Raw genomic sequence first — 72,089 nt, 5'->3', positions numbered from 1 at the left:
GTCTGACTCCCCACACCAGGGCATAACAGGAAGGGAGCTCCAAAGAGCAGCAAGGGAAGCAAAGTGACAAAGTCCCAGAGGAATTCTGAAGACAGACTTTGGACTAGGGTCAGGGCTTGGCACTGCATCGGACCCGACAGGAAAACATTCATAAGGGTCAGCAGACAGACCTGGAACTATTCATAGCCTAATTTTCTTTTTTTTCAAGTCTATTTATAAACAGCCACACAGTATATAAGCAAATAAATAAATACAATAATAAATTCTGATAACAAAGAAAAAGAAATATATGAAAGAATTTTGAAAAATTGGGGATTTATTTGTGGAAAACATTATTTTCAACAACATAAATGATGATTATGCACCTAGATTTTCACAATTGCGATACACAATAATCAAATAAATTACCTAATTAGACAAAGACAAAGAAACCTAATATGAGTCTGAAAAGGGCCAGAGGTTGACTGGGGGACAGATAATCACTTGTACCTTTGTGAAGTCAAGTTTTAGAATATAACACAGGTTCAAGGATGTCATGTACTACTTTGAGTACATTCCACTTGAATGTAGAGATCATCTCAAGAACGTAGTGAGCACGTTTAACACTAATAACCAAAGTTCAAAACAGTTGTGGGATGACATCAAGGACAGCACAACATACATGACGAAAACTAAGAGGTTATTTTACAAAAGAAGAAGACGAAAAAAAAAGACCAAAGTGGATGTTAGAAGAGCCAGAAATACTCAGGAAAAGATGGATCAGCCCATTTGTTAGAACTATTTCTCTTGCCTGCTAAAGAGACTGAGGTGAAAAATATCCCATACCTTAAATACTTCCCACTTCAATAAAAATGGTGAACCCAATTGAAATACAAATTAACTAAATAAGTAAGTGGAAATGTGCTTGACACAATGGATGGATTTATGGACTGTGATAAGAGCTGCATGAGCTCCCAATAAAATGATTTGAAAAGGAAGAAAGAAAATTATCCTGGCAAATGCTCTCAGAAGAAACACTTGCCATAATACTAATAGTAAATGAAATAATATTCAAAGCATATATTTTATCCATAAGTTTTGATAAAATGTACCATCTGATAAGAAAGTATAACAGCCATGAAGATCTACATTTCTAAAAATAAAGCTTTAAAGCATATAAAAACACTCAAATAACAGGAGAAAAAAATAACTCCAGGTATCAGAAACAATCAAATCAGGTAAACCAAAGTTTATGTTATATTAAATATTTATCTAATGCCTGTATGTCCATTTGAAATTTGAAATAGCAGTTATTATATGACTCAATATGGGAAGTTGGGGGTTAAGAGAACACAGAATTTGAATAGCATGGTAAATCAATATGAATTAATAAGTATATAAAACAATAATTTCAAAGCATTTGCAAATAGAAAGAAGTAAATTTATGAATTAAAAATTCAACAAAAGCTACTCTCAGAAAGGAAAAACATTAGAGAACTGAAACTGGAATTGTTCTTCTCCCCTGCCCTCATCCCAAAGAACACTAGGGAAATAATAGCACTAAATCTGGCTTTATGAAACAATGGCCTATGAAAAATATATGGAAAGTTTAAACAAAACAAACAAGAAAACTTGTACACATACATGATAGTAAGAGCTACCAAAAGAGCAAACAATACAAATAAACAATCTAAAGAAAGTGGTGACAGAGTTTCACCAAAAATATAAATTTGTGAAATAAATAATATTCAAGGAAGACATAAGTACTTGCAAACATATAGCATATTTAATTTCTAATTAAATGCTAAAAACATGACTTTGACAATAATTAAAGACATTTCAAAGTCAATAAATAACCCATTCCTTCAAAAGCACCAGTTGCAAAATGTTTTATGGGAAAGAGCTATCAAACCTCAAGAGGCAGATTATTTCTATATTTCTGTATCACCAGAATCTAAAACAATTTCTAGCCAAAGTAGGTAAGCAATTCTATTGAGAAAACTATAAGCATATTGCAAATTCAAAACAGATGTAAAATTTCTAATAAAATACTAGAAAATCTCATTTATCAGAGTATTAAATGCATGTAAACACACTTTAAAACCTGATGGGAAAATAGAATTTTGGAAGATCATGGCATTCTGGAGCCCTTGTGACATAGTGGGTTATGCTTTGGACTACTGACCACAAAGCCAGTCGTTCAAAACCATGAGCTACTTTGCACAAGAAATGTAATGCTTTCTGCTTCTGTAAAAGATAATAGAATTCTTTCAACAAGTATTTTGTAGCCCATCATATAGATCAAATAACTTTTTAATGGTATCAAATACTATCACAATATGCTGGAATAAATCTTACAAAAGGTAGCTAAGACTTGGATGAAAACTAACAGTTGTTCTTTTTAAAAATACATTTATTGGGGGCTCATACAACTCTTATCACAATACATCCACCCATCATGTTCAAGCCCATTTGTACATTTGTTGCCATCATGATTCTCAAAATATTTGCTTTCTACTTGAGCCCTTGGTCTCAGCTCCTCATTCCCCCCCCTCCCTGCTTCCCCCTCCCTCATGAACCTGTAATAATTTATAAATTATTATTATTTTGTCATGTCTTACACTGTCCGACGTCTCTATTCATGCACTTTTCTGTTGTCCGTCCCACAGGGAGGGGGTTATATGTATATTCTTGAGATCTGTTCCCCCTTTCCACTCCAATATTCCTTCCACCCTCCCGGTATCTCCACAATCACCACTGGTCCTGAAGGGATCATCTGTCCTGGACTCCCTGTGTTTCCAATTCCTATCTGTACCAGTGTACAAAAGGAATAGAATTTTACTAATTTATTTATTTACATGCTTTAAATGAATGTGATGTTAAATGATAGGAAACCTCAGTAAGTAAATAAATTTCAATTGTCCGCAATAAATGTATATATACTTCAAAGTAATGTTAGACAAAATACCAATAGTAATTGCTAAGAAATCTGACATATTTATAAGTTCATGTAAAAAAGGGAAAAAGCCAAAATTCAAGAATATATTTTAATTTATGAAAGATAAGGTATTATCAGATATAAAAGTATATCTGGAGCAATTAATTCGATGCAATGTTACTACAGAATAGAACTAAGGTAAGTGTTGCAGAGCGGGGTTCAGGAACACATACACGTACGAGTACACTGAGTGTAGTAGTTCAACATATGGTAAAGAAAGGGCATCTTTCTTGATAATAACTAGCATAATCTACAGGGCAAAGTGTAGGCTACACATTAAGTGTCTCTTGCTAAATCTAAGGAGTTAGGAATAAAATAATGTTTGATTTATACCCAATGTACAAATAAATTACACATTTAAATTGAAATTTTATAGAAGACATGAATATACTGGAAGAAAATGTTGATTTTAAAATATAACCTTGACCTGAAAATGTTTTTCTAAGCAAGACACACAAGGCAGAAGTCATAAAGAAAATATTAACAGATAAAACATGGTACTTTCAAACCTCAGGCATGTAAAATACACTGGCTGGACCAAATACAAGTGCAAGCTATAAAATTAGGAGAAAATATAGCATTAAGGTATATGAAAAACACAGAATGATTTTAATAGACCATAAAGGCTACCTATAATTTAATAAAGGCAGAAAAACCAGGAGAAATACGCAAAATGTACATGCAAAGACAATTCACAGAAGAACAAATTAGTACAAATAATCAATAAACATATGAAAAGATGTTCAACTGCAAGACTAATCTAGACTACATAGCTTAACTTAAAAACACACCCCTTACTCATCAAGCACTGATATTTGTATGCAGACTTAAAGACTCATTTAAAGAGAATCAGCTCAGAATAAATTGTGGAGGCTTGGCAGTATAGTTTACAATTCCCATTTCTACCCCCCAATTTCCCATACAACATTAAGTCTAATAATAACTACTATCAAATGGATATAAAAGCAATAGATGGAAGTTTAATATAAAATATGTAATTTTAGTCTTCAAATCATTAAACATTTCCCTTTTCCACTAGCCAGTAAAAATCTAAAGAACAGAAATTGTGCCTTTTTCATGTTTCTAACTCAGAATAATAAAGATGCTTGATACACAATAGAAAATCTATAAATATTTGTTGAATGAATGATAGACTTTCTGCTTCTGGTGCTGGGCGACAAGGATAGTCTCTAAGGCAAACTCCCTTCCTGAAACACTTCACATCACACTACATATTTAGATACTGGGTCTTGCCTTTCCATATGTGGACTGAATGATACAAATTAATTCATGTACTATTAAATCACTCACATCCATTCATTTAGTCAAAGTAACCAATTGTGTCCCCAACGTTTGTCCTTGGCAAAATACAAAGAGAGGCAACTTACATGTCTAGATCCTTAAAGTTATATCTCAAACTAACAAATTATCTAACTATATTCTTGTGAACTTGATTAATATACATTCATAATGGGCTGGGAGGCCAAGTGAATTTTGGAATTCTTAGGATCTTAGTTCTGCTTGAGAATGTAACAGTGGGAAGGGGTCATGCCATCCTACATCCTTCACTTCACCTCTGGACCGATGCTACACACAAGGGGCTCCAATATATCTACATCTGAAACCCAGCAAGTGTGTTCAAGTTCTGTCCCTTGGCTTAGCTCACAGTAACAGTTGTCACCACTTGCTATCGCTTAGGAGTACCGACAAGTATGTAAGTCGTAATCCACTCCCACGAATCTAGAGCACGAATCTAGAATGGGATCAGGAGTATTTGGGCAGGGAATCATGGGGTCTTGAGTACCCGAGGCATGGTTTAGAAGGGAAGGGAGAACGCAGCTGCAGTGAACATGTTCTCTCAGCACCTCTGATGCCGCGCCACATGGTGAAGGGATGCGGGCAAAAGAGGATCCTGAGCAAGGGTCTTCCTAGGCTGGTTCTGAAGACAACACTCTATCTAACGAACTGAATGACTATTTTATACACAACTGTGCTCTGTATTTCACTTTTTGTTAGCAAAAACATAATAATGACACCTGAAAAAATATGTAAAAGAAATACAAAAAAAGATACAGAAAATAGGGGAAAAGGGAGGAAATATGACCTAGGAAGCCTTCGTGTGTGTTTAACTTTCTATCTCACTGAAACACTCCATGGAATGTTCCAAATCTGTGCTGTACAAAATGATAGTCACAAAATACATGTAGCCATTTAAAATCGAATTAGTTAAAACTAAATTAAATTTAAGATTAGCTTATATTTGTACTAGCTAGATTGCAAGGGCTCTCAATGGCCAGGTGCAGCCGGTGGCCTCTGTATTCTACATTGCAGTAAAGGAAGTTCTTCCAACATAGAAAGTTCTATTGAACGGCTCAAAAACAAATCAAGTGTCGTGGCAATGATTAGGTTGGCTGTGATCCAATAATGTGGTACCAATTTTGTGTTCATTATCTATGTCTGTCTTAGACCAAACAATTGGGTTTTAAAATCACAGAATAGCTAATCACTTCAAAGAGCATGCATCTGCTGTGGAACCTTTGATAAGATCAGTCACAGCATGCTACAGGGCCAGCTGTCCTACACAGGCCAGCAGAGAAGATACTAGTCTTAGATTCGACGTCTGTAAACAACTAGGCAGAAATCTACTTCCTCAGAAATTACACCAGAGTAGGCTAGCTTTGCTTTACCACTAATGTATAGCATGCACGTGTGCCTTACAGACCGTAACTTAACCGCTCTCGGCTGCAGTCTCTTTGTCTTTGAAAAGAAACCAACAGTATGCCCAATGTGCCTCACCTAGACACTTAACTCTCTTCCCCACGTGTGGCTGATTTCAAGTAGATTGGTTGCGGCTGTGAAGTGAGGTTTCCTCTTGCCGGAAACCTTTCCTTGGATTCCTCAGGGCTTTGACAAGAACATGTAAGTGTAGACTTGAGATCTAACCGGTAGTCTGTATTTTTGCTCAACCTTCATGTTAAGCTAGCATCCCGTACAAACATTTATGTGTGAATTTTCTTTTCAGTCCAATTCAGGGATCCTTTGATTATTATAGAGTACATTGTGTGAAGCAAAGAATATTATCACCTATAAGAAAAATGGGTAAGTTACTAACATCTGAACCTTCCTGACACTTCTTTTAGATGAAATATTAATATCAAACCAATAACTGCCACTGAGTCAATTTCAACTCATATCAATTTTGTCCAATGGAGAATTGTCCCATAGAAATTCCAGGGCTGTCTTTACAGAAGCGATAGCATTCTGTTGCAGAGTAGATTTAAATTGCAGACTTTGGACTACGAGTGGGCTTGTAAGCATTGTGCAACCAGGGAAAGATAAGAAGATAACAGAGTCTGCTTACAATTTCTAAATCTAGTGCTACTGGAAGGGATCAATATCTTCTGCCTAGAGAACTGAGGAATGATAAGGCATCAGGGAAGAAGAATGTTTTATTGAGTCACGCATCTCTACTGCCAGGTACCTTTGAGTCGGTCAATAAATGGGATGTGTGCTAACATCTGGAAGCACGCTCGGCTAGGGAGGCTAGTGTGTTTTGGAGCCTCCAAATCTCAGCCTTTGGAAGCCATTAGCTGTGAGAACTTCCTCTCTTGTACTTTGGACATGTTGACTGTTAGAGACCAGTTCCTAGGGAAGGACATCTTGCTTGGTAAAGCAGAGAAGCAGTGAAAAAAAGGAGGATTCTAACAAGATGAATTGAAAATAGTGGCTGCAACCATTGGTTCAAACACAAGGACCCTTGTTAGGAAGACACAGGACCAGGCAGTGAACATAGTGTCACTATGAGCTGGAACCAGCTGGGTGGCACTTAACCAGAACAATATGCATTGTCTGATAGTATATAATGAGAACAACAACAATTTATACAAGTAAACACAAACCCACTGCCATTGAGTCAGAGCTGACTCAGAGTGACCCCCTGTGGGTTTGCAAGTCTATTATGGGAGTAGAAAGCCCAGTGTTCCTCTGCTGGCGCTGTCGTGGTTTTGAACTGCAGACCATGCGGATTGCAGCCCAATGTGTAACCACTGCCTCACTAGGACTTCTGACTCCTAATGTATAGGGATATTTGAAACATAAATTAGAGAGTGTGTCAAAAGCATTTAGTCTAGTGCCTGGAAAGAGTATTAGCAATATTTTTCATAGAAGTAGTAGCTTTTAATAGAAATTGATAAGACTTTTAACTTAAAAAATAGGGTGGGATGGACAATGAATTTCAGAGGGAAGAGAAAGTTTACGAAAATCTGTGGTTATGTAACAGTGGAGAGTATGTCTGTGTAAAGTCAATTTGTTCAGTTTGAAATAAAGTGGTGAGAGATAATATTGGGAAAGTAAGAGAGGGTAGGTTGTGGGCTCACCTTTAAATGTCAGGTTCAGGGGTTCATATTTTCAGTGGGTTGTTCAATGCTTGTCTGCTAACAGAGATTTCTGGTTTGAATCCTGTCATCTACTCAGGGGTGAAAGATGTGGCAATCTGCCGGATTACAGAATCAGACCACATAGAACAGCGCTACTCTGACATACCCTCAGCCACCAATGGTCCCTGTGAGTCAGAATTGATATCCGAGCAGTGGGTGTCTTTTTGGTTGTTCAGTTTTATATACAAAGTTTATCAGCGAAGGGATGACAGAATCAAACTTTGCTTTCATACTACTTCATTGTGACATCTGTACATCCAGCTTAAGTAATACTGTCACGTCTCTCCTCCTTGACCACCAGAATTTCCTGAGGATTTTCACATGACTTCATGATTTGGGAAAAGGTTCACAGAGCATATAGCTCTCATTCAGCAACCCGTACATATTTTGTATCATCCACTAACTGCAATACCCACAATGGAACATCACTTGTCCCCTTTCTCCTGGTGTTTCTTGCTGCCGTGCGTCCGTCTTGCTTCACCCTTCGGAGCTTTGGCCTTGTGTGCACATTGCCCTTTCTCTCTCAGATTGCTGAGTATTCAAAGATGTGCCACCTCACTCATATTATTGTTCCCCTTGTAGTCTAGTTAGCTGAAATTGAACTTACCAATGCCTTTTGTGTAAGTACTGTGCTTAATTCAGTTTAACATTTATTTCTATTTAAATAGAAATCTAATTTTAGATCATAAAGTGGAGTGGCAATAGTAGGAAAAATAGCTTTCAGTTTTAATATGCTGCTTGAATATAAAGTTACTCAGAGTTGAGGCTGACAGAATTGAAATTATATGCTAAATATTCAAAATTAGTAGCACAGACAGGACTAAATTCCATACCATGTTTTTCCCATAGATAATTCCAAACTTTAGCAGTCCAAATTAATGAGAAGTCATAGACTACTGGTTATTAACTTACCTGGAACTCCTCATTCAGAATATTCTGTAGCAATCTTAGATTTATAAACTCAGGCCAAAATAGTCATGACTGTGAAGATTACACAAAACCCTGAGAGGACTTAGGGGAATTGAGGTTGGTGAGTTCCAGTGCAGAGGGAATATTGACAGAGCAGGAGGTAAGTGCCAGGCAGAGGGAAAGAGGGACGCAAGACCAAGTGTCATTGGGGACAATACTTAGGAAATGAAATTTTCTCCTACTAACTTGGATATTTTTTGTATCACTTCTTGGCAGCTCTAAAATCCAAACATTGTATTTTCTAAATACCAGTATTTCTAAGTATCACTCTTCAACGTTGCTCATCCATCTGATTTTCTAAGCATAAGAAATAGTGATTAAAGGCTTAAATGTAAAAAATAAATTTAAAAAATAATTTGCTAAAAAAGGAAATTAGTGCAGACAACCACTTCAAGCCTGCGTTGCAAGCTGATTGTATTGATCTCTATGAATTTGTTGCTGTATAAAACATTTTTCCCTCGAAATTGCTCATGTTTCATGAACTTAAAAAAAAACATTTTATTGGGGGCTCTGACTTACTGCTCTTATCATAATCCATCCCTTGTGTCATGCACATTTGTACATATGTTGCCATCATCATCATTTTCAAAACATTTTCTTTCTACTTGAGCCTTTGCTATCAGCTCAGTTACCCCCTCCCCCACCTTGCCACCCTCATGAACCTTTGATAATTTATATATTTTTTCATATCTTACACTGACCATTTTTCTGTTGTCTGTTCCCCTGGGAGGGATAATTGTGATCGGTTCTCCCCTTCTCTCCCCCCATTTCCCCTTACTCTCCTGGTATCACCACTCTCATTATTTATCCTGAGGGGTTTATCTGTCCTGGATTCCTTGTGTTTCCAGCTCTTTTCTGTTCCAGTGTACATGCTCTGGTCTCACCAGAGTGGAAGGTAGAATTGCAGTCATGATGTGGGTGTGGGGGACATTAAAGAACTAGAGGAAAGTTTGATATTTCATTGGAACTATACTGCACCTTGACTGGCTTGTCTCTTCTTTGTGATCTTTCTGTAAGGGGATGTTTAATTGTCTGCAAATGGGCTTTTTCTGCTTCACCCTAAACTATCCCTTTAAGTCTTCCTAGGGCCTCCCTGCTTAAGCATTATACTATTTTTGTGCTTGTCTATATGGGATCAAATTTACAATACATATTTGAAAGATTAGATAGAGACCTTATGGGGCAATCAGTTGGTTAATGAGAAAAGGCGCAAATAGTTGTACAGAACAAAGAATGTAATCAGTAACACTAAAGTTTATATGGAGAAACTCTGTTTTACTATACATGCTCTCAACAAAATAAGATTAGAAAAATCTAAAAATAGTCTTCATGTTTTAGGGTACCCATTTCTCTGAAATATATAAGTTCTAAAGAATACTTAAAATTCCTTTTCAGGAAATGTACAACCAATTTACACCCAAAACAGAGGTATGAGAAATAGCTAGTTTCACAGCCTTTTGCTACTTACTGAAAAATATTACCAATTTTTACATAATTCTCAGTTGAATGTTGTTGTTTTTCAATGCTTCTTTTTAGGGCTCTTACATATCTTATGATAATCCATACATGCCACCATCATCATTTTCAAAGCTTTGTCTTCCCACTGTAGCCCCTGATATCAGCTCCCCACTTCTTCCCCTTCCCTCCCCTGCCCTCCCTCCTTCATGAAACCTTGATAAGTTATAGATTATTATTTCCATATCTTACATCATCATCTGTCTTCCCTCACGCACTTTTCTGTTATTCATCCCCCTGGGAAGGGGTTCTAGATTGACCCTTGTGATCAATTCTCTCTTTCTCCCCTCACCCTCCCCTAACCCTCCTGGTATCTCTACTCTCACTGTTGACCCCAAGGGGGTTATCCATCCTGGATTCCCTTTGTTGTGGGCTCTTATCTGTAGCTGTGTGCATGTTCTGGTCTAATCTGATTTGTAAGGTAGAACCGAGGTCATGATAGTGGGGGTGAAGGAAGCACCAAAGAATTAAAGGAAAGTTGTGTGTTTCATTGGTGCTAGACTGCACCCTGAGTGACTCATCTCTTCCCTGTGACTCCTCTGTGAAGGAATGTCCAATTGTCTACAGATGTCCACTCATGCCCACCCTCCACCATTCACCTTGGGTATGGTTTTGTTCTGGGTCTTAGATGCCTGATACCTCATCCTATTGATGCCTCATGATCACACAGGCTGGTGTGTTTATTCCATGTGGGCTTTGTTTCTTCTGAACTAGATGGCAGCTTGTTTAACTTCAAACCTTTAAGACCCCAGATACTATATCTTTTGATAGCCAGGCACCAGCAGATTTTTTCACCACATTTGCTTATGCACCCATTTTGTCTTCAGTGATGCTGTAGGGAAGGTGAGCACCACAGAATGCAGGATTGTTAGAACAAATTGTTCTTGTGTTAAGGGACTACTTGAGTCAAGGCCCAATGTCCATCTGCAAATTTAATTCTTATCATATAGATATGAGTACATAGTTGTATTTTCCTCTCATTATATATATATTTAGATGTATACATGCCTGTATCTAGGCCTCTATAAATGTCCTTTGCCTCCTGGTTCTTTCTTCTATTTCCTTTTACTTTTCTCTTGTCCCACCATCTTGTTCAGCCTTCATTCATGTTTAGTAATTCCTCGCTGCTATGTTGCCTTTGTCAATCGAATGTTTAAAACACAAATTTAAAATTTTATTATAATCAGATCAAACATTCTGTTGTATTTCTAAAATTTGTGCAAGACTTTCAGGTTGGTATCAGCATCCTCTTGATATATGTTCTTGATGTTTTAAAGAGTGCATTCTTTCTTTTTTTAAAAAATCATTTTATTGGGGGCTCATACAACTCTTATTACAATTCATAATACATAAATCCTTTGTGTCAAGCACATTTGTTGCCATTATTATTTTCAAAACATTTTCTTTCTACTTGAGCCCTTGGTATCAGTTCCTCATTTTTCCCTTCCTTCCCCCATTCCCCTCCCTCACGAACCCTTGATAATTTTTAAATTATTATTATTTTTTCATGTCTTACACTGTCCAATGTCTCCCTTCATCCACTTTTCTGTTGTCCGCCCTCAAGAGAGGGCGGTTATATGTAGATCATTGTGATCGATTCCACTTTCTCCCCCACCTTCCCCTTCCCCTCCTGGTATCACTACTCTCATTATTGGTCTCGAGGGCTTTATCTGTCCTGGATTCCCTGTGTTTCCAGCTCTTATTTATATGAGTGTATATCCCTGGTCTAGCCGGATTTGTAAGGTAGAATTGGGATCATGATAGTGGGGTGGGGTGTGGCAGGAAACATTAATGAACTGGAGGAAAGTTGTATGTTTCATCGGTGCTATACTGCACCCTGACTGGCTCATCTCCTCCCAGTGACCCTTCTGTAAGGGGATGTCCAGTTGCCTACAGATGGGCTTTGGTTCTCCACTCCATACTCCCCCTCAATCACAATGATATGATTTTTTTTGCTCTTTGATGCCTGATACCTGATCCTATTGACACCTCATGATCACACAGGCTGGTGTGCTTCTTCCATGTGAACTTTACTGCTTCTCAGCTAGATGGCCACTTGTTTACTTGCAGTAAAGCTGGGCACCATCAGCTTTCTTCACCACATTTGCTTATGCACCCACTCTTTCTTCAACTGTTGTGTCGGGAAGCTGAGCATCACAGAATGCTGGGTTATTAGAACAAAGTGTTCTCGCATTAAGGGAGTACTTGAGTAGAGACCTAATGTCCGTTTGCTACCTTAATACTAAACCTATAAATATATGCAAATTGATCTCTTTCCTCATTGTCATATATAAATATATTTACATATACATATGTACGTCCCTGTATTTAGACATACATAAATGCCCTTTGCCTTCTAATTCTTTCTTTTATTTCCTTTTACTTTCCTCTTGTCCCACTATCATGTTCAGCTTTTATTAAGGGTTTCAGTAGTTCTTCTTGGTTACATTGTCCTTGATCAAGCCTTACCAGGCCTCCTATACCCTCCTTGCCATTGATTTGGGATGATTTTTTGTTTACTTGTCCCTGGGATTCTTAACATCCAGTTCCTTTCCCCCGCCTTCCCCTTTCCCATGCCCCCCTGGAACCTTTGGTCCTACTGTTTTCTCTTCCAAATTGTTTACACTGTTTTATCTAAATAGACCTGCAGAGAGGAGGGAGGCAATGTCAAAGAGACCAAGATGGAAAAGAATGTTTGGAAATGATTGTGGTAGCAATTGTACAATACTGCTTGATGTGATTGAACTAAGGAATGATATGATATATGTATTAACTCCCAATTAGTAAAAAATTAAAAAAACTAGATGATTAGGAAACTAATACAGGGCAGATTCTCCCAGAGGGGGTTTCTATAAAGTATTGTTCTCAAGGGCAAACTGCCCTTCCCTAGTTTATCTACCAACAGCAGTGAAATCACCTTTTCATAGACAATCATATCCTTTTCTCCTCTGATTATGAATTTCCATGGAAATTTCCCAATCACCATTGTAGTAGTGCTTTATCAAACCAAAGTACCTGCAGGGCAAAACTGCACGGGGAAACTATTTGATCTTTCTCCCACTCCCCAAAAGAGGAGCCTAACGGAAGCTTAGGTGAGCTCTCCTCTGAGGAACTGGCTCTGCTTTTTAATATATGTAATAAAAGAATCACAAACATTATGAGCATTAGAGATATACATCAAAACTTGTCTTGGAGACCAGATAAAATGATTACTGACCTGCCTGAAACCCAAAACAACCGACCTAATTTCTTTGTTGCTGTTGTTTTTCTGTTTTTGTTGTTTTGTTTTACTTTTTGAAAAGTTAAAAAATTCTTAATTTTTTATTCCTGGTACCACTACCACAATTTACAGGGCAGTATACCTGATGTGATGAAAAGAAAAAAACAGTTATAACAGATGAAAGACTCCAGGGATGTGCATCTCATTGTCACTCCATGGCACTCATCAATAGCGGCACTTATTGCAATCTGTGGCTGTCAGTCCTGAACAGGAAGGGCTTCCTGTTTAAGCTGCACTAGCTTTCCCACCACGGGCCATCGCTGCTTCTGTGTCAGATTTTTACACGGCCTTGAATGCATTTTGGAGGACTGTCTCAAAGCAGCCGGCAGCTTTCCTAACAGCTTCTCTCTCTTTCTCTCTCTCTCTCTCTCTCTCTCTCTCTCTCTCTCTCTCTCTCTCTCTCTCTCTCTCTCTCTCTCTCTCTCCTGATAAGAGCTGGAGCCCTTTTCTGCTTAATCTTCAGGACCCTCTGCTACCATATTCACCACTTCCACCACCAGATCCAGAACCACAACAATAAGGACTGCTTCTTCCACTAAAAAAAAAATCCCCTGTCAAAAGAACCACAAACAAAAATTCCTTTCATGGGTCCATGATTTGATTGCTATTGGCCACTCTAATTTCCTAAATCATTATAGTTCTCACCACCAACATCGTTACCACTGCCAAAATGTCTTCCTTCACTGTAACCATCATATCTTCTACCACGGCCGCCATATCCACCTTGTATTCTATACCCTGGACCATCATAGCCAGAGCCCTCTCTACCACTATCGCAAGGACCGCAGAGGCCATAGTTCTGACCATCACCGCCAAATCCATGATAGCCACCAGAACCTCCTCCACCACTCTTTCTGCTGCCACCACCTCCACCACCACAGCCACCTCTTCCACCAAAGTGACCACCGTGGCCAAAGTTCCCTCCACCACCTCCAAAGTTTCCTCCGTGACCCATAAAGTTGTCAGAGCCACCTCCACAACCTCTCTGTGATCCAGCAGACGGCATCTCTTGTTTTGGAGGGGCCTTTTCCACGTCACAATTATGCCCATTAATAGTGTGGTATTTCTGAACAACAATTTTATCAATCGTATCATGGTCATCAAAAGTTACAAAGGCAAATCCTCCCTTTTTTCCACTCGGCTTCCCTTCTGTGACTTCCATAGTTTCAACCTGGTCACACATTTCAAAGTAGTCTCTCAACTTGCATTCCTCTGTGTCTTGTTTTATGCCACCAAAAAAAATTTTCTTCACTGTTCAATGAGAACCAGGCTTCACAGAATCCTCTCTGGACACAGCTCTCTTTGGTTCCACCGCTTGCCCATCAACCTTGTGAGGCCGAACACACATTGCTGCACCCACTGCTTCAACACAAAGGTCACCAATCCAAAGTCCCTGGGACCTTTTGGTTGGGTTCTCTCATCACCACACAATCTGAGAGTGTGCCCAATTTCCCTAAATGGTCTCTTAAACTATCCCCTGCAGTTTCAAGGCTCAACCCACCAAGAGACAGTTTTTGCAACTTCTCAGGTCCTTTTGGATCATGACCCCCACCCACCCCACCCCCACCCCCACCTGTGGCCACAGCAATGACCACAGAAGGGCTCCTCATTTCTTTTTTCTTGGAACAAGCGGAATTCCTTACTAGATCATAATGCTCAGAGCAAAATGGTCCTTTGATTTGCTAGGAATTTTGTTGAAATTTAAATTTTAAAAATTGAAAATAACTTTTAGGTATCAGTTTTTTATTATTTGCTTGTTTTCACAAGTCCCACATTAAATATATATATATATCTAGGAGCAAGTGGCTTGCTTGTGCTACCCCAAATTCCATGAAAGCCAGAGGTAGAACAAAAATATGAGGCACAAGATTAAGCCAAATGCCTGAAAATAATTTGTAATACTTATATCTGAAGGTCTCTGTTCCAAGCATAATAAATAGCATGAGGCATTTGTCTATGTCTAAACACCATAATGTTATTTATAAAAAGCTCAGACTCAATAGTGACACTGAATCATTCATCTATTAAAACACAAAATTGTTGCTTTGGAAACTTAGTGGAAAATTTTACTGTCATCCTACTTTGCAAGTCATAGCTTAAAGTTCTAGTCATGATTTTCATAAATTTGTTATTTGTTAATAAAAGTGTTCAGTCTGAGGGTCATAATTTCTAAATCCATTAATTAGATAATTTAGAACAAACAAGTACTTGTATACAAAGGATTGACTCTTAAGATACCCACAATATTCCTACATGAAGAACTCATAGAACTGTTTAATCTACTTAGTGGTTAATTTCTATTTCTGTCATTTTCTGGATCAATTGTAATGCATTAAATCCAGCATCTTCCAGAGTTTTGGAAATTTTTGATTTAGTCTTTTGGCTTCCAAGTTCAAATTTTTATTAGTTAAATATAGTCTAGCTGTTGTTGTTGGGAATTCTTGGTCAAAGGTCTTGACAGATTCACAAATCAAAGTGTATCTTTAAATGCCAAGAAGGGATATGACTGATATGACTGTGGTTAATATAGAAAGAGATGTAGATGCGGAGAAATACATGAAAGACCTGAGGAGGATCTTGGGATATGCAAAGCCAAAGGTAATTTAAAGTCAGAGGAATGATATACAAAAAGAAATCCCTTTAAAAATAAGATTATTCTTTTTTTAAATAAATCATTTTATTGGGGTTCATACAACTCTTATACAATCCATACATACATCAATTGTGCAAAACACACTTATACATTCATTGCGCTCATCATTCTCAAAATTCGCCTTCCACTTGGGTTCCTGGAATCAGCTCATTTTCCTTTTTTCCCTCCTCCTCCCTCATGAACCCTTAATAATTTATAAATTATTATTTTATCTTAGCTTACACTGCCCGGCGTCTCCCCTCACCCACTTTCCTGTTGCCCATGCCCCAGAGAGGAGGCTACATGTAGATCCCTGAGATCTGTTCCCCTTTCTACACCCCCTTCCCTCTCGGTGTCTCACCTCTGGTCCTGAGGGGTTCATCTGTCCTAGATTCCCTGTGTTTCCAGGTCCCAACTGTACCGCTGTGCATCCTTTGGTCTAACCAGGTTTGCAATGTAGAATTGGGATCATAATAGTTGGGGGTGGGTCGGGGGAGAAAGCTTTTAAGAACTAGAGGAAGGTTGAGAGTTTCATTATTGCTACACTGAACCCTGGAGTGACTCATCTCCCCACTACCCCTCTGCAAGGGACATCCAGTTGTCTACAGATGGGCATTGGGTCCCCATCACGCACTCCCCTCATTCACGATGATATGATTCCCTCCCCCCGCCTTTGTTGTTTGAAACCTGGTCCCCTCGGCCCTTCATGATCACACATGTTGGTGTGCTGCTTCTATGTGGGCTTTGTTGCTTCTGGGCTAGATGGCCACTTGTTTACTTTCAAGCCTTTAAATCCCCAGACGCTATATCTCTCAATAGCCGGGCACCATCAGCCTTCTTCACCACACTTACTTATGCACACATTCGTCTTCAGCGTTTATGTGGGGAAGGTGATCACACAATGATGGTTTTTGTTCCTTGGTGTCTGCTACCTGATTCCTTCAACACCTCGTGTTCACTTAGGCTTGTGTGCTTCTTCTCTGTGGGCTTTGTTGCTTCCGAGCTAGATGGCCGCTTGTTTACCTTCAAGCCTTTAAGACCCCAGATGCTATATCTTTTTTATTATCTGGGGCTCTTACATCTCTAGAACATTTGCACATGTGCCACCGTCATCATTTTCAAAGCATTCTCTTCCTACTTGAACCCCTGATATCAGCTTCCCATTTAAAACAATATTATTCTTAAAAAGTTTCAAGTACAATGCCAAAGCTTTGAATTACTATATGTTTTGCTTTTCTTCTCAATTGTATAATAGAAAATTTGTTTTGGGTGATTGGTCTACAATCTTTTACAAATTAATTTCCAACTTTAATTTCCATTGGTTAAATACATTTGACCTAATAATCAATGTTTACTTGAACTGATTATTTAAAAAATTTTAATATAATGTAAAACATTTAATAGTAATGTAAATCCAATGTAAAAAATTTTTAACATTTCACTCTTTCTTGTATTTGAAACCAATGTAAATAAAGTTCAGGTCCCTTCACGCCTTCTACAACTTAGCACACACCCTCAAGTTTCACTTTGTTATCTTTAACATTCAGGCACAAAAAAACATTCTAATTCTACTTCAAAACAAAATCACTCTTTTTCCTTCTTGAAAACAAAACATACTACCAGTCATTTTGCCTTCCCTCTGGCTTTCAGTCACACTAAAGCTTTCAACCATCTAGAACATAGTAAGTTATGTAATGCATGTTTGCCACCCCTAAATGCTACTTTTTAACAATTTAATATGATACACACACATTTTAAATCAAAGCAGAGTATTTTAAGATATGCTAATTTGAAAAGGTATCAAAGGTTTTTTCAAAAAAAAGGAAATCATAACTGAGCTTATAGGTAAGCAGAAAGATTCAATAGAAATAGTGATTAATTTAATTAAAATGATAACATATTAAGTAAAAATGATAATCACAAGATATTACTGTCCAGCATATTAATCAGATAAAGCAATAATATTAACATGTATGATGCACTTCCAGGCCAAATCACCTAGACAATTGCCCATTATATTCATCCTCAAACAATACAGAAAGATGTAAAATAAATAGACAGAGGTTGGGTTTAGGACAAGGTAACAGGAGGAGGGTCTAGGTGACATGACTCCCCGTGAGGTTGTGAATTGTCTAGTATTTCTAATAATCTGAAAAATGCCCCTCAGGCAGCAGCCGTTTGGACAACCATGTCATTTGATGAACCTAAATGTCCTTTGTCCTAGAAGCCAGATTTCTCAAGGAATGGATGAAAGCTTCAAACCAGTAATCAAAATAATATTTTACTTATTTCAATGGCAAGAAACTCAAATCTTTATTATGCTCTTTAATATTATTTAATCACCCCTCCTCAAATATGTAAACTTTAGTCAGACAGATAAAACTTTCACTGTATATTTAAAAAACCCTTAATAAATCATTTGAATATTACTCTAGTTGCATATTTCTTATAATAAATTCTAAAAATGGAGAGAAAACAATTTAGAAAACCTGAATATCTTTTCTTAAAAAGCCATGGGAACCTCAAATTATAACAAACGTATTATTAATTAATATCGACAAAATACTTCAAGGTCTTAAAATTATATATGTACCACAAATATTGCTGAAATAAAGTTTAAATATTTTAAGGCTTTTTTCCATTTTATTATTTAATTTTAGTTTTTCTGGGTTCTGTAAAAGAGTCCACATTTTTATTTTAAAAGTTTATCGTTGAATTAATTCTGACCCACAGCAACTTTCCTAATAAGACAGGATAGAAGCTGCTTCCTAGGATTTCGGAGCCTGTAAGCCTCTAGACCGGTCATTCTTGGGCAGCTGGTAGATTCAAGCTCGAGGCACGGGCTCACTGCCACTGGAGCTCTTTCAACACAGAAATTGAGAGTTCTTTTTTCTTCAAAAAAGAACAAGTTCATCAAGGTACCCTTTGAAAATTCGGGCTCTCTGTTCCCTCTGGGTCACGAGGAAACACCCCAAGTTATTTGCACCTCAGTTTTCTACTCCCTTAGAGAACTACAGTACTGGAAATGTCCAGGGGCAATTCTACCCGGTCCTATAATGTCTCCATGAGTCGTGGGCCGGAACTGACTTGCTGCCAGTGAGTTTGAGTGTTTTTGTGTTGTTTTGTCTTGAGTTTGTTTGGTTAGCTGGCTCAGGTTAATCTAACAGATCACTGAACTGGGAGTTTGGGCGTGGTGGGGAAGGGGTGTATGGGGGGAGACACTAGTTTTGCTTTCAAAACCTTTTGTTTATTTTCCGCTCCAATTTTTCATTAGCTGATCTTCAATCTGTCCTAGAGAGATTTTACTAAGTCTACTTAAAGTAAAAACCAAGAGGGTTACTGAAGAAAGAGACAGCCCAGGCCCAGACGACATCTACTTTCACAACATTAAAATAACCACGCTGCCAGACAAGGAGGAAAGCGCCATCCTGTGTATAACTGGAGAGGGAACTAAACAAAATCAAAATTGACTGAAAGAAAATGTGGAGAGTGAAAGGAAGAGTGTGTAAGAACAGGGGTCTCTCAGATGGATGATTCAGAAGGGGGCCTTCCGTCATTGGTTACATTTGCGGTTTATTAGCGTGATCACAAACACTGACGGGACAGGCTTTTTCAAGTAAACTGCTACTAAAATCACGTCCTCAATCCGGTCTCCTTTGGCGGATCTATTCTAAATATTTATTGATAATGCAGTACTGTGCCTCGGGACTTCTCAGGGATAAAACTAGCACATCTTGTCTGTTTGGAAATAATGGAAAGACCTTTGAGAATGGTGATATCCTGCACCTGCCAAGCCTTAAAGAAAAAGAATATCGCTTTCAAGCTCTGTAATTAGGAGCTTCAGAGGTGAGTGCACATAAACTTCAGAGGAACAGCTATTAGGAAAAGCAGCCTTTAACACTCAACATGGATTATAGACTCATGTCAAGACTTTAAAATACAGTTAAAGCTTTCATTTCACACTCTGTGTACACACACCACGTGCCTCTGATTGTAAGCCCTTATACAAGCCCCCCCCCCAACAAATGCCTTCATTATGTCCATTTCTCGTCTCTGAATCTTTATTATTATTTTATTTTATCAAAATCGGATCATCCTTAGGTGTCATTAATTCTACTGTAATTCCTGTATCCATTTTCCCTTCTATTACTATCAGTGGTTCTCAACCTTCCTAATGCCGCAACCCTTTCATACTGTTCCTCATGTTGTGGTGACCCCCCAAACATATAATTATTTTCATTGCTACTTCATAACTGTCATTTTGCTACTGTTATGAATCTAGCAACCCCTGTGCAAGGGTCGTTTGATCCTCCAAAGGAGATGTGACCCACAGGTTGAGAGCCACTGAATTATTTTAGGTAAAAGCATCATCCTCTCTGAACAAAATGATCTTTATAATCTTTTAATTGTTCATTCTGTTTCCACCCAGACCAAAAGTTATATTTCCCCAACCCAAATACCACAAAACACACATACACACCTAATTTTTAAACAATAAATAGGATTTCTTGAAACATAAAACAGATTTTAAAAACAGATTAAATCAATCTACTGTTTTAAAATTTAAATTTAGCAATAGCATTTCTTGTACTGCTCTAGGGTACAAGAGACCCAAATCTTAAATATGATTTAAGGGGAATTTTATTAAGACTTAAATAGAATAATACAAGACAAAAACATATCATCCGGTTGGAGGAGAGCATCAGCACAACATCATAATAGTGCCCAAGGGTTTGCAGAGATTCAGGATTTCAGAAGGACATGGGAGGTATTTTATGGCACAAAAGCAACCCTTTAATCTTGAATATAACTTAAAGAGATCATTCATTAAGTCTTCAATAAGACAAACACAAAGACCAGATGAAGGAGACAATTAGCATAAGGTCATAGTGGCATCAGAGGATTGACAGTCAGGCAGCTCCTTAAATAAGGCATGGAACACAGTGGAAACTGTCACAAATTCATGATTGGGGCCGATCCATATTTCACAGTCATAGGGGTGACTACATAAGTGAGGATGGGACCCTGATTTGGACATGTATATTTGTTAGTCACAGGAGTTTACAAGCTTGATCCAAGGTCTTCCAACCAAAGCAGTCAGGAATGACTCATAGCTACACGAGCCCCTGTGATCTCTACCAATGACATACCCAGGCAATTTCCTGACGGAGACTGGCCCTCCTGGGACTGACTGGGGATTGGCATGAGATAATCCACATTGCAAGGCACTCTGTCTAAGAACGAGATTGTTCACACCTTTGTGGACTCTGCACATGGACTTGAGGCATTCACAGTCATTCATAGCCTTCTGCAAATGGATGCTCACAATTTAAGGTATAATGAAGACCTAACTCCATCTTTAGTCTTAAAGATGACCTTAAAGATTCGCCTGGAATAGCTACATGTTATCTGCAAGCCATAGCCCATGTCTGTGATGCAGGGCCGCACAGTCATGAATTGAACCCTGACCACCACCTAGCTAAGTGTCTGAAGCCTGAAAAGGATCCTGTAAGCTTTTGAAGTCTGAAATTCTGTATGTATCCCCAATTCTGTAGTCCCACCTTCAAGAGTGGGAAATTGCCTAACCACCAATCATGAGATGACGATTTCCTTTGTTTTCAATCATACATAATTAGCCTTATTACTGTGAATCACGTGAACTCCATTCAAGCCTCATTCTGATAGTTTCCCTCATATTAGGACGATTGTCTCCTGTCTTATGTTTGTTCTGTTTAAGCTTGAATAGAAAAATCTCTACAGAATATGTTTGAATTTGGGAATGTTTCTCCCTCAAAACAATACACACTGTCTTAGTTGTTTAGTGCTGCTATAAATAGAAATGCCACAAATAGATACATTTAATAAACAAATAGATTTTCTCACAGTGTAGGATGCTAGAGTCTAAATGTAGGAGGCCTGCTTTTGTTGGCTCTAAGAAAAGAACCTCTTCTGGTTCCTTGGGGATCTACATGCACCTTCTCCCTTGCTTGCTTGATTCATCTGTTTACATCTCAAAAGACATTAATTAAAAATACACTCTACACAAAAATTGTCTGCTTCACATAACAATGACAATTAATATCGAAATGAAATTTTATCCTCAGGCATAGAAAACCCAAAACTGAACCCCTGCTAAGGAGTGGGTTCTGACGCATAACAAACCTATGACCCACAGGTATAGAGACTAGGGTTTCCAAAATATATATTTTTAGAGGAAGGGCACACAATTTAATTAACAACACTGGTTAAGTTGGAAATAAAAATATGTAGATAAGTTGTCTTAGCCTCATCACCTTATGTAGATTTTTCTAAGTCTTATCCTTGGTTCACCAGATACCAAACACTGGGACTATATTTGCCTATCACCTTGCTGAATTTTCTTCAGTGATTTCTATTTTAATATAACATTTTCATAAAATGAGTCCTTTACAAGAACAAGAAAGAAAAATTCTTCCTTATTTAATGTAAAAATGTTGTGATGATGTATTGTACACTGCTTGACATTCTTTATGCATATTGTCATAATAGCTATATTGTTTGGTTTGGTTTTTGTGAGGAAAACACAATTCTCTTCAGCATATGCAGAAAAGCAAAAATAGACTAAACATGATCAAGGTATATGAGACCAAATACCAGAGCTATACTTTTGTTTTTAGACTGAGGAAATGTTAGAGAAGGTGAAATAGCCCGATATTAATCAAAATACCAGAAATACAACATAAGTTGAGATTTAATATGTTGGAAGTCCAAAATGTAACAATATCCCTTTCCCTTGCAGTAAAAATTCCTTTTAAACTTTATCAGTAGGGATGGCCATCAAACTCAGGAAGGTGGTAAGCAAGACCATTAAAAGAGGTAGCCGGCAGTCCATATCTTGGACTTAATGTTGGTTTCTGTTGCTGGCAAATGGGACACTCAGCAGTGGCAGGCAAGAATTCTACCACTGAACCACTTTGGGTTTCTCATGCCTTTGGATCAACAGGTCAGGAAGAGTGTCACTGTGCTAAGTGGTGTGATTGATCCTAATTACCAAAGAGAAATTGGACTGGCACTACATACTGGAGGTAAAGAAGAGCATGTCTGGAGTCCATGAGATCCCATAGGCCGACTCTTAGTGTTACCATGCCCTGTTATTAAAGTAAATGATAAGTTACAGCAACCCAATCTTGACAGGACTTATAATGACCCAGACCCCTCAGAAATGAAGGCCTGGCTCACCCCGCCAGGCAAAAAATCATAGCCAGCTGAGGTGCTTGCTGAGGGCAAAGGTAATACAGAATGGGTAGCAGTAGAAGGTAGTTCTACCTATCAATTATGACCACTTGATCAATTGCAAAAGCGAGGTTTGTAATTGTCAATGTATTTTCTTTGTATGTGATTATTGCATTTATTTGCTTTGTTCAGGTATGATATATCAGATATAATTTGACTGTGTTTTCATTTATATGTATGATAGATGATTGATGATAAGTATAAGGGTGATTTCATTAATGCGTGGAAATTATATAAGTATGTATGGGTAAATAATTGTGTACAGGTGCCAGGTTGGCAAGGGGTGAATTGCAATAGTTTATTGTGCCAGCCTAGTCTGTAAACACAAGTGGGATTAATTGAAGGGCGGAGAGATAAATGTCTCGGTGAGCCTTGCCTTGCTTGTCTCTCGTTCTTTAATCATCAGACCTGAATGTGGCTGCCTTGCTTGTACTGTGCCTCAATTTAAAGGGTACACTACCTGTGGGATGCCTAGCCTGTGGACTGTGTCGCTGTAAGTTAAGGTCCCTTTAAGCCCACACGATTGGAATGTTCATCTGGATCTGGGGACCGACAGTTGGTAACAGTTGGTGACCTGCCTTGCTGTTTGCTGCCTGGGTATATATAGCCCAGCTCTCTCTACAGAAAGGGACTGGCGGCTGTCAAGACTTAAAGGACTGCTAGTGTCTCACTGCTTTACAATTTATAATTTTACTGTTAATTTCTTATATTATCTATCTGTATATAATTTAATGGTTAATTTCTTGTGTTATACATCTCTTTATAAATATATTCATATATGATTACTAGCAATCTGTTTTTGTCTCTCTAGAGAACCCTGTCCAACACAAAAGCCCACAGGGAACAAGCACACCAGCCTGTGTGATCACGAGGTACCAAAAGGATCAGTCATCAGGCATCAAAGAACAAAAAGTCATATCATTGTGTGCTCACATTCCCGATAAGATCACTGAGGACAAAAGTGTGCATAAGCAAATGTGGTGAAGAAAGCTGATAGTGCCCAGCTCTCAAAAGATATAGTGTCTGGTGTCTTAAAGGCTTGAAGGTAAACAAGCAACCATCTAGCTCAGAAGCAGCAAAGCCCACATGGAAGAAGCACACCAGCCTGTATGATCATGAGATGCCGAAGGAATCAGGTATCAGGCATCAAAGAACAAAAAATCAAATCATTGTGAATGAGGGGCAGTGCAGATTGGGGACACAAGACCCATCTGTAGGCAACTAGACATCCCCTTACAGAAAGGTTGTGGGGTGGAGACAAGCCAGTCAAGGTGCAGTGTAGCAATGATGAAACAGACAACTTTCCTCTAGCTCCTAAATGCTTCTCCCCACCCCCGCCCCCTATCATGATCCCAATTCCAGCTTACAAATCTGGCTAGACCAGTGGATGTACACTGGTACAGATAGGAACTGGAAGCACAGGGAATCCAGGGCAGATGATCCCTTCAGGACCAGTACTGGGAGTGGTGATACGGGAAGGGTGGAGGGAGGGTGAGGTAGAAAGGGGGAACCGATTACAAGGATCCCTGGGGGATGAACATCAGAGAAGTGGGTGAAGGGAGACATCAGGCAGTGTGAGATATGACAAAATAATAATTTATAAATTATCAAGGGTCCATATGGGAGGATATGGGGAGGGAGGGGATAAAATGATGAGCTGATATTAGGGACTCAAGCGGAGGACTAATATTTTGAGAATGATGATGGCAACAAATGTACAAATGTGCTCGACACAATCAGTAGATGTATGGATTGTGATAAGTGTTGTAGGAGCCCCCAATAAAATGACTTAAAAAAAAAGAAAATGAAAAGGATAATGAGCATTGGAAACATCATAAAATTTCTTGGGAGACCTGATTAAATGATTACATGATCTGCCATAAACAAACAAACAAACAAACAAATAAATAAATAACAGAGGTAGCCAGACATGAAGCATCCCAATTTAGATAAGCAGTGACATGTGGGGCTTTGAGAGCTGGTGGTCTGGTAGATGTTAAACTCATGATAAATGTAATCCCTGGAGGAAATATATGTATAGACAATTGTTTCCTGTGATCATTGCAGAACCTGCTCTTTGTGCCACAGCTTTGGGTATGAACTTGCTTGATTTTCGCTGGAATTTCAAAGTGGTTTAGAAGTAGCAACCCCCATTGTTTCCTTCTGTTTCATGCTTAGAGAAGTAACTTAGGGTTTCTTGAAACAGCCTGATCTCTATATTTGGCTGAAATAGTGGCAGGCAATCTTAGACCGTTATTCCCAGAAACATATTTATTTATGATTTGGGGTTTTTTTTGATGACTTGGAGTCATAAAACTAATGATAAAAATTTGTATTCAATCTCAACACTGATATCTAACTTTAAAATTTAAGTATTTCTTACTCCTCACACTTTCACATTTTTTATTAAGTGTGGTAGTTACTTCGTTTCATGCCAACTTGAAGATATATACAAGTGTAGAGGTGGTATTCAACCTGTCAATCAGATCCCAACTGGATGGTGCCTCCTTGTTGCCGTGGCTTTCTCCTAAGAAGGCCTCTGGGAACCTTCTCTCTCTCTCTCTCTCTCTCTCTCTCTCTCTCTCTCTCTCTCTCTCTCTCTCTCTCTCTCTCTCTCTCTCTCTCCTTCACTTCCCTGCTGGCGGACCACTCTGAGACCAAATACTTCCACTGCCATTGGAACCACATGAATTTGCACCCACTGGCCTATGACATTCCTGCATTCTGCATCCTTGCATGTAACTGCACGAGTCTGAAGACGGACTGATGGCACTAGTTTCAGACTTATGGACTTGAGTTGGACTGGACTGGGATTTTTTTCTCCCAGTTTTTATTTACTTCTTGATATAAAGCTCTTTCTTATAAATATATGAGTGTCTCTGGATTTACCTCATTAGTCAACTCAGCCTAACACATTAGTCTTATTATGTATGGATATGAATATTATATATATCCCATTGTCATCAAGTTTATCCCAATTCATAGTTAATTCCAAATCATAGTTGATTCTAATTTATCATTTCCTAGATTGTCAATATTTATGGACCAGACAGCTTTAGCCTTCTCCCATGTAACATCTGATAGGCTTGAACTACTGACAGGTTAGCAGCCTGAGATTCAATCCATAGCATCACTAAGGTTCTTGTTTAAGTTCTCAGACTCAATGCCATTGGGTTGATTCTGACTCACAGTAGCCCCAAAGGACAGGGTAGAACTGCCTCAATGGGTTTCCAAGACTGTACTTCTTTATTAGAGTAGAAAGCCTTGTCTCTATCCTTCAGAGAGGCTGGTGGTTTGAAACATCTGACCTCACTGGTAGCAGGCCAGCACTGCACCGCATTAGCAGGGCTCCTCTGCTGAAGCGTCTAGACTCAAACAATATGTATAACCCACTGCCATAGAGTCAACTCTGATTCATAACAACCCTGTGAATCAGAGATAGATGCAGATGATACACCTAGAATTATGCAGTTATATTATACTCATATTTTATACACACATGCATGCACAAACACATATATAACATTATAGTCTAAAATCTAAAGGCCTACAGTGAGAACTTTAACTCCATTTTAAGCCTGTACATAAATTCTGATACCGTTTTGATTTCCCTGTTTCCGCGCCAATATTTCTGACCATTAAGTCCCCAATGTGCCATGCTTTGACAAGTCTTAAAAAGTACACAAAGAATGTTATTGGAATTTCACTAATATCAAGAAATGTCATGATTACAAATTGGGTAAGCCCAGGAGAGACAGCGTGTCCTCAGGAAGTGTAGATTAACTAATGCTTGCATAAAGGACCAAGGAATTTGCCTGGGAATATCCTTCCAATAAAAAAGACATTAAATAAAAATCAATTGCCACTGCTTTCTTCCTTTGGTATTTGGTAAACAGTTGTTGGATGCCTTAAACACCATGATTGTTGTTACTGTAAACAAATACCAATAATCATTTGAAAAGTAACCCCATGGATTCATCTGTTTTTAGAAAATCCACGAGAAGGAAATACTTTCACTAACTTGTGCAATCTCATATAAACCATTCACTTTGCAGTGTTCTTCAGTCCAATGCAGACATTGTTCAGATAACTTGCCCTTCATTTCCCTCTCTATTTTCCCTTCTGTTGTATATGTTGGATAAGATCTATTTTCTTCATTACCACGTCATAAGTTCCCCCTAATACAGTGCAGTGGTTTTAATTTACCCAGCAGTGCCACAGAAGAAAGTCCTGACTGGCTGCGTCTGTGAGATTCCAGGCATCGAAACCTCTATGAAACACAGTTCTGCTCAGAACCCCATAGGATCACCATGAGTCACTATTGACTCAAAAGTTATATATACACGCATGTATGTATGTATAATATATATGCACACATATACACAATTCACTTGAAGTTACTTTAAACGAGGCAATGTCTAAGCACATGTATAAATAATCATTATAAATGCACAAATAAATCTTAAGAAGAAGCATCTTCATCATGAAGCTATTTTTCTTTGGAAGCATTTTGCCAGTGTGTTTTTCACTTCTGTGTTCCTCAGACTATAGATTAAAGGATTCAACATGGGAATGACAGTGGTATAAAACACTGAGGACACCTTCTCCTGAATAAGGGAACTGCTGGAGGCAGGTTTCAGATACATGGACATGAGGGACCCATAAAATATAACAACAGCTGTCAGGTGGGAACTGCAGGTACTAAAGGCTTTGGACCTGCCTTCTTTAGAGTGGATGCGAAGGATGCTGGAGAGAATGAAAGCATATGAAATTATGATTGTGAGGCTGGTGGCCACCATGTTAAATCCACCAATGACAAATATCAAAAGTCTATCAATATTAGTGCTGGAACATGAGAGTGTAATAAGAGGGACAATGTCACAGAAATAATGTCGAATGAGGTTTGAGTCACAAAAAGACAATCTTAATATACAGCCCGTGTGAATAACAGCATCAATAAAACCTACTGAGAAGACAGCAGCCACCAGCAGAGAGCAGACCCAAGGGGTCATTATGACATTATAAAGCAGCGGGCTACAGATGGCTACATAGCGATCATAGGCCATTGCCGCCAACATATAGCATTCAGAAATGACAAAAATACAGAAAAAAAACAGCTGAGTCATGCATCCAGAATAGGAAATAGATCTATCTTTGCTTAAAAATCCTGCCAGCATTTTGGGAGTAATGACAGAAGAATAGCAGACATCTAAAAAAGATAGACTACTGAGAAAATAATACATGGGGGTGTGAAGTTGAGAATTCAACCCAATTATTGAGATCATGCCAAGGTTTCCCAGCAACGTAACCATGTAGATCCCCAAAAAGAGACAGGAAAGGGGTAACTGAAGCTCGGGTTGATCCGTTAATCCTGAAAGAAAAAACTCAGTCACTGTGGAGCGGTTTCTACCCATTCTCCTCTGAGAAATCTGTAAAGAAGTTAGTAAAAAAGTCAAATTAGTCAGGCAAAATATTAATTTGCTTCAAATTCCCCACATCCCGGATCTTTCTATGCAGGTCAGTTGTTGGAAACTCCAAGCCCAGGTTCCCCTTGTCCCTGTGACACAAACACTCTGCCTTTTTCTTGCTGGTGGGGAGGGTATTAATAGGGAATCCATGAAATAAGCAGCCCAGGGTCATATGGGTCACATTTATGCAACCAGATTTCTTAACTGAAGAAAATCTTGGAATCTTCTATTATATTTCCATTATATTATATTCTATTATATTATTTTATAATGGAACCCCTTTTCTTCTAAGTGTATTGTAGCACTCATATAACTAAAGACATAATTTACAAAACCATATTTTGGTTTGGGAGCCTGTTCTGTTTTTTAAAATCTAACCATGAATTGATGAATAGGCTCATGAGTCTAACACTTCCTCAGAGAAGCTGAATGTGGCAAAACTGTAGCTCTCCCAAATTGATTCTGCCTTCAGAATCTCTGGGTATCTTCTAGGCCAGGGTTCTCAACCTTTCTAATGCCGGGACCCTTGAATACAATTTCTCATGCTGTGGTGACCCCCAATCTTAAATTATTTTTGCTGCTACTTCATAACTGTAATTTTGCTACTGTTATGACTTGAGAGACCCCTGTGAAAGGGTCATTCCACCTCCAAAGGGGTCGCGACCCACGGGTTGAGAATCACTGTTCTAGACTGTCTGCCTTTCCCACTGAGTCCATTGAATGCCCTTCATAAAGGAACTCTAGATATATATCAGTTGGCAGTCCATTATGTCCTCTACCCACAATGCTCCTCAAGCCAAGAACCCAAACCCAGTGCCATCGAATTGTACATCTTTATGGGAACAGATAGCCTCAACTTTCTCCCATGGAGCAACTAGTGGGTTTGAACTGCTGAACTTGCAATCCAATGCTTCCTTAACAGAACCACCAAGGCAAATAAAGCACATAGTTCAGAGTTGCCTATCTTGAATGCAACCAAAGTCTTATCTCTAAACTGTCTGACAATTCTTCATGTAATATGGGGCTGCACATAGAGCCTTCTCTAAATTCCCTTATTGCCTACAGACTGTGCAGAGCTCTGTGCAGAAATCTGGTTTAGGATTTTCTCAACTTGTCCAGTCCAGGGCCTATGTCTTTCTGTGGCTACTCAAGTTGCTACTGTCTTCTTGGTCCCAGTCTGTTGCTCCAGTCTTAGGCTGAGCAATTTCTCTTGGTCACTTGACTTCCCAAAGATGTGGACGCTTCCTCTTGAATTCCCAAGGCCCTCGCTCAGTTCAACACAAAGGAACTGCAGGACATTAAGTGGCTGTTGCTTGAACAGGTTTTTAATTTCTACAGAACTTGTCTTTTGTATCTTCCTAACTTATCCTGAGAAACAAAGAAAGTAGACTTACTTGCAGAATAGAGTATATCCAATTGCCTTTCGCCTCTCACTGCAACACCCTGGAGTTTTCCTTCCTTAATTCATTGCCAATTATCCTGCACAGAGACTCCACAGAGAGAAATATCGATGAAATGTTCAAGAAGAGTCATATACTAAAAATTTTTTTTCTTTGAATCTGTCCTTAGTTTGTTCTGGTCATCCCAGAGACCCTGACTGGTTTTTGTTCGTTTGTTTTTGTCATCTATCTAATTTTCCTATAGTTAGGTTTCTCTTTCCTGTATTTCCTCGTTCCTCAACCATGCCCGTTTTATATTCTTGCTATTCAAAGTGTAGTCCATGTACCAACATTATCAGCATCACCTGAGATCAAGACAGGTTCTAATCAGAACCTGCATTTTAATGAAATCTCCACATGATTCCTGGTCACATTAAAATCTGAGAATTGCTACTTTGGATAACTCCTTCCTAGAGTTCAAAATATGTTTCTTCTTTCTTGTTTCCTCCTCTGAATCTCACTCTTTTTTTCCCTTTGAGCCAGACAGCATTCATAATTAAGTAAAGCCAGTATCTATAATCATCTTAATGAGAAAGGTTGTTTTAGATATATGATTATATATTACATTATCTCATCACCTCGTGGGAACTCAGAACTACAATAAATTGCATTTTTATGCAGAAAGAGATATCATGCATACTATGTATTAATTACATAAAAAGGAACAGCAGTGCCAGTCTCTTCTCTATTTAACTGTCTATTAAATAGCACAGTTCACTAGCTAGATCTGAGTGTATTATGGCAAAAGTCTGACAACTTTCCAAAATAATCTACTAAACGGAATCAGGCATGACTCAATCTCATATTTTTTTAGTGTGAAAAGGTGCTCTTAACCATTTAAAAAGTGTGAAAATTTAAAAGTGTGAAAAGGTGCTCTTAACCATTTCCAAGTGCCGCAGAGTGTTGTGAAGATATAACTAGTAAAAATATTTTGCAAAATAGCATCTAGAGTTGCACTATGCAGTAGAAATGTAACGTAGTGATATATGTAATCTAAAATGTTCTGGAAATCCGTTTTTATTTAAAACAAATGAAATCAACTTTTGTAATATATCTCATTTAACAGAATATATTCAAAATATTACATTTTACTGCCATTTTTGTACAAATCTTTAAAATTCAGATGGTATCTTATACTTATAGCATATCTCAAATCCTACTAGTCATCTTTCAAATGCTCCTTAGCAACTTGTAGGCAGTGGGTAGTGGCTATTATGTTGGACAACACAGTTCAAGAATCTATTTTTCCCAATCTAACTTAATTATTAAATTGCAGTCGTCCCTTTTGAAAAAAGGATACCAGCAGCACAGATTTGATAAAGAAGTACTGGGCCCTGACTTACAGGATCGACAGCTCTAACAAGCAAAATGAAACATTTGACTCACTGAGCCTATCTGACCTTAATATTAAACTTTGTTTTTTATTAAAAACTTTAAATGATTGCTATGCAAATGAAATGATGCAATAAGTGTAAGTATACTTTGTGTTCTAAAAGATCTGCATCAATTTAGTAGTATTCTGATTCCTATTTTTAAAGCTAATGATTAGGAAGTCACAGACTAGTTATTAGGTTACAGAGGTAATGTGAATGAGCGGTGTGCATCAGAATCTAAGCGACCTTCATCCTTCCTTCTGTGACCCAGGAGCTGTGAAATACGTAGAAACTCTAGATTTCATGTGTGATCAGGAGTGGATTTTAGAAAATGCTTTCATAACCATACAACACGAACATCGTCACTCTGAAACTCACCTTCCTCCCTCCTGGAGAGTTTAGATGATTATTTCTTCTCTCTCCTGACCTGTTATTTTGGCATAAATATAGATTAATCATTCATCCTTCTTGAAACGCCTAAACAACAAAACCCATCAGGAACAGGTTTAGATGAGTCTGTGACTTTTACTCTCAATCCAAGTATTTTAGGTCTACAAATATCCTGGCCAGTAGTCCTCAAGGGTTTCTCATCTCTTGAGGTTCAGAGGCCTATTTATTTATAAAGAACCATCCCCAAGCTGTCCTGTGACACTCTGGTGAATACGGAAACCTCATCTTGTGATCTTAATTCCAAAGGAATTCACTTACTTTTTAGAATGTTCAAGTATTTAAATATATTTAGAATGCAGTTTTAGCAGGTTGGAATGGATGCGGCAAAGCATATCATTTTCTCAGATATATGATTGCAGACCTGTGAATTTTCAAAACGTTTGTGGAAACTTAATCGTTAAGCAATTTCTCCATTAACTACAACTAGAGTGCCAATTACATATTTTAAATGATATATTTACAATGGAATCATTTTATTTGTTTAACAAATATATTATAGGTATCTTCCATAGATTAGGTATGCAGAAATAGCATGCAAAATTAGTCCCAATGGAACCTTACAATCTAGTGGGGAAATGTATTGCCCAACATATGTCTTTCCCTGACAAACTATGAAGTGAATGAAGTGTAACAGACAGTGCCTGTAAAACATACAATAGGCACTGTGCTACACAGAAACGGAACAGGTCACTAGGGTGATCGAGGTCAGCTTCGTGGATTTTAAACTGTGCCCCGAACAGGGAAAAATCACTTAAGCTGAGAGGATTCAGGGGAAGTCAAAAGGCAGAGAAGAGCATACGCTAAAGAACTAAGAAGTAGAAAAATATAAGCAATATATGCAGAATTTGGGAATGGCTGAAGTCATTTCTGGGTAATTACAGTGTGTTCCATTTTTCTAGTTGCTACTGATTCTGGAAGCAACTGCTTTTGGACGATGGAGCCCCCTGTCCCTCTTCCTCTTCAGTCCCTAATGGCCATTCCGAATAGCTGGCATAATGAATTTGGGGCAAACTTAAAACAACGCATGTATTCCAAGCCTTCTAGTTTTCAGGGTCAAATCATTGGATTTAGGTGTGGCTTTGGAGAAAATAGAAATTTATTGTCTATTGTTTTAAAGATATTGAATTTCTAGAGGTGGATAAAACGCGAATAAAACTGGCTCTTGCATGAAAACAACTTATTTTCTTGGGTAAATGTATCTTTGGCATTAGTCATAGGCCTTGGTTCTTTGTATGCTCTTCCTAACTTCAGTGTGGGCTGATCTCCACTTATCTAGCATGTGTGTATAATTACTGCTCTTCCCTGATACTTAGAAACTTGTTGAGGGAAGGGATAAATTCTCATCCATCACTTTGTCCCTGAACCCAGCACGAGGTCTGACATATAGTTAAATATATCACATTTCATGCTCATTTATCTCCATCAGGTAAATGCAGTCACAGCACTATTGTCTTTTATCTAAAAATTTAGAAACTAATAAATAGATGAAAATAGGCTAATTTGTAGGAGTAGACTTTCATTTAGTAGATAATCAAAGGAAACAAGAGTTAATTAAAAGAAATCAGTCTTCAATGATAAGTTTTAGTTATTAGCAGATATCTATGAATACTTTTTTCTTGCTTGTCTTAAAATTAAATAGTGAATATTACCATCTACACTACTTATACGTGTCCTACCACACATATTTTATGTAGGCCTCCTAGAGGCAATTACTTGAAATACAAAACATCAACTACAGTTAGCATACCATTGCCAACCTATATAAATCAGCTTCAAAATTTTGTTGGAAAATAGAATTAAAATGTAACAGAATTTCTCTATGAACTTTTAGAATTTCCCTCATAATATAGTGAGTCATCTTTCATAAAATAAATCTCAGATCAGCCTATCATGCTACATAGATAAATAGATTAAAAACCAACAACAAATCATTTGTCATTGAGTCCATTCTGATTCATCATGACCTTATGTGTTTAAGATTAGAAGCATGTTTACAGTGTTTTTATTGACTGATCATTTGAAAGTAGAGCACCAGGCCTTTTGCCCAAAGTCCCTCTGGGTGGACTTAAATCAACAGCTTTTTGCTTGTAGCCATAACCATTTATATCATCTGAAGAGTTCTAGATAGATTATCAGTAGATAGACAGACAGACAGACAGACATAGAGCGAAGTTTAAAATTTAAATCACTACCTCATCTTACCATGTAAGTACTTTATTTCAGAATCAAATAAATTTTAATTTCTTGTACACATATTACCTCATTGCTACCCTATAGGACAAAGTAGAATTTCCTCTGGTTTCTGAAGGTATAAATCTTTACCGTAGCAAGACTTCATCTTTCTCCAGTGGAACGGCAGTGGTTTAGAACTGCTGATCAGTTGAACTTGTGATCAGTAGACCAATATGTAGCCCTAAAAAATGACCGATGGCAGTGAGTTTTACTTTGTTTGGGTTTTTGTTGGGTTTCTTGATTTAATGCAAATATCAGGTGCAGATTATCTACTTCCAAGAACCAATTAACAAACACATTCTAAAGGCAAAAAGAAATTTTAAGACTGTGCTAATTCTTCTTTGTTAATGTGGGTAAGTCAAGGTTGCTATAGCTAAGGTTTTATCTTTATAGTATGTCAAGAGTTCCTCCCGATGCAGAATGTGCTAACCTTGGTGATATTCTATGTGTTCTAACTTGACCTTTATTGAGGAAATGGTGAATTGAAACTCTATACATAACTCCTAATGTCACATATGACAGAATAATCGTTCCATACATGTGGCATCTTCAAAATGTTCCAGGAGAAATTCCATTATCATTTAATTCAAATTTTCCATGAACTATTTGAAGCCCTCTCAAATGTGACCCCTTTGGCCCTACAAGTCCTTGATCTTCATTTTCATAGAAATGACAGTATTTTCTCTACTGGCATGATAGGATTATCTGGGGGTGGGGAGCAGGGGGAATTGTCATCAGATACATGAGCCCCAAAGGAAAGTGTGTGAAACCTTAAAGAGTTCTCCTATAAAAAGCAGTTTCCCTAACCTTACAAAATAAAGAAAATGCTATTTGAGATCAAGTGAGATAATTGATGCAAAAGCAACCAAGATCCTGTCTGGGCGATAAAATTATAAAAGATGTTATTGACTTCTGGTAATCAGCAGAATTTGTAAATAAATCCAAGAATGCTTCACATGAAGCCTGCCCTTTTTTGCTGCGAGAGGGAAGCATGTCTTGGCGCATGTCTCGTGGGCCCCCACTAGGGCTACCCGGTCCCAGAGAGGACTGGCTGCTAGAGAAGGGTCTCTTATGCCCAAACTGGAAATTATTTGGGGTGAAGAACATGTTGGAATTTTTTTCTTTCCCTTAAAATAAAATGAAACTAAGTATACATCCTAATGAGAGTCCTGTAAACAACAGCATGAAAGACTTGCCCATGAATTCCCAGCCGTGGGAGTCAGCGGTCTCTTAAGTCTATTACAACGTTTTAGACTTTCTTGTCCTTCGAATTATTGTTTGGATCAAAGAGGTAACTAGCCAGTTTGCCAAGTGACATAGATACTTCCTTAGATTAATAATTATTCCATTTTCTTCTTTATGACTTTTAGGGCTTCCTAGAAAAAGTTTTAATTGCCCCACATGGGACTATGTTCAATTATTTTCAAATGAATTCGGCAATAGTTAATGCTACAAGATCAAACGTTCAACTTCCCAAGGTGCTCTCAGAAAGGAACTTAATTGTATGTGCTGATACAGTCTCATGGGATTTCCATTTATTTGCTTGCTTTTCAAAATTATCCCCGGACCTGGCCTGACTGTCTATCATAAACTTGACATGATACATGACATGCGTTGTGCATTTTTTTGTAGAGTTTTCAAATATAATGGCTAAATATATGGAGCAAATATTGAGGGAAAATGAGATAAAGTTGTAGCCTTTTATTTTGAAGACCTAGTATGATTTATTTGTACTATTTAACTATCTACACCAAAGTTTACTGTGAAATTATCAGTGAAAAAGGAAAACCTCCACCAATTCATGATGACTGCGAAGTCCAGTAGTAGGACTGTTGCCTACTAGGGAATTAGCAAGCTCAAAATCCATGGGGTTTGTTAGCTAAACCGCACACAGCAGCAGAAAGTTTTTACCAAAGTTTTATTGAAGCAGTCACTTCAAACGAGATGAAGCAGGCCTACTCAAATGTCGATAAGCACCGGCTGAAGCATAGATAAGATTCACTTCTCTTCAGGAAGATATTGTCCAGAGGGAAACTTCTGGGTTGTATATGGCGCTTTCAAATGGTAGCTGCTCTGCAGATGGTCAAGCGAGTTTCTGATTACATAGTTTATCCTTGGGTTTCACACATAGTTTCTTTCCGTTTTGTCTGCGCTATTGCTGTGGGTCAGCATGTCTCAGGATAATCTTGGAGTACAGTCCTGTGTCAGATATACTGGGATCTGGCTTCAACGTTAAAGTGTTTACCAATCCAGTTCTCAGAATCCCTTGCTCATGCATTGCTTCACAGGGACCTTTCTTTGTTTACTCCTTACCAGACAGGATACACATCCCTTTTCTGTCCCTGCCAATGACCCCATATGTATGTGTTAGAGAAGAACTGGTTCCCATAGGCTTTTCAATGGTTCTTTTATCAGAAGCATATCATGGGATGCCTTTGGTGGGTAGAGTCAGAAATCTTTCAGTTAGGATTCACCATTGAGGAACTCCTTCTCTTTAAAAACAATAGATAAGAGTTTTTCCATCTAAATATACAGCATACCTTTAAAGGGCAAAAAATAAAGCATACAAAAGCATTGTATAAAAGGACATCATACATGTTTGCTGTTACTGATAAGGTTCCTTGGGTATACTTGGGAAATGAGGCAAGTAGCTGTGTGAACCACTTAAGTCTCTTAAAACCAAATTCCCTGTCATAGCATTGGTTTCAAGTCATAACAACCCTATAGAACTACTCATGTGGGTTTCCAAGACTGTAATTCTTTATAGTTGTAGAAAGCCTCATCTTTCTCCCATAGAGCAGTTGGTGGTTTTGAACTGGTGACATTGAGCTTAGCAGCCCAACTTATAACTTTTTTATTTCAAAAGGTGTGACCAATGGGAAACAAAATCTACAAAGACTGCAGAGGAATATTAGCACACACTTTCCAGAGGAGCACAATGGACTAGTAAGCATTCCTTAATAATGTAATATTAAGGCTTCCAAATATGCTTATATTATGAGTGAAAAAACCCTACATATTCATATTCGTGCACATACATGAACACTTTTACTACCACCATTTAGAACATGCATCCATGTAAGCCGAAAACTGGATGATAACTAGTGAAAGGACATCAGTGGCTGTGTTCCCCAAACCAAACTCTCTGCCATCAAATCGATGGTGTCTCACTGCTGTGGTAGAACACTATAATTTGTTGCTTTTGTTTTACCTTCATATATATTTTATTTTTATTTTCTCTGCTTTTCAAACTTTATAATCTTAATTTCAATCCCATTTAGTTTTCCAAAAGTTATAATTCTCTCTTGTTTCTTCAATGGACATAATTTATTTTCTTGGTCAGATGCTAACTCATCAGAGACAAAAATGTTCATCTTTTAAAGATACCAGCACTGAGATGAGTGGAAAAGGTGAATATTTCACTGTAACACAAGGCTGCAGTTAAAAAATAATTTATCAACACTGCGGTATTATATGATTTTCATTTAGAGCAATAACCTGAGGAGATTTTCACAGTATTTAAGAAAACCAAAAATCAGGAAGGTAACAGGCCTGTAAAGGATTAAAGTAAGTTCTCTCAAAATATGTGTTTGTCTTTGAAAGGTAGCCATAATCCCTCGTGTAATCCATTTGAATTCTAGATTTTATGCCTGTAGATAACGAACCTTGGGTTGCATCGTGATTATGCATTGGGCTGCTGTCAAAGTTAACTCAAATTTACTTGCTGCTCCAAGGGGGAAAGATGGGGTTTTCTATTCCCATAAAGAGTTCCAGTCTCAGAGAGCCACTGGCGCAGTTCTACCCTGTCCTGCAGAATTTCTATAAGTCAGAATCAACTACATGGCAGTGAGTTTGGTTTGGTGAGCATGCCTGTGGGTACAACCCCGTTTGGGTGTGAGTTCCCTGTTAGAGTATTAAAGTGGGGGCAGGTTCGGACCTTAGTCACACACTTTGTTTCCTTCATGGCATCTTTAATACTACTTTACTACTGGGTGTGACCCAAGACGCCATCTTTTGTATTCTCTGGGACCATCTTTTATATTCTTTTGGGGGTATAGTTGGCTGGAAAACAAAAACCACACCATCAAAGCCATCCTCAGTACAAGAGCCATTTGGGACACACAGAGAGAGCTAGAACCATTTAAAGAGCGTGTCCAAGAACTCTGTCTGAAGTGGTGGAGGCTGTTAAGACTAGAGAGACCACAGACTGTGAAGCAGAGCCTCAGGAGAAAAAGCATTGACACTACAGAGTACCCTATCATCTGGCCTGAGATGATAGGATTGTGAAATAGAGCAAAAGGTGGGTAGAAATACCACAGACCGATGACTGTTACAGAAATTTTTATATTTGTTCAGTTTAGGAGACTAGAAGTCCAAACAGAATACTGACTCTGGAAGGCCTTCTCTCCCTGTTGGCTCTGTGAGGACATCAGTGATCATAAGGCCCCTTGGAAATCTCAATGTGCCTTGCCATCAATCTTCTCTTAGTCTAGGACAGTGGTTCTCAGCCTTCCTAATGCCATGACCCTTTAATACAGTTCCTCATGTTGTCATGACTCCCCCAACCATAAAACTATTTTCATTGCTACTTCATAACTATCATTTTGTAATTGTTATGAATTGGGCAACCCCTGTGAAAGGGTCACTCTACCCCCAAAGGGGTTGCAACCCACAGGTTGAGAACCACTAGTCTAGGAGGTTCTCATCACAGGTCCAAAGAATCAGCTCCTTTCCCAGCTCATTTATTTTCTGTGGTAGTCATGTCCTCCAGGTTTGCTTCTCTCCAATTATATTGTGTAAGATAAAGGTGATGCAAGCCACATACCAGGGAAGCTTCCCCTACCCCAGATTAAGGGTGTTGAATCTCATCCTAATTTCAACTGATTGGCTGGTCACATCAGACCAGACCATGGGCAATGATTATATCATACATAACTTCTAAATCACTGAAAATCATAGCTAAGTCAAAGTGACACATATTTTTGAGGGATACAATTTAATATATGAGATGTCTAACCTCTATGCCTGTGGTTCTAACCCCATCTGGCAGTGAGTGTTGTTCGATGCCATGAAATTGCTTCCCATTCGTAGCCATGCTGGACAACAGAACAAAACAATGCCCAGACCTGTGCCATCCTCACAATTGTCTTCATGGTTAAGTCCATAGTCGCAGTCACTGTGTCAGTTTGTACTATCAATGTCCTTCCTCCCTCTCACTGACCCTCTCACATCTTACTAAGCATGATATCCTTCTCCCAGAACCAGTCTCTCCTGACAACATGTCCAAAGTTCAAGAGACAAAGTCTCCGCATTTTTGCTTCTAAGGAGCAGTCTGGCGGTACTTCTCTCTAGACAGATGTGTTTGTTCTTTTGGCAGTCCATAGTACTTCCAATATTCTTTGCTAATACCACATTCCAAATGCATCCGTTTTTCGTCTCCTGTTTTCCCATTCATTGTTCATCTTTCACATGCATATGAAGCAAGGGAGAATACTATGGCTTGGGTCAGGCACACCTCAGTCCCCAAAATACATCCTTGCTTTCAACATTTGAGAAACCTGGCACAGCAGATTTACCCAATACAATATGTCATTTGATCTCTTGATTGCTGTTTCCATGAGCATTGATTGTAGGTCCAAGCAAGACAGAATCTTTGACAATATCCACCGTTTCACCATTTATCGTGTGAGGATTTTGGCTTTCGTTACATTGAGTTGTGATCCACACTGAAGGCTGCAGTTCTTGATCCTCATCAGCAAGTGCGTCAAGTCCTCCTCACTTTCAGCCAGCCAGATTGTGTCATCTGCACTAGTTAATAAGCTTGCCTCAATCCTGATGCCACATTCTTCTTCATATAATTTAGCTTCTCTTATGATTTGCTGAGCACACAGATTGGATAAGTATGATGAGAGGATGCAACCCTGAAGCACACCTTTCCTGATTTTAAACAATACAGTCTGCCCTTCTTCTGTTCTGACAACTGCCTCTTGACTCATGGACAGGTTCCTCATGAACACCGTGTAGTGTGCTGGAATTCTCATACTTCTCAAGGTTATTCATAATTTATCACAGTCCACACAGTGGAGCGCCTTACCATAGTCAACAAAACACAGGTCTTTCTGGAATTCTCTGCGTTCAGCCTAGATCCATGGCAGCAGCAACCCCTTCGTCCACATTCTTGTCTGATTCTGGCCTGAACCTCTATCAGTTCTCTGTCAATGTACTGCTGCAATGATTGTTGGACAATTTTTACAACAAAATTTTACTTGAGTGTGATATAGGCATTCTATAATGTGAACATTCTGTTGGGTCTTTGAAATGGCTACAAATATGGATGTTTTCCAGTCAATTCCCCAAGTAGCTGCTTTCCAAATTTCCTGGAATAGACAACCAAGTGTTTTGAGTGCTTCATTAGCTTGTTGAAACATTTTAATTGGTAGAATTATTCAACTTCTTCATCACTGGCTCTGGTGGTTGTATAAATTTAAATAATAGTTGTATTGCTTGGATTTCTTGAAGACAGATAGATATAATCCTATCACAGACAGCATTGTATTGCAAGATAAATCTTGAAATGTCCTTTTGGGTGGTGAATACCACATCATTCTTGATTGTTTAATTCCCAGCATAATAAACAATACTATTTTGTGACTCAAAATGGACAATGCCAGTCCATTTTAACTCACTAATGCTTAGAATGTTAATTTTTTAATTAACATTTCATTTTTTGACGACTTCCAATTTTCCTAGATTCATCCTTCTTACATTCCAAGTTCCAATTAGTAATTGATATCATCAGATGCTTCTTCTCATTGTGACTCATGCTCCTTCAGCAAATGGGGTTCCTCAATGAGGGCCCTCGATCCAAGTCACTGTGGTCTACTCTACTTTGAGAAGGTAGCACTTCCTCGGGCATATTTTTAGTTTCTTATGACATGAGGGCCTCATCTTCTGATGCTATCTCCAACAATGTTCTGCTTCTTTTTATGAAGTTTTCTGTGTCTGACAATGTTTTCATTTGGTCCTTAATGTTTTCCATGACTATTTCCTCAGAAGTGGACAGCCAGTCCCTTCTTCAGAGTCTGTTCTTAATCTGGAAACTCTGCTGCAGCCTGTCCACTTTGAGTAACCCCACCTTGAGTGAAATACCTAACTTCCAGCATCACAGCAACACACAAGACACCACAGTACAACAAACTGACAGAAAAGAGGTGGGGCAAATGGGTGGCCTTTGTTATATTAATGAGACAGGATTTGTGTAGGATGTATCTTCAGCCAATCTCTTATACAATATATAAGTCAAAGTAGATTAAAGCAGCAGAGATGGGGAAAAGAAATGGCAAGCTACAGGAATGTTGTCCAGGAGCAGAAACTCAGAAGAGACAAAAATGATAAACCCCAAAAGAAAAAAGATCAACACATATAATAGTCAATTTTCAATGTCAAGGGCAAGGAGAGAATCTGGAGAGCAGCTAGGGAGAAAAGAACAATCATTTATAGGAGAATCCAATGAAAGTAAGCTCATATATTTCAGCAGAAACCATACAGGTAAGGAGATCATAAGATGAAATATATAAAACATGAGAAAAGAACACTGCTAACCAATAATCTAATATCCAGCTAAAATTTCCCTCAAACACGAGGGAGAAATAAATGTATTTCCAGAAAAGGAGAAATTACAAGAGCTTGTAAAAACAAGTTCAGCATTACAATAAATACTAAGAGGCACATTTAAAACATATAATCAGCAACAAAAATAGAAAAACCTGAGATCAACATATAAGACACCACTATCCAGAAAACAACACATTTAAAACAGTATTCAAAACAGCACAGAAATATAGGGAAACTAAACAAACCAATACCACAACAAACCCAAAAAAGCACATCAACATGACGCAATAAATCCACATTTATCAATAATGACACTATGTGTTAATGGATTAAATGCATCAGTCAAAAGTCATAGAGTAGCATGCTGGATAAGAAAACAATACCATTCAATATGTTGCTTATAAGAAACAGATCTTATACACAAAGACAAAAATTGACCAAATATCAAAGATTTGTTTAAAAATATCAAATGGTAACCAAACTAAACAAAATGGAAATAATAATCTCTAAAATAGACTTCAAGGTAAAAATTAATCATCAGAAGCAAAGAATGATGCTATATCATGATTATTGGGATAATAGAACTAGAAGACATAAGTGTAATAAATATGTAAACACCCAATGAGACGTGAAATACATTAAGCAAATGCTTATAGAACTGAAGAGAGAAATAAACAATACAACAATCAAACTTCAGTTCACCACCCTCAAGGATGGACTAATCATTGGGAAAGAAATTTAATGAAGACACAGAAACAAAGCAACATAATTAGCCAATTTGTTCTTCTAGACAATACAGAATACTCCACACAGAAACAGCACAGCGTACATTCTTAACAAATGCACATGGAACACAAAGCAACCCTTAATAAATTTTAAAATATTAAAATTCTACAATTTTTTCAGAACACAGTGCTATAATATTAGAAATCAACAATAGGAAGGGCAAAGGAAAAAAATCAAATACATAGAATGTCAACAACACACTCTGAAAACTACTGGTATTGATGAAATTTGGAATGAAATAAAGAATTTATTGAAACACGAGAACATCAACAACAAACAATAACATGCCAAAGTCTTTGGAACATAGTAAAAGCATTACTCCAAGGACAATTTATAGCATAAATAAATAAATATGCAAAAAAATAGAGAACCAAATCCAACACGTTAAGCCAGCATCTTTAACATATAGAACAAAAGAGTTCACCCGGGTGGGTGCAACAGTATTAATGACAATGGTAGTGTAGGGCTGGGGCAATACAGTGCTACCTGTGCATCACCGTGCTCTGCCTGGCCTGCAACTTCTGCTCACTTCTCTACACCTTCAATCAGCTCATCCTCTCACTAGAGGAAGGCGTGCAGGATGCCTCAGGCCACAATGGCTTCCTGGCTGGTGGGTGGCAGATGTGGCACTTTTGGATGGGCAAGCAGCAAGAGGTACCTTACAGAGGTCAGACTTGTTTACTACTACTACTACTAGTACTAGTACTACTACTAGTACTACTACTCAGTGCCAGCAAGTCAATTCTAACTCATGGCAACCCTGTAGGACAAGGAATAACTGCCCCTGTGTTTCTAAGAGTGCTTTCTGGGTAGAAAATCTCATTCTCCCTCAGAGTAGCTGGTGGTTTCACATTGCTGACCTTTTGGTTATCAGCTGACTGTGTAACCACTTTGGCCCCAGGGCTCCTCAGATTGAAAAGACAGGCCATTGTGAGGCTAAGCAGAGCTGTAGTTCCCTGTGGTGAAAGGCTGCAGAAACTGTAACCATGTTGAAGCCTGTTAAATTTTTAAGCATCAAACTTATCTCGTTCAATATTTTTGCCAAAGAGTGCCTGTATAACATCTCTAAGGCTGCTTAATTATTCAAACATTTAATTATACATGATATCCAATAACATTTCCAAGCAAGAATGCAGTGGAGTGGCTAAACTCTAAACTATATTCTTCCCAGAGATTAACCTTGCCACTAATTCTAAAAGAATTTGACTCAGTATTACATGCCAACACTGCTATCCTTTTTTTTAACCCATTGATGACATTTGGTCTTTAGAAAATAATTGTATGCAGATTGCTGCAAAGACCCCAGAAGCCTCAGATGGGATGGTATAATTGCTTTGCCAGATATCCATATAATGGAAAAATTGAAATAAAATCTGCAGTTATGTTGATGAACATGATTTGAATGAGTAGGAAATATTTAAAAGCTATAAAACAATGGCTCAGCTGTATGGGGAGATATATTTATACCATTGCTTAAAAAATATCAACTAAACATCACATGAGGTCACCAGGATTTATTGAATACCATGTTCTTTTTCATAATCCTGAAAACTTCTTGCTTTTTCTGTGTTAATTGAATTACAAACCACATAATTTATTCTTTGTAGGAATAGGCATTTATCATGATGATAAGCTACCAGCATTTAGACCTGTTAATGAAGCAATTAGAAAATACTCCTTTAAAGATGAAGTACAAAAGACAGTGTATGCATACCATGGACAAATCTACTAAGTTATTATCAAATTATTGGCAAAAGGCATAAGCAGATGTTAGACCACCTAAGAAAATGTGATTATCTTTCTACAAGTAATATTTTAATGGCCATATCTTATTTATTCTAATAAATCCCTACCCTCCCCATATAGTTCTGTCACGCAATCCCATCGGGTACAGCTGTAAAATCATTAATGTTATCAACTCCCTTCTTGCCCTTTTCCTTGCCACACTCCCCTCACTGCCCGTATTACGCTAAAGGAATGCTTACTCCTGTCAGCATCTATGAGGGGTGATCTATCTTGACTACCATGTACCGAGCGATTTTAAATGTACAAATGAACATACACGAGTCTAACATGACCAATGAGGTATATCAAGGGGAGAAAATCTTAAAGAACTAGAGGTGTTAACAAACCCAGGGACAAGGGAACAAGTGATCCAAATCGGTGGTAAGGAGGATGTAAGAGGCCTGGTAGGGCTTGACAAAGGTAATGTAACCAAGAGGAATTACTGAAACCCTAACGAAGGCTGAACATGATATGGGACAAGAGGAGAGTAAAAGGAAATAGAGAAAAGAACTAGGAGGCAAAGGGCATTTATAGAGGTCTAAATAAAGGCATGTACATATGTAAATATATTTATGAGGATGGGGAAATACATCTAAGAGCATATATTTATAGGTTTAGTATTAAAGTAGGAGATGGGCATCAGGCCTCCACTCAAGTGCTCCCTCGATGCAACAATACTTTGTTCTATTACACTGACATTCCATGATGCTCACCTTCCTGACACGATCACTGAAGACAAAGCAGGTCCATAAGCAAAAGCTTATGGAGCCCAGCTATCAAAAGATATAGCATCTAGGATCTTAAAGACTTAAAAGTACACAAGCAGCCATCTATCTCAGAAGCAACAAAGCCCACATGGAAGAAGCACACTAGCCTGTGTGATCATGAGGTGCTGAAGGGATCAGTTGTCAGGCATCAAAGAACAAAAAAACATATCACTGTGTGCTCACCTTCCTGATACGATTGCTGAAGACAAATGGGTACATAAGCAAATGTGGTAAAGAAAGCTAATGATGCCTGGCTATCAAAAGATGTAGCGTCTGGGGTCTTAAAGGCTTGAAGGTTAACAAGCGGCCATCTAGTTCAGAAGCAACAAAGCCCACATAGAAGAAGCACACTAGCCTATGTAATCACAAGGTGTCGACGGGATCAGATATGAGGTATCAAAGAACAAAAAATCAAATTATTGTGAGGCGGAGTGCAGATTGGGGACCCAAGACCCATCTGTAGGCAACTGGACATCCCCTTATAGAAGGGTCATGGGGAAGAGACAAGCCAGTCAGAGTGCAGCACAGCAATGATGAAACATACAACTTTCCTCTAGTTCCTAAATTCTTCTTCCCACCCCACTATCATGATCCCGTTTATACCATACAAACCTTGCTATACCAGAGGGTGTGCACTGGTATATATAGGAACTGGAAACACAGGGAATAGGTCCACTCCTGCTCTCCTTTCCTGTGGAGACACAAACAAAATCCTCTCATTGGGTTGGTTAGTGCCCTGACACCCCATTGCCTTCCTTTTTCTTCTCCCACCACTCTGTGGGCCTTAAAGGCATTTGAGAGGGAAAAAGGGAGGAGAAGTCTTTCATCCACATCTGTTGTTGATGATGAATAAATCTTTGGGTTTGGTCTGGCTCTTGCCAAAATATCTGGTCCTCAGCACAGGAATTGTGAGTTTTGAGTGTTTTCTATTATACCCATTCTGTTGTTTGAACTTACCTTAATGGACTCATGTTGTACTTTACCTTTTGTATCTGGCTATCTTCAATCAGCATAATATCTTACCACACGTTCCACAAGATGAGGTGTTCCATCTTTTTGCTACTCTTTTTTAGGGATGCATAGTATTTCCTTGTGTGAATATACCAGAGTTTTTTAATCCATTATTCTATTGATGTAAACTTAGGCTGTTTCCAATATTTTTGCAATTGTGAACTGAGCAACAATGAACACTAGGGAGTAGATGACTGGTCATGGGCTGTTTCTTATTTCTTCTGGGTCTATGCCCAGTAGTGGTATTGCTGGGTCATGTGGTAACTTGATTTCCATCTGTTTTAGGTATCGCCAAATCTCTTTCCACAGTGGCTGTAAGTTGCTACAAGACCACCAGAAGTGAATGAGCATTGCTATCTCATTGCACCCCCTCCAACATTTATTGCTTTCTGGTATTTTTGAATTGAGCTATCATTGTGGGTGTTAGGTAGTATCTCATAGTTGTTTGGATTTGCACTTCCCAGATGGCTAATTCTCAGGAACATTTTCTCATATGTTTATTGGCCATTCTGGTTTCCTCCTTTGTGAATCATCTGTTCAAATTTTTTTGCCCACCTCCTCAGTGGGCTATTCATTTTTGTTGTTGTTGTAAGGTTGCAGGATTCTGTAGATTTTAGTAATAAGTACTTTGTCTGATATGTCATTACTAACCTTTTCCCAATCTTTGGGCTCTCTTGTTACTCCCTAGATGAAGTCTTTTTGTGTGTAAGAATGTTTTATCTTTAGAAGGTAACACCCATCTATTTTATCTTCTTCTGGGTGTGTATCCTTCCTAGTTTCTGATAGCCCATGTAGTCCTTGTGCTATGGTTCTTAGCTTTGTCCCAATCCTCTCATTGATGATCTTAATACTTTGGGGGTTTACCTCAAAGTCTGTGGTCCACCTTGAATTTGTTCTTGTGCACAGAGTGAGGTAAGGTTCCTATTTCTTCTACAGACTAATATCCAGTTTTGCCAGCACCATTTGTTAAAAAGGACATCTGCTTCCTATTTGACATTTTGGGACCTTTGTCAAAAATCAGTTATTTATATGCTACTGCTTTTACTTATGGATTTTCTGTTATTGTGCATTGGTCCGAGTAGCTATCATTGTACCAGTACCATGCTGTTCTGACAACTGTGGCAGTATAATAAATTTTGAAGTCAGGCAATGCAAGTCCCCCCACTTTGTTCTTCTTGAGTATTTCTTTGCCAATCCTGGGTTTCTTCCCTTTCCATATGAAGTTAGTAGTCTTTTTCTTTGGTTGCATTTCTTTGAAAAAAAATTATGGAATTTGTATCAGGCTTGCATTGAATTTTTATAGGACCTTGGGCAGGATTGACATCTTTCCAATATTGAATCTTCTGATCCATGACCATGGGCTATTCTTCCACTTGTGAAAATCTCTTTTGGTTTCTTGTAATAATGTCTATACCTCTCCTCATACATGCCCCCCCTTTTTTTTTTTGGTTAGGTATATCCCTGGATATTTAAATTCATGGTTTGCTATTGTGAAGGGTACTACCTTCTTGATCTCTTTTTCTGCAGTCACTTCAGTGGTCTATAACAATTCAATTGACCTCTGATTGTTGATCTTATCTCCTGCATTCTACCGTATTCCTCTATCGTTTTCAGCAATCCCATTGTGTACTCTTTGGGGTTCTCAATACATAAAATCATGTCATCGTCAAATAGCAATAATTTCCCTTCTTCTTTCCCCAAGCATATTCTCCTTTTGCCTTATATTATTAGCTAAGACCTCCAAGATGATGTTCAATAGAAGTGGGGACAAGAGGCATCTGTGCCTGGTCCCCTTGTTCAGGGGGAATATTTTTGGGTTTTTTCGTCATTAATTGTAATACTGGCTGTTTTGTTCATATATAACTTTTATTATATAAAGGTATGTTCCTTCTAATCCTATCTTCTTGAGTGTCTTAATTCAGAATGGCTGAATGTTTTTAAATGGTTTATCTGCATCTAAAGATATTATCATGTGATTCTTGTCCTTTTTGTTATATTGATGGATAATGTTGATGCTTTTTTAATGTTGAGCCACCTCTGCATCTCTGATATGAATCCAGCTTGGTCATGATGGATATTATTTTTATATGCTTTTGTATTCTACTGGGCAGAGTTTTGTTGAGGATGTTTACATCTATGTTCATAAGAGATATCAGCCCATATTTCTCTATTCTTGTGGGATCCTTGCCCGGCTCTGATATCAGTGTTATATTAGCTTCTAAAATGTGTTTGGGAGTTTGCCATCCTTTTCTATCTTCTGGAAGAGTTTCTGTATTATTGCTATCAGCTCTTCCCTGAATTAGTAGAATTCTCCTGTGAAGCCATCTGGGTCAGGGCTTTTTTGGTTTGGGAGTTCGGTATTAACCATATCGATTTCTTCCTTTCCTATCAGTCCATTCAGGGCGACGTACATATGCGATAACTTGCGGAGGTTTTGTTTATCCCGGTTAGTGTCCATGTCCTCCAAGTTGAATTCATTGGAGTACAGTCTTTCTTCCTTTTCTTTTTTTTTAATCAAAAGATCATTTTATTAGGGACTCTTACAGTTCTTGTAACAATCCATATACATCAATTGTATCAAACATATTTGCAAATAATTCTTTTAGAGCTCTTTCAAGGCACGCAGAGGTGAAACAAGAATTAGGGATCTGCCCTTTAAAAGCAAACAAGCTTTTTCACTCCAGGTTCTTTTTTTAAAGAATACTTTTATTGGGGGCTCTTACATCTCTTATCACAATCCATACATTCCTCCAATGTGTAAAGTACATTTGCACATATGCCGTCATCATCATTTTCAAAGCATTCTCTTCCCACTTTAGCCCCTTATATCATCTCTTCATTTCTACCCCTCACTCCCCCACCAACCTCCCTCACGAACCCTTGATAAGTTATAGATTATTTTTTCCATATCTTACATCATCCTCTGTTGCCCCTCACCCACTTTTCTGTTATTCATCCCCCTGGCAGGGGGTTCTAGGTTGATCCTTGTGATCGATTCCCCCTTTCTCCCTTCACCCTCCCCTAATGTTCCTGATATCTCTACTCTCCTTGTTGGCCCTGAGGGGTTTATCTATGCCAAATTCTTAATGTTATTGACTCTTTCTGAGGTAGTGTGCATGCTTAGGTCTAATCTGGCTTGTAAGGTAGAATTGAGGTAATGATAGTGGTGAAGGAAACACCAAAGAGCTAGAGGAAAGTTGTGTGTTTCATCTGTGCTGTACTGCACACTGACTGGCTCATCTCTTCCCTTTGACCTCTCTGTGAGAGGATGTCCAATTGTCTGCAGATGGACATTGAGTCTCCACTCCATGCCCCGCTACATACATTGTTTAATGGGTATGGTTTTATTCTTAGATACCTGATACCGGATCCTATCAACACCTCATGATCACACAGGCTGGTGTGCTTCATCCGTGTGGGCTTTATTGCTTCTGAGATAGATGGCCACTTGTTTATCTTCAAGCCTTTAAGACTCCAGACGCTATATCTTTTGATAGCAGAGCACCATTAGCTTCCTACATCAAATTTGTTTATGCACCCATTTTGTCTTCAGTGATCATAGGGGGAAGGTGACCATCACAGAATGCCAGATTGCTAAAACAAAGTGTTCTTGTGTTAAGGGAGAACTTGATTTGAGGCCCAATGTCCATCTGTAACCTTCATTCTTAACATATAGATATGAGTACATAGTTCTATTCCCCTGTCATTATATATATAATATATATATGTATATATATGTACATGCCTATAGTTAAGCCTCTATAGATGTTCTTTGCCTCCTGGTTCTTTCCTCTATTTCCTCAGTTTTCTTAATACTGTGTAATTAGTCTTTTAATTTCACTGGAGCCCATTATAATTTCCCCTATTACATCCCTCCTCCTGAATACTGATGTCTGCTCCTTCTACTCTTTTGTTAGGTTTTTTAGGGGGGTGTCAATTCTGTTGATCCTTTCAAATAACCAGCTTTTACTGAGTTGACTTTTTCCATTTTTTCCCCATTTATCTCCAAATTTTTATAATTTCTTTTCTTTTGCAACTACAAAGATTATTTTGTTGACTCTATTCCAACTGCTGATGGTTTTATGATAGGGCATTGACCATAAGTCTCTGGATGTTGGTCTCCTGTCCAAAGTGAGTTGGAAAGTGTCTTTTTAGTGCATGTTTTCTTTGTACGTATTCTCTAAACTGCCATTTATCTGAGACAACTGTAATACTCCCATGATATTTTGATGGAGAGTTTGTCTGGGTAGATGATTCTCAGGCTACTATTGCTCTCCTTTGACTCTCTGAGGATGCTGCTCCATTCAATGCTCTTCATGCTGTCTACCAATTACCCGTATATAGGTGACTACATTTTTTTCTCTAATGCCCTTATGATTTTCTCCTTTTCTCCAACATGGATATTTTGACCTCTATATGCTTTGGTGTGTTCTTCCCGCGATTCAGTCTAATTGTTGTCCTCTCTACTCCTGGATTGTCAGATCCTCTTTTATTATATTGGGGAAGTTTTCTTCCAGGAATTCTCTCACCAACTCGGCTGTTGATTTCTTCATTACATCTTGCTCTGGTATCTCAATTATTAGGATATTGTTTCTCTTCATAGCATTGCTCATTGTTCTTAGATTTGCTTCAGCTTCTTTAATTATCTTAATCAATTGTCTTTCATGTTTGTTCAATTCTGCTTGGTTATCATTAAGGGCCCTGATGCTGTTCTCTGTTTCTGCCAGCTTGTTGGTGAGGTTTTTTACCAGCCTCTTTGTTTCTGCTGCACCATCCTTTAAATCTTGTATTTCCCTGTGCTAGATGGACTCTCTATTATAACATTCTGTTCCTGTATTTGTTCCTTTATATCCTGTATGACTCTAAGCAACATACTGAAAATTTCTTTGCATGGTGGTGCAAAATCTGCTTCTAAATACGTCACTAGGTTCAGGGCTTCCTCCAACATTGCGTGTTGTGTCTCTTGCTTTCTTGTAGTGGCTGCTGAAGTGTGTTGTCTGCATGTAAGCTTGTTGGAGTTTGGTGCTGAATATTTATGAATTCAGGCCAGCTCAGGGAGTGGCTAGAAGGCATAGGGTGTGTTCAGCAGGCTTGGGGAGTTCAGGAAACAGCTAGTACATGCAGGAGGTGTGTGTGGTGGGGGGTGGGGCGAGTGTCATGCAGGTGTGGGAAAAGGCTGGAGGATGTGTCCAGGCCTAGGCCCAGCCTGTGGAAGCAGGAAGAAGCTGGTGGGCACAGGTAGCCTGAGAAGAGGCTTGCAGGCACAGAGAACAGTTGGGGGAGGGAGAGAAATGACCTATGGGCATGGACACTGGCCTGCTGGTATAGGTAGCCAGACAAGCAGCCTGCAAACACAGAAGGCTGCCAGAGGTTGTGCCCCTCCTCCAGGAAGTGGCCTGTGGACACAGGAAACAACTGTCAAGAGTGGGAGTCCCTGAGGATCAGTCTGTGGGTGTGGGAAGAAGCTGGTTGGCGCAGTGATCCTGAGAAGCAACTGATGGGCACAAGAAATGACAGGCGGCTGTGGGTGGGTGGAGGTCCACGGAACGGCCAGTAGGTGCAGGGAGTTGCCAGCGTCTTGAGGAACCCAGGAAGCAGTCGCCAGTAATAACACGCAGACTCCGGCAACTCCGGGAGTGGGAGGAGGAAGCAGGAGCACCAATCCCAGAATGCGGCTGCCAAGTTACTCGGCCTGCAAGACGTGACTGCGTGCCAAAGGAATGGGTAGTGGATGTATTAAGCCCAGCAGGCGGCCACTGACACTGGTGACTGTGAAGAGGAAGGAGGGACTGGCTGCAGATCATCTGGGAAGCAGTTGCTGGCAGCACCTGGGCTCCAGTGACCACAGGGCAGGAGGAGGGATGCACTCAAGGGATCTGGGCACTTTGGTGGCATGGAAACCACAGGGCACCTCAACACACATGTGGGTGAGGATGGGCCACAGAGAACAGAGCACAGGGAGGTTTGGGGTTCTTGGAAGAACCAAGGAGCCCTGGCTGTGTCTTGCCAGCTCTGGGAGGCAATGTGGGTTACTGAGGACGTGTTTCTGGAGTGGGGAAACCCAGAGGGTCAAGCATCCTGGCAAACACAGCTCAGCCATCTGTGGGGAAAGTGCCAAAAGGTTCCTGGGACTCTACAAGCCCAGGGCTAGGTCTAAATCCATCCAATTGTCCCCTCCCTTGCAGATCTGGCCACTACTCGCAGGGAACAGCAGACAGTTGTGCCTACATCTGAGCCATCTTCCCGGAAATCTGGAAATGTGATTCTAGATGACTGTGAAATCAACTGAATTAAAAATAGAATATCAGAGGATTAATGTGAAGGGGATATAGTCTTCAACAAAATATTTAGGAAGAAATTATCTATTTTCAGGTTTTTTTTCTGATTTGTATTGAAGAAATAAGTTAAAATTTTGGAGCCCAATATAAGCATGTTTTTAATGTCTGGTGTTTTATAAGCAGTATGTGTGATCATCCCAGTATTGATTAAAATGTTTGAATGGTTACAGTCTACACTTGCACTGACTATTTTTTCAAGGGTGTAAAAACGGTAAATGTGTATTGGATAGAGAAAATGTTCCTAATGCACAAAGAAAACTCTCAACTGTGAATATAGCAATAATTTTATGTCAGCACTTTTAATATGTGAAAACAAATTTGCTTACATGAGCAGAAAAGGTACTATTTCTAAGGAAATGTGACATAATTGACATAACTATTGACCATGTATACGTGTCGTTATAAATTTCATCTGTTTTAAAGTGCCTTTGTGATGATCATGCTTGAAACAGTTTTGGATTTTAAGCAAGCTGCGTGTTTGAAACATGCTGTGAGAAGGATGAATTGGCAGTGAAACATTTCTGTTTGATTTCTGGGATTTGGGGTGCATGTGTACTTGTGATACAGAATGTCTTACCATCATTATGGTAGTGTGGTGCTCTGATAGGAACCAAAATGTATACGTGACATGGGTCCTGTGAACAGCAATTTTAGTTACAATGGAGCAGAAATAAACCATCCATTTAAACGTTTTCATTTACTTCAACCTGACATTACAAATTACTGGAGAAGAAACAAATGTATAGTCTTACAGTAGGCTTGACAACTTCAGTGAATGAGGTGGATTAAGAATATTGTAATATCTGACATTTAGAAAAATTGTTTTGTGTTTATGTGCATATCATCCATTTTAAAAAATACTACTTAAGAGACTTAATTTTTTTTACATTTTGAAAACCAGAAAAATTGACATTTCTTGGGATTCTTAACCTGTTAACTCATAAAACCATAGATTTTAGGTGCTTAGCAGGCATTGTGCTGGGGGCACACATATTATTTTGCCAAGTACTGTGTAAGCTTCTTCCTTTTTTCTCTTCCATAGGACAATGTCTAAGTAGAGAAGGGAACTTAATCCTTTAGTATCTTTGTTATACTATTTCTGGGATAAGATATGAAAATACTTAAGCATCACACAAAAGTAAGATATTATTATGTTGCTTATTACCCAGATAAGCAAATATTTTGCCATATTTGCTTTGCTTATCCTTTTTTCCCTTTCTTTACCAATATAGCTTTTCTAAAGCTTCAGAATTCATGTTATTTCAGTGCTCTGAACACAACACATAAGAACTGACCTCTTCAACTATTTTCCTAATACATTTCTTTTTTGTTTGGGGGGTGTTTTTTTTCTTCAAATATGCTATTTTGTAGTTAGCATGTTGGAATCAAGGTTCAGGAAAGAAGATACATATGACTATTTTTAAAAGCAGCTCACATGATTTTGATGTCAGCTACTTTGGGACCAACAGAAATTATTTTGACAATTTGAAGGATGACCCTTAGCCTAGTTGTTATATTATAAAATTATAGAATAAGAGTTCTGAAATGTTCCAAAAGGGGGATCACCTGGACTTATTGGAAAGATGTAAATTTATATTATTAGTAAATTCCTTAAAATTCAAATTCTCAAGAGAATGTATGCCCTGTAGGGTATAATTGGTTTGGAATATGTAGAGTGTGGTCAGTGGACTTACTTCATTCCCTGTGATATAGCATATATCATGGTTATTCTACAGCATAGATTGTTAAGAAGGTTCTTTATCTGCTTTATTCAGACCTTACTTAATAGTGACTTTCACCACAAATTGAGTTATGGTGAAAACTCTCCATTGAAGGCCTAGTTTTATTAAGATTAAAGGCATTATAAAAAATTCATAACAATGCTAAAATGAATTATTTAAATTTACTTTTAGACAAGGTAATTTCTCCTTGAACTTTCTCAAGAAATACAGTTCTTTTAGAGTTAATGACAGTAAATTAGTAGATGGGAAACTTACAGAATGTATCACATTGGTTTCCAGTGTAAATGTTCTTTCAATAGACCAAAATATATTGCTGCAGTTTATATAAATTATATCATACATTCATTGAATCTATGTGTTTAGAGCAATTTTGACTTCAGAACTACCTGAGTTATAGCATTACCAAAGTGGAATGATTTTTAAAGGTTGCCAAGCTTGTATGAAGTAGCCATCTTAAAAGAAGAACCATACATTGTAATTTACATTTTAAAAAGTGCATACTTTTATTACCCACCCCTTGTAAATAATGGAGGAGCCCATTGCACAATGTTTACAGGTTAGGCTGCAATCTCCAAGGTCTGCAGTTCAAAACCACCAGCTGCTCCTATGGAGTAGACAGGGCTTTCTGTTCCCATAAACAGTTACAGCTTAGGAAACTCACAGGGACAGTCCCACTGCCCTCCAGGGTTGCTATGCATCGGCATACACTCGGTGACAGTGAGGTGATATTTTTTGCTTTGTCAGGAGAATTTTATTTGCACAAAGTAAACAAGTTATTTTTGGATACTTTAGAGAGGAAATAATATTTTGCTTTTCCCATTGCTCTGTGCTCCCTCCAGTCAAATATTATTAGTGTAATAAGAATGAACAAGATGTGAGTGAGAGCTATCTGTGAACTTCAGGAACATAACTGAGCTTCCTCTATGCCTTAGGCTATAAAGCACAATCAATGTGCACTACAGGCTCACCACTAGCCAGAATATGAGCCTGAGAGGAGATAGTGGATATTAAAATATTCTGTGTAGGGAAAGAGAGACAAGACTTCAGCCCAGATCTCCAAGACAAGAACGCAAGACACTAACATGAACCAGGGAACTGACAGAGAGGCCTGAGGGGCCGGCCCCAGCACCACCCCTCCCACCCAAGAAGAATTCAAGTCAGAAGAGAGCACTGACATTACAGCTCAAGAAGAAGGGAAGAGGGACGGATCTGGTCAGAGCACACAGGAGCCAATGAGGGGGCATAGGGGAAAAGAAAGAAAAGAGTGATGCACACCCTGGCTCACCAAGCCCTGAGGACAATGTTCCTGCTCAGAAAAGCAATGCACAGAGATGACCACAGGCCCGCTCCCCCATGGGACACAGCATTCCTCATTGACCCATAGCACCATTGGGGACAACACTAGAGACACACAGTGGGAATTGTGCCCACCAGGAGCTCACCACACTGAAGCCAGCCTCTGGGGGTATGCAGCAGAGCAGAGGGGGAAGCAGAGCAATGAAGTCCCCAGGGATAGAGGCGGTGACAGGAAATGGCACCCCATCATACTTGACTGGAAAGCACCCATGAAGGAAAACAAACAGACCCTGAACTATTCATATGTTTATGTGTGTGTGTGTGTTGTTGTTGTTCTTGTAGCTATAGTTTTACTTTCTGTTGTTGCTTTATGGTACTCAGTCTTGTGATAGTACACAGAATGTCTACCTGGAAGGGATAAGTGGAATAAACAAGCCAGAAGAGAGAACAACAGGATGACAGTTCGGGGGGTAGGGGAGGAGGGGGAAAGGAAGAGGGTGTTACCAAGCCTGGAAAAAAAGGGAATAGCAAGTGATCCAAAATCAGTGTCAATGAAAGTGTTGGAGATCTGGCAGGGCTGGATCAAGGGCAATGTAACCAAGAGGAATTCCTAAAACCCAAATGAAGGCAGAACATGATAGTGGGACAAGAGGAACATACCAAAAAAAACAGAGGAAGGAACTAGGAGGCAAAGGGTAGTCACAGAGATTTAAATACAGACATATAAAGATGTAAATGTATTTATATATGATGAAGGGGAAATAGATCTATGTACATATATTTATAGGTTTAGTATTAAGGAAACAGATGGACAGTGGGCCCTTGCTCAAGTACTCCCTCAACACAAGAATACTTTGTTCTAACAATTCAGCAGTCTGAGATGCTCCCCTGCCTGGCACGAACGCTGATGACAATGAGTGCACAAGCAAATGTGAAGAAAGCTGATGGTGCCCGGCTACCAAAAGATATAGCACCTGAAGTTGCTGAAGACAATGGGTGCACAAGCAAATGTGGTGAAGAAAGCTGATAGTGCCCAGCTACCAAAAGATATAGCACCTGAAGTCTTAAAGACCTGAAGATAAACAAGCAGCCATCTAGCTGAGAGACAACAAAACCCACAAGGAAGAAGCACACCAGCCTGTCCCAACTCAATCGCTGAGAACAAAGTGGGTGCATAAGCAAAAGCTGTGAACAAAGCTGATGGTGCCCGGTTATCAAATGATATAGCATCAGAGGTCTTAAAGGCTTGAAGACAATCAGGCAGTCATCTAGCTAAGAAACAACAAAGCCCACAAGGAAGAAGCACACCAGCCTACCCCAGCATGAATGATGATGACAAAGCGGGTGCATAGGAAAATGCTGTGAAGAAAGCTGATGGTGCCCAGTTGTCAATATATATAGACTCTGGGGTCCCATAGGCTGGAAGATAAACAAGGGGCTATCTAACTGAGAAACAACAAAGCCCACATGGAAAATGTACACCAGCCTGCGAGATAACAAGGCGTCTAAGGAATCAGGGATCAAAGACCAAAAAACAAACAAAAAAAACCCACATAGCATTGTGAAAGAGGGGGAGTGCAGAATGGGGACCCAGGGTCCATCTGGGGGAAATTGAACATCCCCTTTCAGAAGGACTGTGGGGAGGTGACAAGCTAGGCAGAGTGCTGTGTAGCAATGATGAAACATACAATTTTCCTCTAGTTTTTAAATGCTTCCTCCCCCCCACAATCATGATCCCAATTCTACCTTACATAAACAGCTGGACCTGAAGATGTACACTGGCACAGATAGGAACTGGAAATACAGGGAATCCAGGACAGATGAACCCCTCAGGATCAGTGATGAGAGTGGCAATATTGGGAGGGTAAGGGAGAAAGGGGGAAAAGATGACAAGGTCTACATATAACCTCTTCCCTGGAGAATGGACAGCAGAGAACTGGGTGAGGGAGCTGTCGGATGGTGTAAGATATGATATAATAATAATTATTTATAAATTATCAAGGGGGAGAGGGAAGGAGGGGGGAAATGAGGAGCTGATACCAAGGGCTCAGGTGGAAAGCAGGTGTTTTGAGAATGATGATAGTAACATACGTATAAATGTGCTGGATACAAATTATGTATGTACAGATTGTGAAAATAGTTGTGTGAGCCCCTAATAAAATGATTTTTTAAATAAAATAAAAATATTCTGTGCAGTTCTCTGGTGCTACATGAGTGATACTATAGATGTTTTGTTTACCTCTTTGTCGCCCACACTGATAATTCTGTTTACTTAGGTTAAATGCTTTCTGGCATATGTTAAGTTTCTGGTATGGTTTGCTTATACTTTTCAATGAGGAATTTTTAGAGAGAAATAGTAGAAAGACAAAGACTAAAAAGATGGTAGAAAAGAATGTAAGAATAGAAATGTGAGAGGAGGGAAAAAAGGGAATAAGACTGAGAATGGCAAGTGCCAGAGCAAAAGAAAATATGGAATGAATGTGAGAAAATTGGGAAATAGAGATGGAGATTATCTATTTTAACAATGTTTCCAGATAATACTGATAGGAAGCCAATTGTGGGAATCACTGCTCTGCCTGGAGTGGCAGGTTGATATAGCATCTAAATATTCCTCAATAATGATACTTTTGGTTGAACTGCTATGAATGGCTACAGAAAGCAGGAAATAGCAGAAATACATTAAAGGGAAATGATATGAGATATAATTCAGTGTAATCTTCATGAGTTTGTATTGTAAAAAAATAATATTTTAGTAGTCCTCATAACTTATTTGAGATTTTTAAAGAAAAATCACTTTCTGGTTTTTTGAAATAACTTTTTGGGTACCCTAGACTAAATACAGTGTGGGACCATTATCTATTTATTAAGTGTAATTCTGAGTGTCTGAAACAATGATCACCTTATTACATTTTAACATTTAATAAAAGTATAGTAAGTATTGGGGAAAAAATTGGAACAAGAACCACAGAATAATCCTCCAATAGCTAGGAGAAAGAAACCATAAAGATAAGAGCAGCAATGAGCTCACTGCTAGAGAAAAAAAACAATAGAAAAATCAGCAAGACAAGAAATCGATACTTTCAAAGGTTACAAAGTTAACAAATCACTGGCAAACACAACAAAAGAAAAGAAAAAGATGAAAATATCAAGAATAGGACATGAAAGGGATGATACTACACATATATCAATGAATTTTTTTTAAAAAACAACTATTTTTAAAACATAGATGAAATGGATAATAAAAGAATAGATCAGATCATTACAAATTTTCCAACAAAAACAAGTCCCGGGCCAGAGGCATCACGTGGAGATTCTACCAAGCATTTAGAGAAGAGTTGACAGTAATTCTACACAAACTATTCTGAAATAAAGAAGAAAACCAACCTCCCCTCATTTTATGAAGTGAGTAGAACCTGATAATAAACCAAAGACAGTACCAAGAGAGAAAACTACAGACCCATATTCTTCATGAACATAGATGACAATAGGCTTAACAGAACACTGGCCAATGGAATCCACAATATAAAAAAATAATAATACACTAGGATCGAGTGGCATTCACACCAGGCACACAGGATGTTTCAACATTAGAAAAACAGTTAAGGTAATTAACCACATAAACAAACAGAATATAAGAACAATATAGTCATATTAATAAATCCACAAAAGACATTTGACAATAGCGAACGCCCATTGCTGATAAAAACACAAAGTAAATTTCGCTAATTCCACTGTTTATTTACTTATTAACAGTCATGAGTTACAAACTTTTATTTAAACGAACAACAACAACAAAAACGAAGAAAGAAAAAGGAAAACAGACCTTCCTTCTATAGTCTCCTATAAAGTTCGCCTTCTATAAAGTCTCTTAGCAAGTATTCTGTCCAAAGACTGATGTTCGTTTCATGAGCGCTATTGGACAGTCAAGTCGGAAATATTGAGACATTTATGCTCAGCTCTTTTTCTTACATTTTTGGAGACTAAAAATAGTATTGCTAGTTCTGGATTCTTTTGACATAGAAATCTCGGTCATGTGCAAAATGCTAACCCCAGAAGCTACTGTTCTGAGGGCAAGCTGGCCGTCTGATTCAAATGCTGCCAATTCCGCGAACTGTTCCCTCCAAAACACAAAGAACCGAACAGTCAAGAGAAAGACGGCCACCTTGCTATCTTTGCATCGCCTGGCATGGAGCCCTCCAGGTCTGGGGCGGGCGTGGGGGGCAGGTTGCTGCGCAGCAGCAGAGAGGGATTGTGTTTTCACTGGGTTAATGGCCCATAACAGCCCCTGTTGGAGCTTTCCATACAAAAATGACCCTTTGGCTGGGGTGGGAGGTTGGGGGTCCGAAACAGAGAATGGCTGGAGGCAGCATTGGGTAGCCTGTCCCCGCCCCCTGCCCCACCACAGGAGCTGCCAGGTCACCGGTGTTGAGGCTCGTGTTCAGTGGGGGTGGGCCAGGGCCAGTCCAGCCCTCATCATGGTGCAGCCATGGGGGCCCCCCATAAAGGAGGTGCCACCACCAGACTCCCCGTCTCTGTCCCAGAAATAAACACAAGCATGAGAAACAAACAAAAAAAAAAAAGACAGGCAGGGAGCTTGCCCTTGCTCCCCCGTGGGGACACACACACATCCCTGGAGACTGTGCAGAGGGGCTGGCTGGCTAGACACCCGCCAGCCACCCTCCAAGGAAGTCTCCCGCCAGCAATGCAAATGTCCAGCCGCCCCCAACCCCACCCCACCCCAGGGGAACCACAGAGGACCAGACTGTTAGTGCCTGGTCTTGGCAAAAGGGACTCCATTTTGAATCTGGTGCCTTCAGCTTGGCTCTCAGAATTCACCTCTCATAGACCTCCCTTTCACTGACCTCCCTCTCTCACTGATCTCCCCCTCCCCTGCTCAACCTTCAAATTCCTGGAGCCAGCTCCTCCGGGAGCCAGAATGTTTTCTGAAGATATGCACAACACTCCACACTAGCCGTCCTTGGCATATAGATAAGCTCAAAGACCTTCTCCCTTCTGAAGCACCTGTGTGCACAGATCCTCCCCAGCTTGGACCCTTCCCAGCTGTGTCTGCCAGCAGGGTTATAAAAACCGCAGCCTAAATTTCCCAAAGTGCAGTTTCAATAGCTCAATTCCCTGAGTTGCTGAATCCGCCCGCAAGCCTCCCAATAAAGCCTGCTTCTAAATTTTGCCGATTGGATCTTTGGTTCTGTTTCGCGCCCCAAAATTCCTTACAGTTAGATCTCTCTGGAACTAGAGTTGTACCTCGGTCCTTGGCCCTCCTTGAGAAAGAATTCACGCCGAAGCCTGGTTCGTGATCCAGGTGAGTTTTATGAGAGCTAGAAGAAGTTTCAGGTTTTACGCGGCACCCATAGGACTCCTCCCGACCATGCAGCCTGGCGGAAGCTCCTCGGAGTCACGCAGAAAACTGTGTTTAGACTCTGGGTTCCTGCCTTTTCAAGGATTCCATGGGGAGGCGTGGTGGAAAACCCTTGATCGACCTCATTGGCTGAATTGAATTCACCTGGCCTAGGTGGGCCAATCCAGGTGGCCTAGGCGGGCCAATCCAGGTTCAGCACCCACCCATGCCTACCGGCGGGAAACCTAAACCTCTGATCATGTGCTTGCGGCACTCCTTTGTTCTGTCTTGGCTCTCTGGGCATGCGTTAATGGACATGTTTTTAGCACTGCGCTAGCCTCCCTGACAAGACCAGTGCGCACAACAGGATTCAAGTACTAGGTGGTGACCAGGCAGCCAGCCCTAGGCTCACAGTTATCTAACACCTCTGTTGTCCCTCCTGGGAACTTGTGCAGGCGGCCCAGCTGGGAAGGTCGGAGAGGGTGGACAAGGCTGCCCTGTCCCCCGCTGCCAGTCCCCTCTACACTCATCCCCAAGTGCTCGACGAGAATTAGATCTGGAATAGAATGTGTGGGGGGTGTATTGCTTTTACTCATAAGGGTAAAGTGTGGGCAGAGCATAAACACTAAAGTACTTGTCTCGCGGGCGACAGGGACTGGGGTCACTCCATGGGGCTCAGTGACCCCACTTCTGGACCTAGCCATTTTATAGGGGGAAAGGGCTCAGGTTTCCTGGGGAAAATGGTCAATATACTAAGACACCCTGGAAGGCCCCTCCCGTGATGCTGCAGTACATCCAGGCTAGAGGGAGCCCTGGGAGCGTACAAATCAGCGGTCACACTCGCCCCACAGACTACCCATGTCTACCTGCCCTCCGGACCGTTAGTGCAAAAGGCAGCCGGTTCCCTAAGGGCCGGGACTATTCACATTGATGGATCATCTTCTCAGCTTTCTGGAAAACACGTGCCTTCCTGACCTGGGATCCAACAGGGATGACCAGATGTAGCAAGGGTAGGCTCCTGTGCACTCCTGAAACCCACCGCACGCTGGTCGCGAGTCCCAGAGCCACCCCATTTGGCACAGAGGGAGAAGCCTACGGCCCCCAGCTGGTCTCCCACAGGTCCTCTGAGATGGTCAAGCTAAGATGCAGATTGGAGAGGGGGAGCAGGGGATGAAGGTCAACTGGAGCTGGGAAGAGGTCAAAGGTATCATGGCTCACTGCCCAGAGCCACAGGAACCAACTGGAGACCCCTCTCAGTTCCAGGGAGGGGGAGACAGCGTGTCTCCTCTGGCCAGGGGGGTCAGCCCTGAGTATGTGGCACTCCCTACCCCCATGTAATCGGGGACCTGTTGGGCTGGAGGCCCAGCTCCAGTTCACTCTCTGGAAGCTACCAGATCTTTTTGGAACACAGGCAGGGGCAGGCCTGGGAGCCTAGGTCAGTCAGGAAAGGGGTTCTCCTGCACATGTCTGGGGAAGGGTGGCCAAAGGGCAGGGCAGGCACTACAGGGCACTGCCCTCCAGCTGTGGGGCCTGGGGAGGGGGCTTAGCTTTTGGTCATGGGGAGGGGGGGCGCGAGACATGGACAGAAGGGAGGGGACTTTGGGGTCAGAGCACTGGAGAGAGGGCTGGCAGGGACATGGGGTGGGGGGGAGATGAGACCCCTGACCAGGAGGACAACACAGCCTTTCATACCCTGTGCCCCCCAAATAAAGAATCTCAAAGAGACAGATCACCCACCTGGGGCCCGACTTTGTGCCCACCCCCCAGAGCTTTCCCAGCTGCCTGGGTAATCCTCCACCCATCACCTCCCCAAGGCCTGAACCAGGGATCCAGCCCCAGATGCTAGAACCCCCAGTGGGAGGTGAGTGGAACCTAGTTCGGTGGGGACCACGAGAGTCCTGGCTCAGGGAGGAGAGGCATGCCTCCTGCTCATCGGAAGGGGGCCCCGAGTCCAGGACAATGGGGGCAGGAACACTCAGGCCCCTCAATTTTTGCTCTTTAGGGTTCAAAACATAGCAAATGGATGTCAGTCAGAATGGAGAGAAATACAAGCAGATTCCCCCCCACCCCACCTTCCCCAAGGGCAGAGGTGGTGGTCAGCCGCTGCCAGGAGAATACCCCATCCCCCAGAGTACAGGAGGTCCCACATCCCAGGGAGGGTTCAAGATGGGGGAAGAGGGAAAAGCAGGGACCGGCAGTGCCCAAGCACATGCTCCTGCTTGGTTCACTCTTCTGTGTGTGGTAGGCCCTAGGAGGCCTGACCGCTGGAGGCTGAAGACACGCAACAAATGAGAGGCCTCTGCCCCCTGGGGGGCCCTAGCTTCATGCCACACATGCAAACAGTGTTATACTTTATGAAAGATTCTGTAAGGTCCTTTTTGAGAATGAATGTCATGTTATTCCTTTTGATGCGTCATTCCTCGCATAATAAACTATGTGATTTTCTGATTGGAAATGGCCTCTACCAGTCTGTTTCAGCTCACTGTGTAGGATATCTATCACATGTCTAGGATATCAATCTTCATGTGTTCCATTTCAATTTTCACTACTTCCAATTTTTCTAGATTCATATTTCACATATTCCATGATCCAATCATTAGGAGATTTTTGCAGCTGTTGTTCTCCTTCCCTTGAGTCATAGATGAAGTTCCCAAAGGCTCTACTCTCATAGGCTTTACCCAACCCAGGTTACTGTGGCGGACTCTGCTCCCAGAAATCAGCTCCTTCTCAGTCACATTTGGAATGCCCTTGGACCTGAGAGTCCCACCCTCTGTCACAGGCTCTCACAGTGTTCTGCTTCTGTTCCTTAGGTCTTCAGTAGCTGCCAAATGCTTTGAAACTATACATAAAGTTTTCAGTGACTCCTGCCTTCAAAGTGGGGAGCTGAGTCCTTCATTGTCATCCATAGCCTTCTGCAAACCAGGTGCTCACAATTTAAGCTCTGATACGATTCCATACTTTAGATTTGTAGTATATTCTTTACAATCCATGAATCACAATGGTTGAGGTGCTTCTTTAAAGTGAATTTAGTGCACGCCTCACTTAGAAGGCTGCCTGTTTGAAAACAAGCCTGTAAGATCACAGACACTATCCTTTCTGATAGCTGGGCACCATCTAGATTCTTCACCACACTCATATCTTCAGTGATCTCTTCATGAGATTGAGCATCAAGCAACTAATTGTTCTTAGATTGGAGCTCGAATTATGTGCATTCCCAGATGATTTTTTTCTTAAAGCATATTCCCAAAGTATAACAGATTCATAGGGTTGACATGACTACAAGCACCTACAAGATATTTGAAAGAGTAAATATTGTAAGCCAGGATTTTATTGCTATCCAAGAAAGTCTTTCAAAATCAATTCCTGAAAAGATACCAAGTGTGATTTTTACCAAGAATGCAAGAATTACACAATATCGTGAAATCCATCCATATCATCCATCAAGTAATAGGTACAAGAAGAAAATATCATATGGTCCTCTTATAGATAACAAAAATTCATGCAAGACATTTAAACACTACATTAGACTAGGTTCTCTAGAGAAGCAAAACCAGTGACACTTTTACATATATGCATATAGAAAGATATTTACATAAGGAACTATCTCACACATAGAAGTGGGTAAGTCCAGTCCAGATCAACTCAATAAGTCATGTGTAAGCTGAAGATTTCTCCTAACTCCTATAGCTACAGGTACTGATGAACAGGAAGCAAGGAGATGAAACAGGGAGACCACAGAAAGTCAACCAAGCAGATAGAGGATCAAAATCAAGCAGTGGAAGTCATCTACCTTCCACAGACTATACATTTATACTAGGTGTAGGCCACACATTGAACGGAACCTCCCCCTAACATACCAAGACTGTGAACTCATTAAGAAGGCCTCTTGCCTCATCCTAGCTGAAAGCAGACTACCAGAAAGATGTTTCCTTGGGTTTTATTGGCTATGCCAAGGCATTGACTGTGTGGATCATAGCCAATTATGAAGAGCCTCGAGAAGAAAGGGAATTCCAGAGTACCTAATGTGTTCATGTGGAACTTGCACATGGGTCCAGAGGCAATTGTGAGAACAGAGTGAGGGAATGTTGCACGGCTTAAAATCAGGAAAGCTGTACATCAGGATTGTATCTTCTCATCATTCTTATTCAATCTATATTGAGAAAATAATCAAAGAAACTGGATTATATTAAAATATGCAACATCAGTATTGGAGGAAGGCTTATTAACAACCTACAATATGCAGATAGAACAATCTTGCTTATTGAAAGTGAGGATGACTTGAAGTACTTGCTGATTAAGAACAAGGATTGAAGCTTCATGATAAACAGAGAAAATACTGAAGTTGTCAGGGATGTAATCTTGCTTGGGCTCACAATCAAAAGATAAAATTGCATGTTGCATTTGACAATTCTCTTGCACAATCCCTATTTAAAGTGTTGAGAAGCAGGGAGGTTACTCTGAAGACTCAGATGTGCCTGACCCAAACCATGGTATTTTCTATTTCCTCATATGCACGTGAAAGTTGGACATTGACTAAGGAAGACAGAAGAAGAACCAATGCATTTTAATTTGGGGGGGGGGGCTGGTGAAGAATATTGAAAGTACCATGGACTTCCAAAAGAACAAACAAATCTGTCTTGGAAGCAGTGTGGGCAGAATGTTCCTTAGAAGCAAGGATGGCAAGGAGGGGTGGGGGAGGGAGACTCCGGATAGGGCAAGATATGACAAAATAACAATCTGTGGATTATCAAGGGCTCCTGAGAGAGGGGGGAGCGGGGAGGGAGGGGAAAAAAAAGAGGACCTGATGCAGACGGCTTAAATGGAGAGCAAATGCTTTGAGAGTGATTAGGGCAAAGAATGTACAGATGTGCTTTATACAATTGATGTATGTATATGTGTGGATTGTGATAATAGTTGTATGAGTCCCTAATAAAATGTTAAAAAAGAAAAGAAAGAAAAGAAAATGATTAGGGCAAATAATGTACAGATGTGCTTTATACAATTGATGTATGTATATGCATGGATTGTGATAAGAGTTTGTATGAGCTCCTAATAAAAAGTTTTTTTAAAAAAGAAGCAAGGATGGCAAGACTTCTTCTTGCATACTTTGAACATATTGTCAGGAGAGTCCCTGGAGTAAGACATCATGCTTGGTAGAGGGGCAGCAAAAAGCAAGAAGGCCCTTAATGAGATGGGTTGACAAAGTGGCTGCAGCAATGGGCTCAGGAATAGGAAAGATAGTGAGGATGGTGCAGGACTAGGCGGTGTTTCATTCTGTAGTGTACGGAGCCACTGTGGGTTGGAACCAACTCAATGGCACTTCACAATGCCAACAATATTCTTCCCATGACTGCTTGACTCTTCCACAGAAGATCCTCTCATGAAGTGACCACACTATGTTGGATCATACCACGGGAGAATTCTGGCCCTCCCATATTGACATGAACACCAAGTATTATTTTTAAAGTTTAATGATTACTCCCATAACAAGTTAAAGGACAGATTATATCATGGGAAATGTCCCAATCAAGGCAGAAAGAAAGCAAAGAAACCTATTATCTCCACTATTATCTTAACAGCATTCAACTGTGTGTATCATAACAGACTATGGCTATTGAAAAGGATGGAAATTCCAGTACACTTGATTGTGCTCATGTGGACCCTGGACATGGATCAAGAGGTAGTCATTCAAATAGAACTTTTCTAATTGAAGGTTAAAATCAGGAAAAGTAGGGGGGTGGGGGAGGAAAAATATCAGGAAAATACGAGCCAGGGTTGTATCCTCTCGCCATACGTATTCACTCTGTAAGCTGAGCAAATAACTTAACAAACTGAACTATTAAAGAATAATGCCACATTAGGATTGGAGAAAAGGTTATTAACAACCTGCAATATACAGGTAGCACAATCTTGCTTGCTGAAGGACTTGAAGCAATTGATGATAAAGATCAAGGATTGCAACCTTCAATGTGGATCACAACCTAACGTAAAGAAAACAAAAACCTTAACAACTGGACTAATAAGTAACATCATGCTAATGGAGAAAATATTGAAGCTGTCATCGATTTAATCTTGCTTGGATCCACAGCCAATGCTCATGGAAGCAGCAGTCAAGAAACCCAGTGATGCATTACATTGGGTAAATCTGTTGCACAAGACTTCTTTACAGTGTTAGAAAACAAGGATGCCACTTTGAGGATTCAGGAGTGCCTGGCCCAAAACATAGCATTTTCAATTGCCTCAAAAGTTTGGCATTGAATAAGGAAGACCTAAGAAGAACAGATGCATTTGAGTTATGGTATTTCTGAAGAATATTGGAAGTACCATGAGGTGCCAGAAGAACAAGAAAATATGTCTCGGAAGAAGCACAACCATGATGCTCCTTGGAACCAAGAACAATGCGACGGCCTCACATGTTTTTGGCATGTTATCAAGAGAGACCAGTTTCTCAAAAAGAATAATTTAACTATACAATAGGTTAAATAAAGACTTCTGTTAAATTAAAGAACAAGTAAAATAAATAAATAGAAAGAAGTAAAATTATATTTGAGAACCTATGAAAACAATGAAAAACTCTAGAAAGCAAGCAGAATAATTTATAATGAGAATACACAGTAAGAAAATTCACTGGAAGGCTGGTATAAAAAAACCAGGAGACACCAATTATATATACAAACTATAAATAATTAGAAAATACAATAGAATAGACCAAAATCCCATCACCATGAAATCAATACCGACTCATAGAACCCAGAAAAGACAGGGAAGAACTGTCTGTCAGTTCTTCAGGGCTGTGCTCTTTGTGGAAGCAAACTACCACATCGTTGTCTCATGGAGGGTTTGATGGATTCAAACCAGTGATCATTTATAAGCAAGCACTTCACCTCTGTCCCAACAGGGCTCCGTAATGGAAGAGAAGACCTATTTAAAGTACAGCCAGAGAGAAAGATATCAGCACACATTTTCAAAGTCATGTACTGGTAGATAAACACATACATTATGACATAAAGGAACTGGGCAAGTTTTAAAACCTAAAAGTATATATTATATAGTCTTAAACAAAAGAATATTTTTTTGAGTTTATTGACATTGGGTCAATTGTGATTTAATACAACCCCGTTTGGTACAGAGTGGGGCTATTCCATAGTGTTTATTAGCTGTGATCGCTAGAAGCAGACTTCCAAGCCTTTCCTTCATGGCACCACTGGGTAAGATCAAATCGCTAATATTTAGGTAAGTAATGGAGCTCATACCATTTGTGCCACCAATGATCCTTACATCATCTAATGTACATCATTCTTCTGAAAGTTGAATTACTTGCTTACTCATGGTATATTCAAAATAGGCTGAAGAGTAAACCTTAGCAAATTCAGGAGGTAGAAATTTTCAGGCACAGTTCCTATTTTGGACATGTTGTCAGGAGAGAGGATACCGGCCTGATAAAGTGGAGGGACAGTGAAGACTCTTGGCAAGATGGACTGGCACAGTGGCTGCAACACAGGACCAATTGTGAGGATGGAGCAGAACTGAGGAGTGTTTCTTTCTGTTGCACAGAGGGTCACTGTGAGTGAGAACCAGCCCAACCGCACCGAACAATAACACAACAACATTCCTATTTGGACAGAAAGGTGAAGCTTTCTATTCCTATACACAATGACCGTCTTGGAAACCCACAGGGACCATTCTACCTTGTCCTATAGGATGTCTATGAGACAGAATTGACTCAATGGTAGTGAGTTGTTTTGTTTTCTTTTAATTCCTATTTTAGTTCATTTTTTACAAAGGAAAACAATTAGAGAACATGGTGATCTAAAATGCATAACTGCTTGGTAGTTAAGAAATTACTTCCAAAGCAATTTATCAATGGTGAAATCAAACATGACACTCAAAATTGTCTAATAAGAACTACAATGAGGAAAGAGAAGTCATATCAAAATTTATGAGTTAGAAAATTCAAAGTGCAGAGAAAAATACATGGCTTTAAATTATGGAAATAAACAAAATGATGTAGGAAGAAATGTATAATGAAAATGAATGCTGAAGGGAGTAAAATAGAGTACTAAAAATAACATTTTCAATTAGATAAATATCTAAATAAAGTGCTCTTGAAAAAGCTTACAAATTTGTTAACTTTCTAATAAACCAGATTAAGAAATATGTAAAAATAAATAGTAAATCTATGACAAAACTCACATCACTTTGACTTCTCTCCTCATTCTATTGAAAATGATGTGGCCGAAATCACCAGTGATATTGTGCTCTCCTATGTTCAGCAGCTACTTAGTCATTACCACCCAATATGCCCTCAAAACTTTATCCTCTTTTTAATCTTTCAGCAACATTCATATGATTTCCTCTTGTCTCTGTCTTGGAGCACTTAACGATGAAGATCAAAGACTGCAGCCTTCAGTAAGGATTACACCTCAATATAAAGAAATCAGAATCCTCAGAACTGGACCCCTAAGCAGCATCATGATAAATGAAAGAAAGATCAAAGTTGTCCAGGACTTAATTTAACTTGGACCCACAATGAACACTTATGAAAACAATAGTCAAGAAATCAAACGACAAATGGCACTTGGAAAATCTGCTGTAAAAGGCATCTTTAAAGTGTAAAAAGGCCGAGCTGTAACTTTAAGGGGTGTGGTGTGCCTGACTCAAGCCATGGCATTTTTAGTCACCTCATATGCTTACAAAAGCTTGACAGTGAATAATGAAGCCAAAAGAAGAACTGATGCATTGAATTCTAATGTTGGCGAGAAATACCGAGTCATCTATGAACTTCCAGAAGAACAAATATATTTGTCTTGGAAGAAGTACAGCCAAAAGGCTCCATAGACGTGACAATGGCAACACTTGTCTCACATACCGTGGACATGTTATCAAAAGAGATCTCCTTCTAGAAAAAGACATCCGATCCTCTAGTAAAATAGTGCGCTAGACAGAAAGAGGAAGATTTCCAATGTCACAATTAGTACAACAATGGGATCAACCACAGAAGCACTTCAGGACCAAACAGTCCTCCATTCTGTTGCACCTAAAGTCACTGCAAGTTCAAACTGACTCGATCATTTCTGACAACAGCAACAGCTCTGATCACCACTGCTTTGTACTTTGCATAAATGCTGATGATCCCCCTCCCACCCTCCACCACACACACACAAAATGTTCTTCTAGATCGTTTTTCACATTCTGTGCGCTACAGGGGCATGGGGACACACTCCCCTATGAGTCAACTGCCATCTCTCTGCTAATGAACCTGTTATCTTGAGCCCTACCCCTACCGAGTTCCAGACCTAATTTTTTCATTACATACACCTTACATTTAAGTAAAATTCATTCTTGTTTTGCTTCTTCCTCTTCCTCAATGAACTGTGCTTCCTTTCATATTTTTGTTCTTTTTAGTGACTTCATTGTCTAGCTTTCTTAGTTGTAAACATGATTTATTCTTTTACCTGCATCTCATTTATACTTCATATTCTATCTCTTTATTAAATCTAACTACATCTTTCAGTCCTAACTGTCGCAACCAATTAAAACCTGTAAAGAATACATATTTCTGACGGCATAAACATTTAAAAATCATATTTTTTCAACTCTTCAATCTTCAGGCTCTGTCTCATATAAACAAAAACATAATTATGTCAGAACATAATAATGTGAGTTGGGAGTGATGTGGTGTGCCTACATACCCACTGAGTTCTTCCACTGACTGGATGCAAGAGCCAAGAGTCACGGCAACAGAGTTCCGTGGCAGTTGGCAGCCCTCACAACAAGCTAAGGCCTAGAGGAGTGGTCAAGCAGGGGACCTTATTTTGGCAGCTGCTCAATAAGTGTTGACTCTCAAGGATTCCCCTGCCTGAAAGGCCCAGGAATTACTCTTCAGATAGACTGGAGATACCACCTCAGGATTAGCCTGTATTGAATGGTCTAACGAATGTTTTGAACAAACGCAGGGCCCTTTTGCCTCCACTTAGGACGCCTCTGAACGATCATTAGCTCTAAAGCTTCAGGAGAGGTCAGCGTCACCTGCTTTCCTCAATCACAAGTGTGATTCCGAGGTTTATACCCCAATAAACTTCCCCTGTGTGAATCGCTGTTTTATAGTCTCTATCTCAAAAAAAAAAACAACCCACAATTTACTATATTGGTAAATGTTCATATCATGGACTATGTTCCAAGAACTCCTTCAATCTCTCCAAAGCTTATAAAATAGAAAGCATCTTTAAAGGTACACAGCTGGTAAGTAATCAAGTTGGAATTCAGATCCTGGCTCCTGTGTCACTTTCTTTTCCATGAAGCCTTCCCTATAAGTTCAAATATATTGTTGTACATTGTTTTAAATATATTATTTAATTTTAAATATATATAAATGTGTGTAAATTGTATGTGTAATATATACTGTATAAATATATATTTGATATATACATTTTAAAATCTATATCTAAATATGTAATTATTTAAATATATATAATTTAAATCTATGGAGAAATCAGGGAAAGAGACAACATAGCATGTTTGAAACACTGAAAGAAGGTGCAGGTTCACCCACAGATAGTGGTCTAAACAAGATCAAAATATAATCCAAGAGAAGTAGGAGATGATTCTCATCACATCTCCATAGATAACTTCTTGGGTTGCAATAAAGTCTTTTGAAAGTCTCATTCATGCTATGATTGCCTTTTCAAAGAACCCAAAAGAATATTTTCTCTGCCAATGTAGAATAGCAATTCTAACAACAACAACAAAAAAGGTAGTTTGTGCCATGTGCGAGGTAACTGCAAAGGCTACATCAATCAGGCCAGTTCTTTTGGATGGAAGGCATTGATCTGTTTCTTAAAAATTCGGACTAACCAAACTTGTTTGACTCCTCTATTGGAGGACGCATCTCCAAAACACCCTTTTATGATGCTAGTTAGACTTCTCATATCAAGGATCTTGACATCTTTCTTCCCTTCACTGCTTCCTACCCAATATCAATTAATACTGACACATATTTCTAACTCTAGATTATATTTCCTCTCAATATGAGGCTTCTTAATTTCTATGCATAGCTTCTTTCAAGGCTACTAGTTTTCCCAATCCCTGTATATCAGATAGTTCTCTCTGGACCTCTAGGCTCCTTGTTCCTTCCACTATACTAGGCCCCAGGGTCAAGGGTCAAAAGAGCAGATGATTCCATGGCAGTTAGCAGGCCTGACAGGAGGCTGACCAAGCTATCGCAGTGGTGAAGAGTAGGAGCTGTCTTGTCTGCTCCATAGGCTACTTCAGCTTCTGTCAGTACCAGTGCTTCAGTCATCATCCACAGACCAAATGTTGCCCTGTGAGTAATCAAATCAGAGGAGAGAAGC

General features: G+C 39.5%; 1 protein-coding gene and 2 pseudogenes across 1 annotated transcript; 1 reads left to right on the top strand and 2 right to left on the bottom strand.

The window, feature by feature from the left end:
- Nucleotides 1–13,712: 13,712 nt before the first annotated feature.
- Nucleotides 13,713–14,787, bottom strand: LOC142446027 (heterogeneous nuclear ribonucleoprotein A3 pseudogene; annotated as a pseudogene).
- A 12,775-nt stretch (nt 14,788–27,562) lies between these two features.
- Nucleotides 27,563–28,501, bottom strand: OR8D4 (olfactory receptor family 8 subfamily D member 4). The gene has a single exon (XM_075548807.1). It carries the CDS (start codon nt 28,493–28,495, stop codon nt 27,563–27,565), a length of 933 nt encoding a protein of 310 aa, XP_075404922.1. The 5' UTR covers nt 28,496–28,501.
- Nucleotides 28,502–43,038: 14,537 nt separating this feature from the next.
- On the top strand, nt 43,039–44,175 carry LOC142446026 (glucoside xylosyltransferase 1-like; annotated as a pseudogene).
- Nucleotides 44,176–72,089: the final 27,914 nt, after the last annotated feature.

The sequence above is a fragment of the Tenrec ecaudatus genome, chromosome 4 (assembly GCF_050624435.1).
Source record: "Tenrec ecaudatus isolate mTenEca1 chromosome 4, mTenEca1.hap1, whole genome shotgun sequence".
Classification (NCBI taxonomy): domain Eukaryota; kingdom Metazoa; phylum Chordata; class Mammalia; order Afrosoricida; family Tenrecidae; genus Tenrec; species Tenrec ecaudatus.
This window is presented reverse-complemented; position numbering and strand designations above follow the sequence as displayed.

Bases quoted from the DNA above. Each gene is read 5' to 3' on its own strand.
- OR8D4 (XM_075548807.1), bottom strand. From the start codon at position 28,495: ATGGGTAGAAACCGCTCCACAGTGACTGAGTTTTTTCTTTCAGGATTA.